The sequence below is a fragment of the Crinia signifera genome, chromosome 2, assembly GCF_055691185.1.
Source record: "Crinia signifera chromosome 2, ASM5569118v1, whole genome shotgun sequence".
Classification (NCBI taxonomy): domain Eukaryota; kingdom Metazoa; phylum Chordata; class Amphibia; order Anura; family Myobatrachidae; genus Crinia; species Crinia signifera.
This window is the reverse complement of record NC_139218.1, coordinates 187,142,388-187,195,833: the sequence shown is the minus strand read 5'-3', so window position 1 is coordinate 187,195,833 and position 53,446 is coordinate 187,142,388. Positions and strand designations below refer to the sequence as shown.

The 53,446-nt window shown below is 44.9% G+C and overlaps 1 protein-coding gene across 2 annotated transcripts; it reads left to right on the top strand.

The window, feature by feature from the left end:
- Positions 1 to 3,603: 3,603 nt before the first annotated feature.
- RCC1 (regulator of chromosome condensation 1) lies at positions 3,604 to 26,810 on the top strand. 2 transcript variants are annotated; one of them, XM_083173362.1, is made up of 10 exons: positions 3,604 to 3,757; positions 8,358 to 8,453; positions 10,290 to 10,480; positions 10,598 to 10,777; positions 14,670 to 14,766; positions 17,285 to 17,407; positions 23,504 to 23,656; positions 25,179 to 25,298; positions 25,386 to 25,538; positions 25,634 to 26,808. In XM_083173362.1, the coding sequence occupies exons 2-10, from the start codon at positions 8,375 to 8,377 to the stop codon at positions 25,801 to 25,803; spliced, it is 1,266 nt and encodes a 421-aa protein (XP_083029488.1). In that variant the 5' UTR covers positions 3,604 to 3,757; positions 8,358 to 8,374; the 3' UTR covers positions 25,804 to 26,808. The 2 variants fall into 2 exon arrangements, with proteins under 2 accessions (XP_083029488.1, XP_083029486.1); XM_083173360.1 differs by lacking the exon at positions 3,604 to 3,757 and adding an exon at positions 3,859 to 3,990 and having other exon boundaries at positions 25,634 to 26,810.
- Positions 26,811 to 53,446: the final 26,636 nt, after the last annotated feature.

Below are 53,446 nucleotides of genomic sequence, written 5' to 3'. Positions count from 1 at the left end.
GCAGTATGCGCAGAGGGGACAGTGTGGGGGCAGTATGCGCAGAGGGGACAGTGTGGGGTCAGTATGCGCAGTGGGGACAGTGTGGGGTATTATGCGCAGAGGGGACAGTGTGGGGTATTATGCGCAGGGGGACAGTGTGGGGGCAGTATGCGCAGAGGGGACAGTGTTGGGGCAGTATGCACAGAGGGGACAGTGTGGGGTATTATGCGCAGAGGGGACAGTGTGGGGTATTATGCGCAGGGGGACAGTGTGGGGGCAGTATGCGCAGAGGGGACAGTGTGGGGTCAGTATGCGCAGAGGGGACAGTGTGGGGTATTATGCGCAGAGGGGACAGTGTGGGGTATTATGCGCAGGGGGACAGTGTGGGGGCAGTATGCGCAGAGGGGACAGTGTTGGGGCAGTATGCGCAGAGGGGACAGTGTGGGGTATTATGCGCAGAGGGGACAGTGTGGGGTATTATGCGCAGGGGGACAGTGTGGGGGCAGTATGCGCAGGGGGACAGTGTGGGGGCAGTATGCGCAGAGGGGACAGTGTGGGGGCAGTATGCGCAGAGGGGACAGTGTGGGGGCAGTATGCGCAGAGGGGACAGTGTGGGGTCAGTATGCGCAGAGGGGACAGTGTGGGGTCAGTATGCGCAGAGGGGACAGTGTGGGGTCAGTATGCGCAGAGGGGACAGTGTGGGGTCAGTATGCGCAGAGGGGACAGTGTGGGGTATTATGCGCAGAGGGGACAGTGTGGGGTATTATGCGCAGAGGGGACAGTGTGGGGTATTATGCGCAGAGGGGACAGTGTGGGGTATTATGCGCAGAGGGGACAGTGTGGGGTATTATGCGCAGAGGGGACAGTGTGGGGTATTATGCGCAGAGGAGACAGTGTGGGGTATTATGCGCAGGGGGGACAGTGTGGGGTCAGTATGCGCTGGGGGGGACAGTGTGGGGTCAGTATGCGCAGAGGGGACAGTGTGGGGTCAGTATGCGCAGAGGGGACAGTGTGGGGTCAGTATGCGCAGAGGGGACAGTGTTGGGTATTATGCGCAGGGGGGACAGTGTGGGTTATTATGCGCAGGGGGACTGTGTGGGGGCAGTATGCGCAGAGGGGACAGTGTGGGGGCAGTATGCGCAGAGGGGACAGTGTGGGGGCAGTATGCGCAGAGGGGACAGTGTGGGGTCAGTATGTGCAGAGGGGACAGTGTGGGGTCAGTATGCGCAGAGGGGACAGTGTGGGGTCAGTATGCGCAGAGGGGACAGTGTGGGGTCAGTATGCGCAGAGGGGACAGTGTGGGGTATTATGCGCAGAGGGGACAGTGTGGGGTATTATGCGCAGAGGGGACAGTGTGGGGTATTATGCGCAGAGGTGACAGTGTGGGGTATTATGCGCAGAGGAGACAGTGTGGGGTATTATGCGCAGGGGGGACAGTGTGGGGTCAGTATGCGCTGGGGGGGACAGTGTGGGGTCAGTATGCGCAGAGGGGACAGTGTGGGGTATTATGCGCAGGGGGGACAGTGTGGGTTATTATGCGCAGGGGGACAGTGTGGGGACATTATGCGCAGAGGGGACAGTGTGGGGTATTATGCGCAGAGGGGACAGTGTGGGTTATTATGCGCAGAGGGGACAGTGTGGGGGCAGTATGCGCAGGGGGACAGTGTGGGGGCAGTATGCGCAGAGGGGACAGTGTGGGGTCAGTATGCGCAGAGGGGACAGTGTGGGGTATTATGCGCAGAGGGGACAGTGTGGGGTATTATGCGCAGGGGGACAGTGTGGGGGCAGTATGCGCAGAGGGGACAGTGTGGGGTCAGTATGCGCAGAGGGGACAGTGTGGGGTATTATGCGCAGAGGGGACAGTGTGGGGTATTATGCGCAGGGGGACAGTGTGGGGGCAGTATGCGCAGAGGGGACAGTGTTGGGGCAGTATGCGCAGAGGGGACAGTGTGGGGTATTATGCGCAGAGGGGACAGTGTGGGGTATTATGCGCAGGGGGACAGTGTGGGGGCAGTATGCGCAGGGGGACAGTGTGGGGGCAGTATGCGCAGAGGGGACAGTGTGGGGGCAGTATGCGCAGAGGGGACAGTGTGGGGGCAGTATGCGCAGAGGGGACAGTGTGGGGTCAGTATGCGCAGAGGGGACAGTGTGGGGTCAGTATGCGCAGAGGGGACAGTGTGGGGTATTATGCGCAGAGGGGACAGTGTGGGGTATTATGCGCAGAGGGGACAGTGTGGGGTATTATGCGCAGAGGGGACAGTGTGGGGTATTATGCGCAGAGGGGACAGTGTGGGGTATTATGCGCAGAGGGGACAGTGTGGGGTATTATGCGCAGGGGGGACAGTGTGGGGTCAGTATGCGCTGGGGGGGACAGTGTGGGGTCAGTATGCGCAGAGGGGACAGTGTGGGGTATTATGCGCAGGGGGGACAGTGTGGGTTATTATGCGCAGGGGGACTGTGTGGGGGCAGTATGCGCAGAGGGGACAGTGTGGGGGCAGTATGCGCAGAGGGGACAGTGTGGGGGCAGTATGCGCAGAGGGGACAGTGTGGGGGCAGTATGCGCAGAGGGGACAGTGTGGGGGCAGTATGCGCAGAGGGGACAGTGTGGGGGCAGTATGCGCAGAGGGGACAGTGTGGGGGCAGTATGCGCAGAGGGGACAGTGTGGGGGCAGTATGCGCAAAGGGGACAGTGTGGGGGCAGTATGCGCAGAGGGGACAGTGTGGGGTATTATGCGCAGAGGGGACAGTGTGGGGTATTATGCGCAGAGGGGACAGTGTGGGGTATTATGCGCAGAGGGGACAGTGTGGGGTATTATGCGCAGGGGGGACAGTGTGGGGTCAGTATGCGCTGGGGGGGACAGTGTGGGGTCAGTATGCGCAGAGGGGACAGTGTGGGGTATTATGCGCAGGGGGGACAGTGTGGGTTATTATGCGCAGGGGGACTGTGTGGGGGCAGTATGCGCAGAGGGGACAGTGTGGGGGCAGTATGCGCAGAGGGGACAGTGTGGGGGCAGTATGCGCAGAGGGGACAGTGTGGGGTCAGTATGCGCAGGGGGGACAGTGTGGGGTCAGTGGTGGTAAGAACGGGGGTCGTGGGGGATGCCCACTGGGCGGGTGAGAGTGGAGGGGGTGCCGCTGGGTGTATGTGTACCTGATACGTGGGATGTCTCACACCCAGTCTGCAGCACATGCTGCTCAGAGCTCCTGCCTGCAGTAGGAAAGGAAGGAGGAAATGGTAGCAGCTAGTTCCCCTTCGCCGTAAGGACCTGGGGAGGAGAGGGGGCGGGAGAGGGGGCGGGAGAGGAGGAGCAAGGTCAGAACAAGACAACTTTTTTTTGAGCCGACATGTGCCGACAGGCGGTATTTCATGCCCTACCATCCACTAGGGCGTGGAGGAGGTTATTAAAGCTGTGGCGAGCGAAGCGAGCCACCGTGCCCGAAGCATTGCGAGCGAAGCGAGCTATGCGAGGGTCCATTTGGGTCCCTTCTTCTGAACTTGCTCCTCCTCTCCCTGCCCCATCTCCTCCCCAGGTCCTTACGGTGAAGGGGAACTAGTCTCAACCAGGAGGAAATGGAGCTCAGTGTACCGACTCCGCCCACTGATGACTACGGGTCACGTGGGTGTGACGTCATCACAGGTCCTTTAGCCCACTATAATTTAGCATCTACCACAGCGCCACGGCTTATAGGTGTCGCGCGCGGCAGCAGCATATTTCATACACACAGTAGCAGCGCCGGCGGGGAGACAACCTAACCAGCAACACACAGAGACAGGCCGGTAAGGAGATGCGCTGCTCTATCTGACCGACCTGCCCCCGTGTAACGTGGCGCGTAGCGCGGGGTATGGAGTCACGTGCTTATTTGGAAAGTTTTCACGAGTTGGGCCGTGCGGCGTCCTGCTCCCCAATGCATGCTTGTGCCGGCTGCTTCGTGCGGCCGCAGTAGCTGCGTGACTTATCCGTGCTGGCTGCTGGGCGTCAGTCAGTGATAGAGGCAGCCACATGCTGGAGAGTGGGTGCATAGCTGCTAGATGTGTTTGCTCTTATTTTTACAGTAACCTGTGTATATGATATTGGTTTAGCGGCCTATACTGACTGAGATACAGTATATGCAGCTAAAGTGTTGTCCCTGGTGGAGTCGTATTTTGCAACTTTTACTGTGGAGAATGGGTACTAAGAACTCTATATCCATGGCAATGCATGGAGCTACGCTCCACACACTATATTTTATTTTCCCACCACGCCCTAGTGCAGTGGTAGCCAACCCTAGCCCTCGAGAGCTACCAACAGTTCACATTTTCCAGACAACCTAGCTGCTGCACTCATTAATCACGGGCACATTTTAAAAGATACACAGATGGAGCTAATTAGCTCAATTGTGATTCTGTGAGGAGACCTGCAAAACATGCACTGTTGGTAGCTCTCGAGGACTAGGGTTGGCTACCCCAGCCCTAGTGGATGGTAGGACATGGAATACCGCCTGTCGACCTTCCTGTATGTTGACCTAAATGTTTTGACCTAATGACTGTCGACCATCCTTATGGTAGACCATTCAACTGTATCCCTCCAATAGATGGCCCTCTTTATAATCTTCTGAGGTTGTTTATTTATGCTAGCCTGTAGGCATGTGCTTGTTTGGAAAGTTTTCGCAAGTTGGGCCGTGCGGTGCCCTGCTTCCTAATGCCCATAAACACAGCGATTTTTTTTTTTTTTTTTTTTTTTTTTAAGCTGAAAGCAGCTTAGTTTAATGGGGCCTACACATCTAGCAAACCCGGGCATTTTCTAAGCAACCGCACTAAATCGAAAATGCCCCTATATCGCTCAGTGTAAGGCATAGCGTTGTGTGGTCCCCAGTGATTAATATCCAGCACCGCTGGCTATATCCAGTTATCGACGTGGTCAGGGTCCGTGTTCTCATGAGGAACACCTATTGGATAGTGTGGATGACACTTAGACAAAGCCAAATATACTCTACAAACTATAACCTGGCGCTTATCGCTTTAAAAAGAATGATAAAAAGTTTAATTTTTTTAGTGAAAGAAAGGGTTGCTGAAGCAATGTATCGTGAGTTGCCGTTACTCACAGAAAACAAACAAGAACCAAAGTTTAGTGATACATTGCGCTGCTAAGTTTGTATTCTCTAAAGTTAATTGCTATGCACATTTGATCAGTGTCTTTGTGCATAGCAATTAACTTTAGAGAATACAAACTTAGCAGCGCAATGTATCACTAAACTTTGGCTCTCGAGGAACACTTGCATTGACAGATTGCTGTGTGCTGAACGATCTAGCATCGCTCAAAATGCTAATCTCCCCTTGTGTAAGCCTCTTTACCATTTGAGATATACACTGAGCAGCTTTTGAGCTGAACGTATGGCCCGACGGCGAGCGCTGATGCGCGCTCCTGCATCATCGCTGGCCACCCCTGCTCATGAGCGACAGGGTGGGAGGCTTTCCATAGTATCCTTCTATGGAAAGCCATCTACCCCCAGGAAAATCACTTAAGGGCCTACACGCAGGGAGATGAGCATTTATGAGCGATGTGCTGCTGAGTGATCTGTCAGGGTCAGTGGTTTCCGTCAGAACACTTGCCCTGACCCCAGCAATTATAGTTTTCTCCAGTGGTGTTGAATATTAATTGCTGCGTTGATAACTAAGTGCAGGACCCCACATTATCACTATTCTACACACGGAGCAATGTAGGGACATTTCCTAAGTGCTGTAGCTAGATCGCTTAGAAAGTGCCTGGTGATCGCTCTGTGTGTAGGCTCCATTAGTGACGTGTGAAAATTGCTCAGAGCAGTTTTCGGCCCAGCGCTTTTTCCCCATCCATGCTGTGTGTACATGCTGGGCAAAAACGCTTTGTGTATATGTGCCCTAAGTTTTGAACTTGCAAACATGGTATGTATTGAAATAGTTAACACTTACTCTACACTGCTTTTGCAACTGAACAGAAGCACCAAAAAAGCAGAACTGATGAATATGTAAGTGGTGTCTGAGTATTGCAAGCATTACTGTTTCGGACTACTCCTTTACAAGTAAAGCCAATTTTCTGAAATGAGACCAGGTACTCGCATCTATTGTAGTAATAGCTTTCAGTTCAGACTCTCTTCTGTTTGCCCTCTAGACTGATGTTGAATTGTTTTTGAATTGGCTGTTAATCTGTATTCAGTTATTAGTGCACTAAGGAGTCTATCTACTAAAACCTCATACACTAGCTCATTTTTTTTTCCAACTTTTTAAGATATCGCTCAGAAGGGTAGTGTGCATGCTCAGTATCGGTAAAAATGTTCACATCATCAATGAACCCCACCCAACCCTTGTCTGCTGAACATGCAGTTTCATTTTGGCTATGTAGCAAACAACTTGCATGTTCTGCAGTGTCCCAGTGTTAACAATATCGTTCGGTATGCATGCACTATCTAGTTTATCCAGCGGCACTGTCAATTACAGTTAATCATATCAGCGAAGCACCTGGTCGGCTAGTATGTATGGGGCTTTATTGAAGCCCTGTACATAGGGGTTTATTTCTGTTAGCCTGCATGTTGAGCAGTGCAGGCTAGGGAAAACTCCTTGTGCTTCCCGGTGGTACTTGTGTATTTTCAGGGCTTAGTGAAATTGCATGCATACCCCACTATCCACGTCGGCGTGGAGTTGATTTTATGAAGTGTGGTGAGCCACCGAGCCCGCAGTGAGCGGATACGGAATACATGTAAAGTAATCCGCGGGGCTCGCTGCGCTTGCCACACTTTATAAAATCAACTCGGCGCGGATAGTGGGGATATGAAAAGCTCGGGAGGACGCATAACGTGTGGCTCGCTGCGCTCGCCAAACTTCGGGGTGACTTGGATAGTGGGGGTGTTTTAGGAACACATTCACACCTGCCATATCATACATCTGAGACCGTAATGACTGTGTTAACTGGATTTTACTTAATAATTAATATAGGAATGCCATAGTCGTCCCCAGTTCAATGTATTGATTGATGGTGGCCATCAGGGTACTGGCGTCACGTCTTTGTACAGGTGTAACAAAGCACTCACCAGTGTCTCTTGAAATGCCTCCGAATAGCCACTTTTGAGGCAGCATCCGTCCCATGTGACTCTTCCTCTGTAAAAGAGGCTATCGTCGACTTCCACGATATTCCCTGGACCGTCAATATGGCGTTGGGGCTGTGACATTAGGTCCACGGTGCAGACCTCCCGTATCAGGTTGTTGTATAGCACCGTTGTTTTACTTGACAAATTTAGTTGTCGCTCACAGAAACTTAAGGAAAGGTAAGCGGGAACCAATGTGCCGCACGGAGGCTCGCCTTCTTCCGACACATTTTAATATGGCAGCGCCACTTGCAGTCCTTCATACTTAAGTGCATTGGGTGTCCATTAACACAAGTTTGTCACTGGCAGCAAATGATGCTGCTGGAAGAAAACCACTGCCGCCTCTGTCTGTGGCAAGGTGAACATTGTGATCAGTTCTGCAGTCACTTCTCCTTCACCTCTGACTGAATCTGACCGGGAGCGGGGACACTACGCTACTTCTGACTGACTACGCTATCTACGTAAGCACTACGCTGATTCTGACAGCACCACTGCGCTAACTGCATAACGGGCGCCGTACTAATATACACGGCCTGCGTACGTGTGTTAATTGGGCGCCCTGCAAATACACAAGTACCGTCTATTTTACTATTCGACTTTGCTTATATAAGCAAAATCGAATCTAAATAAAATGGTTATCTAATGGTTTTCAGCCACATTCGATCCTGATGCACAGCCCCTTGGCATCAAAATCAAATAGAAAAATAGACAATATAGTACCGACCTGTACTGTTTAGTCCAAATCAAATGTGTTTTGCTTGATATTCAATCCCAATCAAATCACATCCCTTTACACACCTAGCAATGTGTGTGAGGGTGATCTGTGCTAACCCATGTTCTCTTGTTGGAACACTGGCGATCTAGTCATGCGATGGCATGCATCACCATTAGAAGTAGGGGTATAATCGCCCTGCGTACATTAACCTTTAGCCTTGGTTGGATTTATATTAGGCAGTCAGTTTCTAACATCCATGTTACAGGCTGTTTGGGAAAAAAATGATGGGCACTGGTACTTTCTCCACTTTGTCTCTCTCCAAAGCTTATGGTCCATACACACTAGGCGTTTTTGACCACCGTGTATTTTGACCGATGATGGGGAAAATCTGTAGCCTTCCTTCATATATATTGCAAAAATGATTATTGCAGAATGATTTTAGCTATAGGTTTCTGATTTGTTTATGCGCATGCTAATAGGTTAACATAAGATGAACTTGTGTGCGTCTCTTGGATTTGCATGTTCCGGCTCGTATTTGAGTTGAATAAGTATGTGTTTATTTCCATAGGAAGATTTGTCTCTAACATGAAGGGAAATAAAGCATTGAAGAGGAGTGTTCCAGCTCAGGAAAACAATGGGACACCAGAAATCAAGAAACCTAAACGTAAGTCTAATAACTGCAGCATAATCTGTCAATGTAACTACCAGGGATCAATTTAGAGGTCAAGTTGCCCATAGGCATAACATGATCGATCACCCTATTCATATCAATTTGACCATTGCCTCCTCCCTCACCAGTTGCAAAATAAAGTCTTTAAAAAGCATGCTCTCATGGAAGGGAGCATGCTTTGCCATCACTACACCAGCCCCCTTCCAGCAAGTGTCACCCATAGGCATGTGCCTAGTTGGAAATCCACAACTGGTAACTACCAGGGGCGGATTTAGGGATGATGGCACCCATAGGCACAACAATAACGGCTCCCCCCCCTAATTGTATTATTTGATTACTTATAAGCCCTCATTTGATAATAGCCAATTTAATGGATTAATTTAAAAAAAGACACCAACTGTGACTTTTTTAAAATTATGTGTACATATTTACTAAGTAGGACAGTTTACAGGGGCAGTGTCTGCATGTCCAATCCATTTGCACTCTATTCAAGATGGAATATGGTACAGTACAGTGTATATTTTGCACTTACTGGTACATTTCAGGTTGATAGTACTATCCCAAGCATACAAGTGCCGCCCCCAAACATGTGCTGCCCCTAGGCACGTGCCTCGCGTGCCGAATGGGAAATTCGGCACTGGTAACTACGGAGTTGAGGTTATAAACCTTTTAATTTCAAAGTTTTGACTTTGCGAAGAGTCCCAATTCAATCAGCCAGTCTTAATAATATAAAAAAACTATGAGCCGCCGGAGCGGGATCTTAAGATAACGGCAGCACAAACAAATCGAGTGTAAAAACCCAACTCGTTTCCTCAAAACATGACTTCATCAGGGGTAGGTGTACAGTAGGTTTGATTGGAAGCTATAACTATCAGCCGTTATAGATGCATTTCCTCTTAAGCATAACAGTATGCATCGGTTGTATATACTAGTAATCCGCCAGAGTTGTTCTCCTAATATTCAATTTGTAAAGATTTTTTTATGTAACAGATGTGAGATGATCCCCCTTAAAACTGAAAGCTTGAGGTACAGGAGTACTTCTAGCATGCATTCTCTGTTGTGGCAGCCATTTTTGGAGAGGCGCAGGGTCTCTGTAATGCTGTCAGACGCGCTGCGCCTCCCCGATGCTGCTCCCCCTGCCGTCCGATAAAATTTCATCCATGTTAATGTGCCCAGCACTATTGTGTGTGTGTGTGTGTGTGTGTGTGTGTGTGTGTGTGTGTGTGTATATGTATGAAAAAAATTATGTGTATGTATGTCTACTAGTGTCTGTGTGACTCTGAAACACTGCTATCCGTTGGCAGCAAGTGAAACTACATCTAGCTTTCAAGCATTTGCTTTGCGCGGGCTTACTAGTACATAACAATAAAAAAGTTTGGTCTTAATAGATCAACCTTATCCTGTAACTTTAAAGTTTTAATTTTAATCTTTTGTATTGCGTTACTGCAGCATGACTGTTTATGCTGGGTACACAACACGATGTGTGTACATAGCGGCCTCAATCGCGATTGGGAGAAAATGTTGATGGTGGGGAGGGGTAGCGAAACTATGCAGCATTAGGCATCATTGTATTGCTAGCAGTCTCCACAGATTGAGCTGCAGATACAGATGATAGGGGATGACGTTAGGGAACCGTGGCAGCGTGCATTGTCAACGATGCAGTGCGTACACACTAGATGACAAGTTTCTCGTAAGACTGGTCATCTGCAAATCTGTTTGGAAAAATCTTTTAGTCTGTACCCAGCTTTAAAATGATCAATACATGCTAATTATCTATCCAAAGCTCATCTATGGCTAGTATTTAAGCTGTAACATTTTTTTTTTTTCCAGTGATCACTCCTTTATCTTACAATTCTACTGGTGGTTTGGTACTGGCACTGGGCCAAGGTGATGTGGGTCAGTTGGGCTTGGGAGAAAACGTAATGGAACGTAAGAAGCCAGCACTGGTACCTCTTCCAGAAAAGATTGTACAGGCTGAGGCAGGAGGAATGCACACAGTGTGCCTTGGAGCATCAGGGAGTGTGAGTTGGTTTTTGATACTGCATATACTGTTTAACGTATTCAATTTCTTCACTTAAGTACAGATATCACCATTTTATTTATTTTTTCTTTTATTACTGTTGTCTTTTTTCCAATAGATTTATACTTTTGGCTGTAATGATGAAGGAGCCTTAGGCCGGGACACTACAGAAGAGGGTTCAGAAACACAACCTGCAAAGGTCGAGTTACCTGAAAAAGTAGTTCAAGTGTCTGCTGGGGACAGTCACACTGCTGCATTGACTGAGGATGGAAGAGTCTTCATCTTTGGATCTTTCAGGGTATTTGTGTGTTTTGTTCTCTAGCTTTCTATCCTAAATGGAAGAGTGCCATGCCCATTGCTTCATACTCCTTTTTTTTATGAATTTCAAAAAAAGTCGAAAGGCCAAGAATCATTGTCCATTTATGGCTAGTAGGTTTAAGATAAAGATCTATGTGCTGAAAGGATGGGTTCCTAAGCTGGCCATACACTACTGCGATCTGATACAGCAGTGTGTGGTCAGCCGATGCCGCGGGACCTTCCCATGTGACCCCAGTTTCTTGCCGCCGGGAGGAGTGTCTGAGGTCGCACCTGCATGCGGATCCGACCTCCCACTCAGGTCTGATGCTCACGGGACCGCGCATCAGACCTGAGTGGACATCACACTCACCCGATTTTGTGCCGCTTTCTCGGCCCGTTCCATTGGTCCAAATTGCGTTGCATGGGGGCTTTTACTTCTCATTTAAAGAAGACCAATACAATGGTGAGCATTCCTAACTAATCATTTTCCAGTTGAATGGTTAACAATCCTCTGGCACACTCACCACAGAAAAGTGAAAGCTATTTGCATGAAGGTACCGCTCGACATTGGAGCAACCTGTTCAGACGCTCGGCACCAAACATCCGGTCACCCTTTGATCGTTAAAGGTCCCCTTATATTCCCTACCGATAAATAGTCAAGTCTGTATGCTGTTATTGGTAGTATGGAAATGGTACTCCATAGAGAGATGATCTAATAACCAAATGTATTGGGTGTCCAACTAACGTAAAGATACGTAGTATTCAAAGAATATAATTTAAAAAAATGCATAAAGATAATATAAAAATACTATATTTATGGTAGCTGGAAACCGAATACATAAGGTTGTTAGATCATCTCTCTGTGGAGTACCATTTCAGTACTACCAATACCATGATTGGTCAACAGTCCAAAAGCTGATCCATTAGATCAGCATGCAAAAGTGCAACATGAGCTTTTTAATTAGGTGTTTATGTTGACATGAACACCATATAAGGCAAGAGTGCGGCCCCCGTAGCTGGTCTGAGTGGCCCGCCAACCCGGTGGCTTTGCCGGGATTCAAGTACAGGGGAATTCTTGCGAGATTCCTCTTAATTAACAGCAGCCGGAGGCTGTCAGTTCTATTCAGTGGCAGCCACCAGAGAGTGGAACGGCTGCAGCAGGACAATTTGTAAGAGAAATATTTGCATATGGCCCCCGGAGGATTTTTTTCCCCATACAAACGGCCCATGGCACAAAAAAGGTTCCCCCATCCCTGATATAAGAGTACTGCGTCCCCTTGCATGTCTGTTTCCACTCGCCATGCTTCGTGCATGGTTCCTCGCTGCACAGGCACACTTATATTCCCCCTCCATGTCCACTGGGATGGTGAAGTATGATTTTTTTTTTTTTTTTTTTGAGAAAATAGTGAAAAACTCATGTTGAACTTTTGTATGTGTCGACCTAATGCATGTTAACCTTTTTGGTGTGCCAACCTGATGACTAATCCCTACCAGAAGACAGGCTTGCCTACTTTTATATAAATGGTTATAAGGAATCGGTACATCTGTCAGAATGAACTTAGGTCTACAGTCATTAGGTCGACCCCACTAGGTCGACTGGCAGGAAGGTCGACATGGGCCAAGGTCGACATGACTTAAGGTCAAATTTGCATGAAGGTCGACATGGGTTTTTCACTGTTTTTTTATCTGAATGTCGACAGTCGACATGGACACAGTTGGCAATGAAAATCGGACCCTCGCTTCGCTCGCAATGCTTCGGGCACGGTGGCTCGCTTCGCTCACCACAGCTTTAATGACCTCCTCCACGCCCTAGTGGATGGTAGGGCATGAAATACCGCCTGTCGGCTCAAAAAACAGTGAAAAACCCCATGTTGACCTTATGACCAGTCAACCTTCCTCATGTCGACCTTTATGCAAATTCGACCTTAAGTCAGGTCGACCTTCCTGCCAGTCGACCTAGTGGGGTCGACCTAATGACTGTAGACCTAAGTTCATTCTAATAGATGACCGCATCCCGGTTATAAAGGGTCTTTTAAGGATCACCAAATATAAGATTAAAGGGTGACAGGATGTTTGACTGGGTTGCTCTTACTTTCACTTACTCTGTGTGCCTGAGGAATTTTGTCATTCGGAATGCTCACATTTGTATTTTTCTTATGTATTTTTGAGGTTAGGATCTTTATCATGTGTACTACACATAAATGGACACTGAAGAAGAAAATGGTGCTGCTTGACCTTCCAACTTTAGTACTTTTTACATTTTTGTATTTAATTTTTATTTACTTTTGGCCTTTATAGGTGCGCGCATACCTGCCACATTTTTGCCACATATTGCTGTCACTGTAGGAAAGACCATATGCAATTCTTTTTTTTTTTTTTTTTTTTTTTCTTCAGTGCTGGGCACCTCCATACTTTTTTGCGGCCAGGTAGACTGGGCGTAACTAAAGAAAAGAGAGGGTATAATGGAATCAATCTGCGCCAAAGCAGTATGTTTCATAAGTCTATTATAGAAAGTCTCTTATGTATAGATAATTTTGCTTCTATATAGTTAATATCAGGTCTCCATTCATCCGCAAGTATCCACACAAACATCCAGGTAAGAAGAAATGTCACATATGGCAAACAAACTGTCAACATGACCTGGTTTCCATATGTGACATTTCTTCTTACCTGGATGTTTGTGTGGATACTTGCGGATGAATGGAGACCTGATATTGACTATATAGAAGCAAAATTATCTATACATAAGAGACTTTTGTACTTGTTTCCTAGCACGGCGCCCACGATTTTGATCTTGCAGCATCTTATACATCTCATCGCATACAATATAATGGCATGTGATGCGATTTTTAATTGTACAAACACCCAGATGGGTTATTACAATGTTAAATGCACCCCCATTGTGAACGCCACCCCCACTATCAACGCAAACCCGAAGCATGGCGAGCGTAGCGAGCCCGTGAGGGGTGGCGGTACACGTCCTCCGACCTTTTCCTAACCCCACTTTCCACGTCGGTGTGGAGTTGATTTTACATAGTGTGGCGAGCGCACGCGGATTATTTAACATGTATTCCGCATCCCCTTCCGGGGGTTGCTGCGCTCGCCACACTATCTAAATTCACCTCCACGCCGACGTGGATAGTGGGGGTATGAAAAGGTGGGAGGACGCGTACTGGGGGTGCATTTAACATTGTAAGCACCCATCAGGGTTGTACGATTAAAAATCGCATCGCATGCCATTTGGTGGCATGCGATGCTGTGCGATATTTAATTGTACAATCCGGCTCATTTACCCGATTATGCATCGCATACCTTATGTAATGGTATGCGATGGGCGCCGTGCTAGGAAGCAAGTACCGACTTTTATATAATAGACTTTTATAAAACCTACTGCTTTGGTGCAGATTGATAGTATTATACCCTCTCTTCTTATGCTTTTGCAAAATCTGTATGGACTTGTGTTAGTGGTGTATTTGCATCCTCTTTGGAGTGCCTGGGAGCTTAATTTCCACCCCTTTTCACATGGCTTTAACAAAAGGCTGAACTTGCCTAAACTAATGTGTGAAAAGCCTGACTGCACATTTCTGCTCTCAGAAATGTGCATCCACAGGTATTTCATCCTAAACGGTTTAACAATTGCTCTATCGATGGGTAGGGTGCTCAAAAAAAATTACAGATGTGCAGGTTTGCTTTTACTCTGTTCTCAAATCCAGATCGTATTTGCTATTGACTGTCACGTGTTTTGGATAGCCAATATATGATCCTGATTTGAAAATCTAGTAATTCAGAATAAAACTGAACTAGCGCTTTACCAAAAATACCATTATTTACCCACTATATGTTTGCTGGTGTCATGTGTTGCTGGACTTTGATTAATCATTTTCTATTCTTAGGACAACAATGGTGTTATTGGGCTGCTGGAGCCAATGAAGAAAAGTGTAGTTCCCATCCAGGTGCAAGTAAATGTTCCAGTTATGAAAATAGCCTCAGGTGGGTGCAATTAGTTTAAATTGACTCTTACATGGTATATTGAATTGTAAAATGGTCTAGGTCAGTGGTTCCCAAACTGTCACAGGGGAGCCGCGGCCGACGGACCTAACAAGGCAGCCTGCTGGCAGCCGCATGTGTTTCTGTGGAGGGAGCCAGTGCATTTCCAGCAGTGAGCAGAGTGAGACCACACGGGGTTATGTGTGGGTGGGATTCGCTGTGAAGTGACTCGAGTGGAGTCAGCTGGTGGCATGGGGGGGTTGTTATCGCAGACCACCACCCCCCCTCCCTCCCCATAGCTGCCTGGAACACCCAGCGGGGTGAAGAATACCTTGGCTGGGTTCGCTGAGCTACATGGGGCCGGAGCTTCATGGGACAAGGCGGGGGGTGGAGCTATGCGGGGCTCAGGGCAGAGCTAGAAGTGACAGGCAGCGCGGGGGGGGGGGGGTTAGGAAGCATGTCAGTCTTATTACAGTGCATGCAACGGGGTGAGGGTGTGATAGAATGCAAGGTGAGGGAGAACGTCAGTGTGATATTGCACAGACCACACGGTGAGGGAGAGTACATCAGTGTGATAGCGCACAGGCCGAGGAATTGCATCCGTGTGATACGGCACGAGCCGCGGTATAAGGGATTGCATCAGTGTGATAGAGCGCAGGCTGCAGAAATACCTTTCGCTTCCTTGCATTTTCCGCACTGATGTTCCGATTCCGCCATCCTGAGATGACTAACACCATGGAGAAGCACAAAGCAGAACTTTCCATCCCTTCATGAATTGCACTCGCCATACTAAAGTATGGTGATGCAATTCAGACACTGAGCTGGGGTGACGCAGTACATGTCAGGAACTATATAAAATATATTTATTTTTTCTTGGACTGGTTTGCAGAAATAGTGGGGTTTTTTAGCTGATCTACATACTAAAAGCATTATTTTGACCCAAATACTAAAAATAGACAGTTCGGTAATTATTTTGGATTAAGGGTACGTTACTAAAATCATTGAGACCCAACGGGTGCCTTCAACTGAAAAAGTTTGGGAACCACTGGTCTAGGTATTTGCCTTTTGTGAATGAAGGGTTCTATAGCTGCACATGTAGGGGAAGGTGAGTAGAGCCAGCCATGTGGTTGACCTGTGAGACAGTATAGTTAGTGCAGACTACAGTGTGTGTGTGTGTGTGTGTGTGTGTGTGTGTGTGTGTGTGTGTGTGTGTGTGTTGTTTACATTTGTATACTTTAGTGTGGCCACACACATGCGATGTGCTAAAGCATATTTTGTTTTGGACTAGATGCAATTTATTCCAGAAAGTATATGTGCAGGAGTGCGCATCACAAACACAAAACGGTACTCTTTACCTAGAAGGGCGCCCACGATTTTGATCGTGGGCATCGTAAGGAAAAAAAAAGCGCGTCGGGCGCATCACATGCGACCAATCGCATGCGATGCGACCGACGCGATTACAGCGATTTCCCATAGGGAACAATGTTAAATGTCCCAATTGACCCGATTTTTCCATAGGGAACAATGTTAAAAGGCCAAATAGGCACCCTAAAGTGTGGAATGGGCCCCCCAATTAACGCCACCCCACGATCAACGGCAACCCGAAGCGTGGCGAGCGCAGCGGTACGCGTTTACGACCTTTTCATACCCCCACTATCCACGTCGGCGTGGAGTTGAGAATAGAAAGTGTGGCGAGCCCGAAGCGTGGCGAGCGCATGCGGACACCTTCACAGGTATAGGCGTCCCCTCGCGGGCTTCACAGGTGTCCGCGTCCCCTCGCGGGGCTCGCCACGCTTCGGCCTCGGTGGCTCGCTGCGCTCGCCACACTTTCTATTCTCAACTCCACGCCGACGTGGATAGTGGGGGTATGAAAAGGTCGGAGGACGCGTACCGCCGCCCCTCGCGGGCTCGCTGCGCTCGCCACGCTTCGGGTTGACGTTGATCGTGGGGTGGCGTTAATTGGGGGGCCCATTCCACACTTCAGGGTGCCTATTTGGCCTCTGTGGGCCTTTTAACATTGTTCCCTATGGAAAATCGGGTCAATTGGGACATTTAACATTGTTCCCTATGGGAAATCGCTGTAATCGCGTCGGTCGCATCGATTGCGATTTTTTGGTACATGCGATGGGCGCCCTTCTAGGTAAAGAGTACCCACAAAACACTGTGTGGGCACATTTACACACCCTTCCAAGGGTGATTGTTCTGCACACCCTAAATCTGAATAAATCTAGAGGGACACACTGCTGTGAATGGATATAAATGTAGTTTTTTTTTTTTTCAGGGCTTACCAAATATTTACATTCTTGTTTTATCCATAATCAGGATTATGTCTGGGGAAATATTTATCGTTTGTAATCGAGCTAATTCTTTTTAGGAAATGCAGCATTCTTTGGCCAGATTTTCCAGCTAGTCACATACATACCCAGCTATTATAAATTTGATATATTGGTAGTGTGTGTGTAATTTAATTTTTGTTTTTAATTTGGATTATAAACTTTTTTTTTTTTTTTTTTTCCCACAGGAAATGATCACCTTGTAATGCTTACATCAGAAGGTGAACTTTACACATCTGGATGTGGTGAACAGGGTCAACTAGGCCGGGTGCCAGAGAGATTTACCAATCGTGGCGGACGCAAGGGTCTAGGTTAGTGGCTAATGCAGTGCTTTTTAAACCGAGCCTTGCCTTTTTAATAAGATGTCAGCTAACTTTTCAAAACAAAAGCTTTTATGTCTCTGCATTGTTTATATGTACACTTGCTTTGACATGATGGGTTTACCTAATTTTTGGTAAATCCAATGTTTGCCCACTCACCTGTGCTAGGAGATGCTAGCTGACAGTACCAGGTTAATAGTAAAGAATATATACCTGTTATCTGTGTGCCTTATAACAATTGTTCCTTACAAGTGTTTTAAAATGTTTAGCATTTTGCTCATCAAATTTGGCAATCCAGGGATATCCGTGTTTTGATATTTCCATCCCTCCCCATGGGGTAGTCTTTAAACCATGGTTATAGGGTGGTTAGTTGAGTGGGCCACAAAACAGTAAAAAAAAAAGTCTCTAAACAGCCCAGGCTTCCTCTATCGAAGCCCTACCCCTGACCTATGGAATGGTCATGTTTTGGAGCGGCTCCTGTCGCCCTGTGTTTTTTTTTCTTTTTTTTTTTTTTTCCCCCTCTATATTAATGGGAGGGCAGCACCTGGCAAACTGCTTTGCTGTCTCCTAGCACCAGTGGCCAGAGCTCCTGCAGCACACAGGAGGTCAGCTCATGCTTGCAGATAGCCGCACACATAGGTCCTTACTCTGGTTCACTCGCAAAGGCAAATTCCTTCCCAATGGACAAAACAATGTGCACTGCAGGGGGCAGATGTAAAATGTGCAGAGTTAGATTTTAGTGAGTTATTTTGTTTCTGTGCAGGGAAAATACTGGCTGCTTTATTTTTACACTGCAATAAAGATCTTACTTTGAAGTAACACCACCCAAATCTAACACTCTGCACATGTTACATCTGCCCCACCTGCAGTGCACATGGTTTTGTCCATTTGAGAAGAAATTTGCCTTTACAATTGAACCAGAATAAAGCATCCTCCTGCTCAGGAGGGAGACTGTAGCACTGGTAGTTATGGCCAGGTTGTTGCTGTACTAAACCACCAGGCTTACTGTTGGTAATAGGGCAGTATATATTTTAGCGGGCATTACCCTGGTAATGATGTCCGATGTTGGCGATTGGCAAAATTGCATAAGTGTATGGCTAGCCTGTTTCCGCCTGATTCTTGGGTGAAAAGTAGCAAATAGCATTGGTTTTCTTGATCCGCTATGTGGTCCCTTGTGCATCGTATCAGAGCCTCTAAATCGCGAATGCTGCGCTTAAGATATATCTGATTCAGAATCACATGCGTTATATATTGCATGCAAAAGGACCATATGTTATCCTGCTACCAGGAGGATTGTGGGGGTCTGCTGTGACTACTCCCTCAGAAAAGTATGGCCAGCTTTAGGTTCTCCCGTGCTAGACACACGCCACAATTGTGTGCAGCACAGGAGCACCTTGGTGTTCGGTCTCTCCATTGTTTTGCCGCTGCACAGTGGGACGTGCCTTCCGCCACAACTTTTTTGCCCAGGAACTGGCATGGGCCTCCACCTTCTAACCGATAATACAGGTTTGTTTAACATCTTGCTTCAAGACCCCTACTCCTCAACTGTGCTCCTCCTGTGGTGGGCCAAATGGACATGGAGATCCCTGTGCAGGCTACTTTCTACACCACAGCCACTGAACCGTCCTGGGTTCAGAATATCCCTGTCCGTGCACAGGTGTCTTATTTCTTTATAAACAGGGATCATACTTTTTTAATAGCTCTACACCTTTCTGGTATCAGCCCTGATTCAGAAGTTTCCTCTGATTAAGAGGATGATGTATCACCTCTGAGCTAGTACTGGAAAATCACAGCTGTGGGTGGGGTTTGATGCCCCTAATTAAGGCAGCCAGGTTGGTGCTTCTAATAAAAGACTCTGACCAAGTCCAATGCTTCTATTTTCAAATGATAGAAGAAAGCAGTAATCAAGTTTCTAACATGGAGTGACCTCATCCAAACAAACCTTTCTTGGTTTCCAAACTTTAGGTGTCCGTACACGATGCAATGTGCACCATGCATTTTTAAAACTAGATTGCATCGCGTTTCATTTAAAACGCATGCACATTGCATGCATTTTGAACTAGATGCAATGCAATCTAGTGCAAAAATAACAGGTAGCACATAGTTTGTGCTGTAAAATGGGAGGAGCGTGGGAACATTGCACTCGTACATCAGTTGTGATGCAGTGTATGGGCAGCAGTAGAACTTTGTGCTATCTGCTTCTTACTGTCGACAGGACCAAGTAGGAGTCCCTGCCTCCTGTGGATTCTCATCTTGCCAAGGTAATCAAAGGCTACCCTGCCTATGTCAAATATGGCTTAATTGAAGGCTTGAATGGCTAGGAAGCTAGAAACTTTCCTAAAATCAATATATTCTAATGCTGGAGCAATTATGCCCTGTCCTTACATCTGCCTGGGTGGCTAAGGATGTTGGGTGGATTATGTGGTTGACTGTCTTTGTTCCGGTACCCCGCTGTTAGAGCTGCTACCTCATGTCGACCTTATTCAGGAGGCAAGCTCTTATTTATTTAAATTGCTCATTGACATTGGTATCCTGACCTCATCTGTGTCTGCATCAGTGGTCGTGTTGATGAGAGCTCTCTATCTTTGGACATGGTATGCAGCTTCCAAGTAGACTTTCACTTCTCTTCCTTTTCCTGGTTATGTGCTCTTTGGCCCTGGACTGGATAAAATTGTAGCTATGGTGGCAGCTCTAAGACTGCTTTTCTACCTTATTAAATATCCACGGAGGGTTCTAAGGTCAAAGTGCTGCTAAAGAAACGGTCAAGCCTGCCGCATGACTGGATATGGGCCTCCACCTTTTTTTTTTTTTTTTTTTTTTTTTTAGAAACCTGGATGGCAACTACGTCTGATGTCTGGGTCAGAGGAGTGATTTCTCAAGGCTACACTGTGACCTGGGAGCATACTCCAACCACAGACTTCACAACAGGACTAGTGCATCCAAAATAGGCAGTAGCCCTGTGGGAGTCCATTCACTCCCTCCTGGTCTTCTAGTTGTCATTCCAGTTCCCCAGGAACAATGTGGCACCAGTTTATTAGTTTCTTCCTGGTCCAGAAGATGTATGGCTCATTCCAACCCATCCTTAAGTTGAAGTATGTTCAATGGATACCTGCTGTCACCCAAGTGCTGTATGGAGTCTGTGTTCTCCATTATGTTGGAGATCCAGGATGCCTACTTGCATATTATCATTGGGCACATCAATTTGTGCTACTTTTGATGTTTGCAATGTTTGAGGATCTTTTCCCATTTTCAGTATTACCATTTGGATTGTCCACAGTTCCACGGTACTCTGGCCAGGTAAACTTCATAAGCCCTTGTTCGGTACTTGGGATAAGCAGTTATTTATGCTGATGCTGCTTCTCACTCATGTATAAAGAAGTGTGGTCAGTGACAGGTGATGGAAACCTAGAATTTGATGGCAGATAAGAACCACTTGGCCCATCTAGTTGGCCTTCCTTTTTTTATTTTTTTGATCTGTTACATCAAACCATATTTGATCCTTATCAATTTGTAGGGATATCGGTATGCCTATCCCAAGCATGTTTAAATTGCACTACTTTATTTGCCTCTACTACCGCTGATGGGAGGACATTCCATTTTTTTTTATTATGTTCCCTCAAATTTCCTCTGAATCTTCCTCCCCTGTCATCGGCGCTACAATATATCGCGCCTATCTGCATATCAATGTATGAATGGTCAGTAGCACTGACAACACCGCCTGTTATCAATCTAATTTGCACAACTTAATACATTTTGTGATACTGCTTTGCCTCTGAAAAACGGGTACATTTTTACTTCTTAGCCCTGTGTTTCAAAGTTTAAGTTATTAAACAAGCACTTCAGAACTCCAGTGTAAAGGATGAGGGGATAAGGTGTGTGTGTGTGTGTGTGTGTGTGTGTGTGTGTGTGTGTGTGTGCGCGCATGCAGTGGTATATTGCAAACTAAAACTTAAGTGGCCTCAACTAGGTGGAGCAAACCCTAAAATAGTGTGAATTAATACATACACCAGTGTGGAAGTCACTGGTGTAAATATTTGGTGGATAAGCAACTCATTACCATATTACCCTGAATATCAAAAATATCAAACCCCTATCCCAGTGGAGCTTAGATACGCCCCAAATATTGTTATACCCCTATATATCACCCACTCATAGAAACCTAGAATTTGACGGCAGATGAGAACCATTTGGCCCATCTAGTCTACCCCTTTTTTTATCCTTCAGGTAATCTCAACCCTTTTTAATCCTTATTTCTTTGTAAGTATATACATATGCCTATCCCAAGCATGTTTAAATTGTTCTACTGTCTTCGCCTCTACCACCTCTGATGGGAGGCTATTCCACTTATCCACTACCTTTTCTGTGAAGTAATTCTTTCTATCATTTCCCCTGAACCTACCTCCCTCCAGTTCCAGTGCATATCCTCGTGTTCTATTACTACTTTTCCTTTGAAGAAAATTTCCCTCCTGTACTATGTTAAAACCCTTGATATATTTGAAGATTTCGATCATGTCCCCCCTTTCCCTTCTCTGCTCCAAAATATACATGTTAAGATCTTTTCATCTTTCCAGGTACGTTTTGTGATGTAGGCCATGCACCATTTTAGTTGCCCCTCTTTCTACACTCTCTAATGTATTTATATCCTTCTGAAGATATGGTCTCCAGAACTGGACACAGTATTCCAGATGAGGCCATACCAATGACCTATAGTGGCATTGTTACTTTTTTTTCTGCTACGGATTCCTCTCCCTATGCAACCAAGCATCTGACTAGTCTCCCTCATTGCTTTGCTACATTGCTTTCCTGCCTTTAAGTCACTTGAAATAGTGACCCCTAGATCTTTCCTCCTCAGTGGTTTCCATCCTAGTACCCTTGATACTATATTGAGCCTTTGAGTTTTTGAGTCCTAAGTGCATAATTTTGCATTTTTTAGCATTAAACTGTAGTTGCCATGCTCTTGACCAATTCTCAAGTTTACCTAGATTAGTTCTCAAGTTTACCTAGATTAGTGATTTCATTTACCCTGTGTGTCTACTCTGTTGCATATCTTTGTGTCATCTGCAATAAGGCATACTTTCCCTTGATTACCATTTGCAATGCGACTAACAAAGATATTAAAGAGAACTGGTCCAAGCACTGATCCCTGGGGTACTCCACTGGTAACATGTCCCTCCATAGAATGCACTCCATTCACTACAACTGTCTGTTTCCTATCCTGCAATCAGGTGCTTATCCATTTAATTGTTTTATAATCCAATCCTACACTTTAGAGTTTAGTAAGGCATTTGACACTGTCCCACATCGCAGGCTGCTAAATAAAGTCTAGATATGCCACATCTCCGGCCCACCCTTCATCTAGTATTTTGGTCACGGAGTCAAAAAAGTCTATAAGATTTTGTCCTTGTTGTCACAATGGGTAATATAGATGAGTGCCCGAGCAATGGCATGCTGGGATGAGTAGTTTCAAAACATCTGGAGGGCCAACGTTGGACATGCCTGAACTAGACACTGTCGCATATACACACATACTCTAGACCTCAGGTTCTCAGACTCTGTCTTCAGGAACCCACACCATGCATGACTTATATGTATAGAGAGAACCAAAAATCCAAGTCAAGAACTGTGTATGATGTCCCAATTGCCTCTCAATCTGTAAATCCAGATAACTACTGGCTGCTGACTCCTTTCATCACAGGCCTTCCCAAAGCACTTCTAATTGTAAATTCCTCTTCCTCGTTGACCAACAAACCAAAGCAAATTATTTGTATTTCTTGAGTTATTTGGCTTGCTGATCTTGGACATTGTGCTGATACTATGCTATATACTCCCCACACTTGCCTGCATGGTATTAACTTTATGGTCTGCAGATCTTACTTTACATGAAGCATTCCTAACTTTATCAAAACTGTTATGTTGTCCCATACGCACCTTACATCAGGTAGGCAAATGTATTGCACTGTTAAACCATAGACTTTAACCATACACATAGACATTTTACAGGCAAAAGGTATTTGGAATATTACACAAAAGGACATACGTAAATGTGGATAATTTATGTACTAAATCTATTTTTATTTACCCCTGCAGAGAGGCTACTGATTCCACAGTGTATCCACATGAAGGCAAGAGGGTTTGGACGTGTTCTGTTCCAGGATGTATTCTGTGGTGCTTATTTTACTTTTGCCGTATCCCAAGAAGGACATGTTTATGGCTTTGGCCTTTCTAACTACCATCAGCTGGGTAAGTAGAGTATTTTGGTCTTGTAGTTAACTTGCTCATTTCTATCTCTTGCATAAACTGATGTGGATTTCTGGAATAGGGTTCTCCAGTGCCGCAAAGGAGTGTTCCATCATTTAAGAGGGACAGCTTTGCATTTTTTTAATTTATTTTTATTTTATTTTTTTTAAACAAAGTGTGGTTGAAGTGCGCCCGCACACTGGTTTTGCTGCTTTCCCCTTGCTCCTTTAGGCTTGGAGACAGGGTATAGAGAAGAGGGAGCACAGATTGTGCACATGCACGCCTGTAATTCCCAGACCTGATGATAGCGAGATCTACTCGGGGGGTCGGTGTTGCTTCCTGCTTTGCTAGTTTGAAGTTTTTCCTAGAAAAAAAAAAATCACTGGTGCAGCGCTATGTGCTGAGCGATGCACAAGCCTCCCTTTGCCCTGTTTGTACACGGCTTAAGCCAGTTTTACACTGATTTTAGATATTTAGATTCCCTATTATGTTTTATCTCTTCAGTTACCACCATTTGAATTCTTGGAAACTGTGGAATTGTAGTATGACAATGCAATCAATTTCAGTTGTTACAAGCGTTGTGGAGTACAATAAATATGGTCTTACAATTAAAGCATAGTGTACACGGTCTTATACATTTTCAGTGAACATGAACATTATCTAGACTCGTATTGCATTGGCAAAATTGGTTATTATGAGTTATAACAAACCTAAGAAAAGAAAGAAAAAAAAAAAAACTGTGGCTCCCCCCCCCCCACCCAAGGACATCATGTCTATACAGTACCACTGTCCAGCGTTATGGGCGGGTCCCCACCTATTAGTCGTAAGAGGTACCATGATGTATTCCTGAGGCCTGAATGGACCTGGCCCCTCATCTCCACGGATAGAGTTGCAATATAACTCTCCCACATGGAAAAGGGAATTGTAGTTTTTTTGTAAATTAAAACCAAAGGGGAGGAGCTTTATACCTGAGACTTAAGTAGTTAATTGTCTTCTCCTATTATCACCCCATTTTCAGCAGTGCCACTTAAATGGCTTCTAATAAAGGGGGGAAATACAGTTAGAGATGATATTTCCGATAATAGGTCGAATTTACATTCGATCGGTGAAAACAGATAAAAATGAGACTATTCGGCATCCGTTTGCACTGCTGTAGATTTGGCTTTTAAGAACGTTGAATATACATTGGTGAAAACAGACACCAACAATCTTGTGTCCGTTCTTAGCAATGCTCGTTCAACTTTCTTAAAAGCCGAAGCGTCAGTGGTGCTAAATAGTCTCATATAGTCCGTTTTCACTGATCCATGGCTACATTGAATACGTGTCTTCAGATATTCCTGCCTGTCGGAAATATCTGCACTCAATGAATACCGCACGAAGGACTTTATATATGACCTTTTTCTCACCATGCAAATGGATGGCTGCATGAAATGTACATATTTGTCTCTTTTATGCAGTTTTTTTAGGTGTGCAAAATGAATCTGCACAGTTCTGGTAATGTAAATGTATCACTTACTTGCTACAGGTACCAAGACTACAAACGCCTGCTTTGCACCCCAGAACTTAACTTCCTTCAAAAACTCTAGTAAGTCCTGGGTTGGATTTTCAGGAGGTCAGCATCACACTGTATGTGTGGACTCAGAAGGTGAGGTTAATTGCTTTTCTGAATGCCGTAAATTTATTTCCAATTGACATGAGTGCATAATTTTTAACACTGCTTTTTGTTAATCAGGAAATGCTTATAGCTTAGGCCGTGCAGAATATGGACGACTTGGGATTGGGGAGAATGCGGAAGAGAAGAAAGAACCCACTCTAATTCCAAATCTACCCAAGATTTCTAATGTCGCCTGTGGAGCGTCCGTCAGTTATGCTGTATCCAAGGATGGTAAGGTGGCATTTTAAGGATTCTTGTTAGTTGTAGTTTTCTTCAATACCTGATCTCACCTGTTAATACATTCTTTAATGCTGTTCTCCTATTAGGTCGTGTCTTTTCTTGGGGTATGGGTACCAACCAGCAACTAGGCACTGGTGAGGAGAATGATGTTTGGAGCCCCTATGAGATGACTGGGAAGCAACTTGAGAACAGACAAGTTTTATCTGTATCCAGTGGAGGACAGCACACGGTTCTGCTAGTTAAAGATTTAAGTTGACCTCCAGCAATTCAGGACAAGCCGAATGGAGTATCTGAGCCACTTTTGTTCTATCCATTACCACTTCTGAACTTTTAAATTTGCTCCTAAATGTGAGGAAAATCCATTTTGTGGGAAGCTTCCTTTTACTGTACTCCACCTACCTGTGTGTGCCATCCCCAATAGTCTGTCCTTTTTTTTTTTTTTTACCTCCATTTTTTTATTACATTTATCTCACGGAGTCTTCCATCGTGGCTCTTACACCTTTTTTGTCTTGCTTACTCATAAAATTAGATTGGAATTCAAATTATTGACATGCTCCTCATTCAATTTATTATACTTGTTAAATTCTATTTTTTTTAATATAATACCCAATCTCGTAAAAAGCTAAACTGCTTTATTTTTATACGTATGAAAGACGTCCTTTATTAATATGGGGGTGTATGTGACTGTAGGAAATGTAGTTTCCTTTTGCCTTTAATGTTTGAATTTTACTTGACACAAATCTGAAACCTTTTTTTTTTTTTTTTTCTGTTATGTTACTTTGCATTCTGTTTTCTGTTCCTGATCCTTTTTTTTTCTTTATTTTTTATTATGGGTTATAGAAAAGGCGTTATATGATGGTGCTAATATGAAAACTCAATCTTTCATTTGTTATTGAAGCACTGATTTGGGGAGTGATTTACAATGCGGTTGTATTTCAAGTGATCTTACAATTTGTCGTTTGGGTGACAAGATTTTAATCAAACGATCTTATTTAAGAAGCAATCCATTTTGAAAATGTTGGTTCACTCTATGAAGAAAGCTTAATACGAAGGTAGAATCCTGTGCATGCTCAGTCATGAAGTTTATCAGATTTTTATTGTATGTACAAATCGTGTAATTAAAAGATTGTTTGAAAAAAAAATCTGTTGACTTAAATATGTGTAGAGTTGTATGTATGTCCACTACCAGCCTTTATCCTAGCATGTTGTCTTATTTGCTACCCTTTTTGCACTTAATAATGATTTTACACTAAACTATATAGATGCCTTTTATTACTGAGCAAAATTAAGAATGCTTTAAAAAAAAAGTTGTTCATATTTTATTAACAATGCAAAGTGAATACACAAGAATTTTTAAAGCAAATTCAAAATTTTGGTTTGTTTGCCCTTTGCCTTCAAAACAGCCTCAGTCCTTCTAGGTACCCTTGCAGTAATTTTTTGGAGTAATGTAGCAGGAGGGTTGTTGCAGACATCTTGGTGAACTAACCACAGATCGTCTGTGCATGAAGACCTTTTGTATTCCTTTGGTCTCCGTGTAATAAAAGACAAACTCGATGTTGGGAATCCAGTCGGTGTCTAGGTCAGGCATGTCCAAACTATGGCCCTCCAGCTGTTGTGAAACTACACATCCCAGCATGCCTTGCCATAGTTTTAGCATTCCCTAATAGCAAAATTAGTGGCAAGGAATGATGGGACTTGTTTCATAACAGCTGAAGGGCCATGGCTGGTCTAGGTTGACCACTATTTGTTGACACATATAAAGGCAACACAAGTGAAAGGTTGACGCAGGTGGTCAACATGTGGTTTTTCGTGTTTTAATTTTTTGCGGAGCAAGCAGTGCCATAAGACAGTAACACTACTTTTGTTTATATATTAAAATTATTTCTATATCCATAGTACTATATGAACCGGAAATAACAAGTGTGTGTCTTTAGATACACAAGAAGATAATGTGATCAACATTAACCAAATATTTAGTTGTTTTTTTTTGTTTTTCGAAACCGAAGAATACCTGGACCTGACTAGTCAAAGGGAGATAAAAAATTAATGAAATTGGATAACAAAAAAAAATGGGTGGTGATTAATAAAATTCAAATTTCTTAGGGTATACAAATAAGTATTAGAAACCTATTAAACTATGATGGGGTAGGGAGCGCAAGCACTTTACAGATCGGGGTAGATATAAAATCCCAAACACTGTAGCTACATAAATTGAGTGTCTCTCTAAAGCCATGTAGAAAATATTTTGCATATTAATATAGTTTAAATGTAAGCACCATTTGTTAAGGATTCTACTGCTTGCCAGTGTACCAGCACAATTGCTTTCACTGCATTACTCATATGTTTAAGGAACAATTTCCTGTAGCTAGGTGTAGGGATATTGGAATGTGAGCATAGCCAAAAATCATGCCCGACAGGAACTTGCTATGTCAGAATTTCGGTGAACAATATTGTAAATTTAGCCCAAAAAGGAGCAATTTGGGGGCAATCCCTACAGAATGAAAGATACTCTACTCACATATGTATCACAAACACAAAGGAAATACAGCGGGGGGGGGGGGGGAGAGATATGTAAGCAAACAGGATCTCTGTACCATCTTGTCAATCTTTTCTAATGGATCTCAATCATCTCTAGACTAGTGTAGCGTGCTGTTCCCAATTAATGTGAATCCCCATGTTGCAGATCACTATCACATGCATTGCATAAGGAGGAATTGGGGGGGGGGGGGGGGGGGGGGGGGGGTCTGTATTTAAATGTTCCATATATCTAATATAATAGTTGAGCTTCTGTGGACTGAAAGCACATGCTTTTGAAAGGTGTGAGTGTTCTGCTAAATCTAGGTAATCCCCCTACCTAGAAGAAGCAAAATGTCTGACCTGGAGGTAAAACCAGTAATCCTGTGACAAGATAGTAGCAGCCTCACAAATATCAGAGAGGTTTAAAAATACCATTAGAAATCCGCTGGGACATTCTGGTGATTTCCCTTTTCTTCCCGGAAGAAGCTACTCCAGGTACGTTTCTAGGAAATAAGGGTTGTCATAAGTGGAAAAATTTCAAAGGAGATTCCTTACTTAGCATATAGTTTTCGCCTTAATGCCAGTCAGGCAGCCCTACAGACGGATGGGATGAAGGGTACTTATGTTAGCTGGGCGCCCCTTATGTAGTTTGCGTAGTGGTGTATTGAGAACACTAACACACCGCTATGCTGGCTATGTAAACTATGAAACTGGAGCTCAGCTAATACATAAAGGGTCATATCCCCACTATCCACAACATACCCCCAGTGTCCACGTGGGTGTGGAGTTAATTTTAGAAAGTGTGGCGAGCCTCGCTGTGCCCGCCACACTTTCTAAAATTAACTCCATGCCCACGTGGACACTGGGGGTATGACGTGGATAGTGTGGATATGATTGTGTAAGTGCGTGTTGTTTGCATGATACTTACCGTCCACAATGTCTCCGGCACTCGGCTCTCCGCAGTCCTGCCCGCCATAACATTCCTCCCCTGCGCCAGGCATGTAGGCTATTAGCGTAGTGCTGCTGGGGGAGCTGGGAAACCATGTGATGCTCCCCCAGTGGTGACTATGCCAAATCGCCGCCATTGCTGCACCGCCGCCTAGATGTTTCAGCCCCCGCCGCTGAATCCCCGCCGCCCATCCTTCAACACGGACGATGTAAGTAAACCACCCCCTGTCTGGCCGGACAAAGCTACGTTGTCAGCATAGCCGGGTGTCTGGCTAACCTATAAGTACTGGATGAAGTTGTAAATTTAGGACACCATGGTGTAGGTTCATCATGGAAGCCTCCAAATCTACACATTGCCAATCTAAAATTAAAAAAGAAACAAAGATCCCAGTGTCTGCGCTATTGTTTATATAGAGTGCAATATGGCTGAATCACCGTTCCACACAATTTTTAATAAATGATTATTTAATGATTTGTAAAAAATCTCATTTATAAAACATATCAAATGTACAATAAACAGTTTTCACATAATCTAAAATATTGATGAATATTAGATAAATAAATAAACAATGCTCATATAATTTAGGTGGCCACCTATTTTTGTTTGTTTATATGAAAGCTATAACATAATTAATGAAAATAAATAAATTCAAAAAATATGTATAAAAATAAATAATATGAAAAATATATGTATAAAATGTGTATATGATAAATAAATGTCCCCGGGATTTTGTTATTCAAATTCCATATATGGATATATGGTTGTCCACTAAGTTGCCAACAAACTTGTAGGTCTCCAAGCGTATTTGGTTATTTAGCAGGGATAATGTTTCCACATGTGTGATACTCACGGACTCCAGTAATTATTTTGTAGCAAGATAGAGAATGCAGGGCGACTGAGGGACGATTCCGTGAGATCTTCACTGCCCCCAGTGCTGTTGCCTGCTAGTTTGCGGTAAATACAGGATGCAATGTCGGGTAAGAGAACCACCTGGAAACCAGCAGTATGATGTCAGTCCGGTACTGCTGCGTCTCTCCCCCGCAGCAGTGGGTGGTCTCCCCTCCGGCTAGTGTCCGTGAGGCGTACTGTGCTGCGTCTCTCACCCGCTGCACAGTAGATGATGACAACAGAGCTGGAACACTGTGTCCGTGTAGTAGCCGCCCGTATAATCGATGTTTCTGGCGGGTTTGGCAGTGAGTATAAGCGTATGGGACAACAATGGTGGACTTCACAGGAAAAAATAACTCCTCTCCACGGGTGCCAGGATCCACTAACGCGTTTCGCTCCAATGTGAGCTTTTTTAAATATATATAAAATTCTATATAAAACTGAGGCTTGATAATAAGCAGATATCATAATGACCTGAGTTTTGCACAAAAATGGGTGACTGCTTAAACTGAGGCTTTCTTCCCTTACATACAAATTGACTAATGGCCTTATATGCATCAGATAGAAATGTCAGTGGAAGTTTCAAAGGAATCATTTGAAAGCGGTATAAAAACCTGAGGAGTATGTTCATTTTACTATGGTTACATATGGTTTTATATAGTGTGTCGAGCGCAGCGAGCCCCACAAGGGGATGTGTATTACTTTACATGTATTCCCCGTCCCCTCGCGGGGCTCGCTATGCTTCGGGCTCGTTGCGCTCACCACACTATCTAAATTCAACTCCACGCCGACGTGGATAGTGGGGGTATGAAAAGGTCGGAGGACGCGTACCGCCGCGCTTCGGGTTGGCGTTGATAGTGGGGGTGCTTTTAACATTGTAAGCACCCATTATGGTGCTTATACAATTAATAATCTTATGTGGGGGGCATTTAACATTGAAAACACCCATTGGGGTGCTTATACAATTTAAAATCGTATACCATCGCATTGTATGCCATATACAATGGTATACGATTTAAAATTGTATAACATCGGGTGCCATCGCATACCATTGTAAGGCTTATGGTATACGATGCGATGGGCGCCGTGCTAGGAAACAAGTACCGACACATTTGTAAAAAGTTTACTCCAATGCACTTACATCTAAAACTTTATTAAACAAGCATATCGTACCATAAATGTGATAGCCCTGGTGGGCTCATTGATGGGGTCTGGAAATTAAAGGCATATTAAGGTCCCAAGTACCAGAAGTTCAATACGTAGATAAGCATCCCAAACTCCTGCCTAGAGGCACCATAGCAAGGGAATCCATGGTCAGGCTCTTATTTTAAATGTGAGTAATTAAACCTTATACATTCTTTTACATTTGTCTAAAGGTGTGTACTGTATTTTACATTTGTCTAAAGGTGTGTACTGTTTTGTCAGGCAAAATACAGTTTGCACTGAAGTGTCGATATCCCCCACCTTGTCTGTTTTTGAATCACTGAATTGTGTATACACATGTATTCTATTTTGAGAGCCATATGCCCCTTTCAGACCGCACTAAAAAAAACGGTATTTTGCAGATTTTTAAACGTTTTGAAACAGTAATGTGTGCGGTCTGAAAGGTGCAAAGTGATTTTACGTTTCCAAAAAAAAACGTTTTTTGGAAACGGTAAAAAAAGCAGAGTCCTACCCGTTTCAGACCCGTTTTTTGTGGTTTCAAAACGGATCTGAAACGGGATCCCCCCCTCCCCCTGGGCAGCGCAGGGAGGGAAATAATCGCGCTGGGGGCAGGGGGTCCCTACGGTGTATGGTATATCAGTGGCGGGGTCCCTGCAGCTACTAGTTCCCATACACCGCCACTGATATAACATACACTTTAGGGACCCCCTGTGCTGCGCTGCCCAGGTAGTATATGTGCTGTGGGGCTGGAGGACCCCCGGGCAGCCTCTCGCCCTTCCCCCCGTCCATACCGTGCTGTTTTGCGGGAGGACCCCCGGGCAGCCTCTCTCCCCCCCCAATCAATTTTTACAGAGGGCACCCCCCCCAATAAATTATGTCACTTGTTTAGGCTGCTCTGCGGTTGCCACGATGACATCATTGTTGTAGCTGAGCAGGACTGAATGTGAGCAGTTTTCACATCGCTTTCACACCGCAAACCTGCTTTAGACCAGGTTTTTAGATGCGGTGTGAAAGGGGGTAAACTTCCTCTGACCCGTTTTAAAAACATTTTAAATACCTGGTCTAAAGCAGGTTTTGCGGTCTGAAAGCAGCATTAGTGGAAAATTGAATTGGCTTTATGATTCTTTAAGGTAGGGGGGTGAACTTTCCCTTTTTGTTCCACTGGTAGCTTATTGTGAGTTTATTGTGCATATTTTAGGTATTTGTTTATTTTTTTTCTACCATCTCTAGCATCTACTCCATTAAATTCTGACATAGGGTAAGTTTTCAGAAGATGCCCTCCAATGTTGCTCTGTTCAGTCATGATTAGCTGCCAGTGCCAGTATTTGGGAATGATAAACATTTGCCCATAGTGTCATGTGCCTATGGCCCTTATTCTGGTTCACTTGTAAATGCAAATGCCTTCTGGAATGGACAAAACCTTTCAGGTAAAATTATGTAACATGTGCAGAGAGATTTAGATTTGGGAGATTTATTTTGTTTCTTTTCAGGGTAAATACTGGCTGCAATATTTTTACACTGCAATATAGATCTCACTTTGAAGTAAAACCCCACCCAAATCTAATTCTCTCTGCACAAGTTACATCTGCCCCACCTGCAGTGCACATGGTTTTGTCCATTTGAGAAGGAATTTGCCCTTACGAGTGAACCAGAATAAGGGCCTATATCTCACCAGCAGCAACACCTAAATCCATGTTATTGTATTACAGTACATATCTAGTTAAAAAAAAGCATTTGAGTTTTTCCCCACTGAGCTCCTCCAATTTCAGGCAATTTTGGCACAAATCATCCACAACACTATAGGGAGACCAATAGCCCTTCCATTTTAGGCATGACCATTAATGGTGCCATCGGTTATTTATATCAAGGAGGGAGAAACCATCAATGGCAGGCCAGTAATGGGAGAGAGAGCAGGGGGCCAATCAGGGAGGGTGAGGGAAGCTAAGCAATGCATTGTGGGCTGATAGAGCCATGTATCATTACCAAGCACCATGAAATAATTACAGAACAATGGCATGGGCATCTCCAGTCTGGCTTCAGACTGGTTTAGTGCAGGCATCAATTGGTTTGGAAATCAGGAGGTTGAAAACAAAGTATAGCTCATTCAGTGCCCATGTAAGATTGGTATAGTACATGACTGGAATGGTGTTAATCCTGCCGCAGTCTACCAATAACATTTTAGATATATGCACATTAACAGTAAACATGAATCGCTCCACCAAGATAAACCTCCATTAATTTGTACATTTACAGTGCATTATACTTTTTGTCTAGGAGCAACGTTCCATCAAGTATTCTGACATAATCCTAATCCCCTCTGTAACTTAACCATCCACATGGTAACATGTTACTGGACTGCCCTTGTGTAAAATGTGGTTTTAGTATTTTGGACCTGTTTCAGATGACTTCCAGTGGTTAGCCACCACCTAGACGAAAAGAAAACCCGCCTTGTGTAAATCTGATAGCGAATTCCAAAAATATCACTATTGATTATCCTGTCGCACATCCATACGCAATTCACTCACCATAATCTTCCAGTTTGCGCAGATGTGAGTAACTGACCCTTCCACATCTCTGTGACAAAGACTGGCTGATTTAGGCAGGCACTGATGTCACACATGCTCCCTTAAAACCCCTGGGCACACCTGCATGTTTTTCTGACACTCTCAAAAACTGTCCGGTTACCACCCCGAAACGCAGACTTGCTTGCAGTCAAATTGCGAGGAGATTGAGATTAGATCCTTTCACTATTTGGGCTCGCACATGCGCATTACGATCAGTACACATGCACAGTCATTTGATAATCAAACGTATTGCAAATTAGCACATCAGTGATCAACTTTGAATAACCCCCTTTGTCTGATAAAAATGTTGCTGCGAGACCCATTCATTTCAAGTTTACCCTTGACAGCTGCTACTACAGTAGGTTATGGTCATCCCTGATGAACACCTGTCCCTACATAAAGATAATTAGTGACCCACATTGTTGTTTTGGTCAGCACAGAGCTCATTTGAACTAGTGTTATTATAATGTGTGTCAGGCAGTAAAAGGCTGCAGGCTGTTTAATGTTGCAAATGATTACTGGCGCAGTTAAAGGTCAAATTAGTATTAAGTCACAGGATTAGTTCTAGCGGTAATTCATGCGAGTCACTCCCTCGTGTATTACCTGCTCTCTTAGACATACAGTAAGGTCTGTCTCTCATATTCATGTCTTCTCTCTATCTAGCTCCTTGGGTCTGGTCCAAGTAAATAAAAGAACATTTGTTAAGAGACAGTCTATTTGCTGCCAAACTACTTTCTGGGGAATATAGAACATTAGAAGCTCTCCTGCACACCTGTACCTCATCTCTAATGAATATTTTCCCTCCTTCCTGCCTTAACCTCACAGCACTGACAAGATCACATATTAAACCAATGCCACATTTTATAAGTCTGTATTGCAAATGTTTTATTGTTACAATAAATGTCCCTTATTTATGGTACAGCACTTGAATTCTCTGTAGGTTTCTTTTCTCTCAAGGGGCGGGATGTACTAACGGGAAAATGCGGTAAAACACCCGTTTTACCGCATTTTCCTATGTATCAATACCCGTCCGCAGCGTTTTCGCTAGGCAGGGTATCGCCACCCTCTGGGTGGCGATACCCTATAGAAGCCTATGGGCTTCTTTCGCCGCCCGCCGTCCGACGTCCGCGCGCCCACCCCCTCCCGTCCTCCTGTGATCATCTCCTCCCCCTGGTGTCACAGCCGGCAGGACATCCGGCTTCAGGGGGGAGGAGGAGACACAGGGGGACGCTGGCAGCCGCCGGGAGGTGACGGAGACCCCCGCAGCCAACATCACAGGTATCGCGGGGGTCTCCGTTACCGCAGCCCGATGCTGGCCGCATATGTTAGTACATATGCGGTAGCATCGCGGCGGCTGCCGTGCGAAGGGCGGAGGTGTATGTTGATACATCCCGCCCAAGATGACATAGTAATAAAATATTTTATTTCTGTAGATATTAATGTGCATTATATAAGCTATTAAATTATGCCAATGTAAGTGGATGAAAAGTTAGATAAAAGATCACATGTGCCCTATACCGGGGGCATCCTTGACCTATACACCATATACCCCTTAAAAGGGGGTGCAGCCTTGTGGAATAGGGATTGGGGGTATTGCCGCACCTGACTCTTCCTGACATTTCCAGCAACTTGGGGGTACTGTATGTCTGGAGACACATCTGGCTACACTGCTGGCTTTTACACATAAAATGACCTAAAAACAATACAGATGTAATAGTTAAATATGGAGTGTGCTTCATAGTGTCAATTTTATCGGTGCCCTTGGGATTCCATAATAATGCCTGATATCACAGCGATTAGTACAGTATACTTCTGATGGAACTATAAGCAAATGTATGTATGGCTCTGTGGTAAGTGTAGGATAGCACTTTGGCATCAGTATATCCTTAATGTAAATGGGAAATTAAAGTTAACTTAGCATTTTCTGGCAGCAGTGGAGGGCAGGACAGGAGGGAACACAGATCAGCATCTGATATAAGCAGCAGAAGGAACGATGGGAGGTGGGTGTGTATTAAAGTATCCCAAAATGGGATCACTTCAAGACACACTTCCCGGCGCTTGGCAGTGTCAGAAAAATTCTGTTTTTTGTATATACAGGTTTGTACAGCTGCAGCATACACTTCTGTGGGCCTGTCACGACTCACACAAAAAGAAATTGGGGGGGAGGAGTTTTGAAGTGAATTGCGCTGCTGATTTGGAAAATATATAATGAATTGAATACACTGATTGGCTGAAAAAATGAATGTTGGACACACTGTTTGTATTTTTAAATTTTATATAGTAAGGTAGAAAATTAGCAATACATATACATACATTTAATGAAGATAAAACAAGTTTATATAAAAATAGAAATAAAAATAAATAGACAATACTAAAATTGACTAATGAGTTGGGATCCCAGTAAATATGTAACAATACTAATGGATTAACCCCTTCCCGACATTTGACGTATATATACGTCATGGCCGGGATGTACTTCCCGACACATGACGTATATATACACGTCATGACTTTAAACTGTCCCCGCGTCTATAGACGCGGTGACAGTTTAAACATGTCTGCTGTCCCTGACAGCAGACATGTCCCTGCATGCCCAGGGGGGGCTGCGATGCCGCCCCCCCGTCTGCGATCGCTGTGATTGGCTGTTCAGTGTGAACAGCCATTCACAGCGTTTTCCTGTGTTACCGGCGAATCAGACGCTCGGTAACACAGGTGTCAATCACCGTCGGGTGTGAGGGGGCATGAGGGGGTCATCGGTGATGACCACACCCCACCTCACCCCACCTGCCCCCAAGGCTGTGATTGGTCCGACGGACCAATCACAGCCAAGGCGCGTCATTTAAACTAACGGTGACTGCGCTGCAGACGCCATTCCGGTCTGGAATTGCGTGCAGAGCGGTCACCGTGCCAATCTGTCGTGATATACTGACCTGATCCTTGCCTGATACTTACCTGATCACCGCTGATCACCGCTGGTAGCGTGCTGCCAGCAGTTGGTTGCTTCCTGGATCTTGTGACTTCCTGTGTCCTGCTGCTGCAGTGTCATAGAGTCACAGATCGTGAGAGATAGGGACAGATAGTGACAGAGAGTGATAGAGAGTGTAAGAGAGTGCTATATTTTGTGTCTGCTGCACCCCTTTTGTGCTGATCAGTATATCTGTGCTGATCAGCAACTTTTTTTTTTTTTATATATATATATATACCTGTCAGTGTGCTGCCTGTGCAACTGACTGCTGCCCCCCCCCCCCCTTTTTGTACTGATCATTTTCAATTAATTTAGATCAGCAACTTTTTGGGGGTCCAGGTTTTTTTTATATATATTGTGGGGTTTTAGCATCAAACGGGTAGGCACAGGTGAGGATTTGGCACAGACTTAGACAGTGACATCACGGCTTGGGTCCAAAACAGGGCTTGCCTGAGTTTTATTGCAGCACTCAGAGCAAGAAACTAAAAAACAGCCTTTACACTTCAGGCAAAACAGAAAATAAAACCTGCTCGTCTGAGCTCTAACTAAACAGAATAAACGTCCCTCTCTATACCAGGGCCACACTATGTGACACTGGACACACACAGCAGATATAGATCAAGTAGTGCAGTACTTACAGCCTTGTCTCTCTCTAGCAGCAGCTTACTGCCTCCAACACCCAGGGAGAGAGAGAGAGCCCTATGGAGAGGGCTGACTCCTTTTTAAAGAATCAGGTGCTCTCCTGATTACCAGCCCAGGACAGAACACCCTTTGTAAGCCGGAGCTTACCACACAGATTGAAACAGCCTGCAGTCTATATGCCATAAGACAGGATTCTAGGGGAAAGGTACCTGCCGTCTATGACTTTCCCTGCCACTGTCTTACATACCCTCCCCCTCTGTTCGAACCTGTGGGGTCGGACACTGTCTGCCAACTGGCAGTATGTTCGGGATAGGGCATCGGCATTACCCTGAAGCCTTCCTGCTCTGTGTTCCACTGTAAATTTGAAATTTTGCAAATTGAGAAACCATCTCATGACCCTTGCATTTCTCTCTTTGGCTTGGTACATCCATGTAAGTGGGGAGTGGTCAGTGATTAATCTAAAGGAGCGTCCTAAGAGATAGTACTTTAGGGATTCAAGGGCCCACTTGATTGCTAAGCACTCCCGCTCGACTATACTGTAGTTTCTCTCCGCAGGTGTGAGCTTCCTGCTCAAATATGTTACCGGGTGTTCCTCTCCACCAACTTCTTGGGAGAGGACAGCACCTAGTCCCACATCAGAAGCATCAGTCTGTACGACAAACTCTTTTTTAAAATCTGGAGTGATCAGGACTGGTTGATTACAAAGGGCCACTTTTAATTCTTGGAATGCCCTTTCAGCCTCTGGGTTCCAGCTGACCATAACTGCCTTACCTCCTTTGGTAAGATCGGTTAGGGGCGCTGCCATGGTTGCAAACTGGGGAATGAACCTACGGTAATACCCCAGAATTCCCAAAAAAGCCCTGACTTGTTTTTTTGTCGAAGGACGAGGCCAGTCTTGGATAGCCTCCACTTTATTTATTTGAGGCTTTATTATACCTCTCCCGATAACATACCCCAGGTCTAACATTTTCTGGACCTCCCCAGATATGGCCTGTCTACGCGCTTCTGGTACTCTATAGGGTTTTAAGCGTACCCGAACTCCAGGTTCGGTGACAATGTCATGTTTTATGGCTGTGGTGCGCCCTGGAAGTTCTGAGAACACATCATAATTCCTTTGTACTAACTCTTTAGCTTCCTGCTTCTGGGATTTGGACAGGGTCTCTGACACCCGCACCTCTGGGCTATCACTAGAGGGGGCACTTACAGCTGTCAGAGTCTCTCTGTCTTTCCAGGGTTTAATTAAGTTCACATGGTACAACTGTTCTGGCTTCCGTTTACCTGGTTGATACACTTTATAATTTACACTTCCCACTTTTTTATCTACCCGATACAGTAGATCCTGGTTAATGGCCATATATGGGAACTCTTTGTCAGCATTGGGGTATTGGGGCTCACCATTTATGACTTTAGGATTTTCCCTAGCTCTTAATAAGGTGGGATCTCTAAGTTGAGCAGTCCCAAAATTATCACGTGACATCTCTAGCTCAGGCATGTCACACGCTTCTTCCTGCTCCTCAGCTTCACCTGCAAGAACAGCTAGGGGAAAACGGTCAGATTCAATAGTGGTCACCCCTACCGTTTGAACCTCAGTATCCTGATCAAAAGGCTCAGGACTAATCACAGGGCACACATTCTCATTATTAACATCATTTCTAGTGCAGTGTACATTCTTTTTCCACAAGTCCCAGAACAATGGGAAGTCTCTTCCCAGGATCACACTATGCATCAGGGTCTCTACCACGCCCACTTCATGGGACACAGTTCCACAAGTACTCTTTAGCTGGACTAAAGCTGTGGGATACTCCTTGGTGTCCCCATGTATGCACAAGACCCCTATGTAACGTCCTGTGAGTGTCCCAGGGTCTACCAAGCTGGCATGGATGAGAGTAACTAAACTCCCAGAGTCCAGTAGAGCCCTCCCGGGATAACCATCCACCTTTACATGACATATTTGCTGTCCAGTTTCTGACACAGTCTCAGCAGAGAAAACAGAACGTGCATATAAAGAGCTTCGCCTGGCTGTATCACACTCCATTGGCTCAGAAGTAAGGGGGCAATTGGCAGCAATATGCCCAGGTCCATGACAACGCCAACACTGTATGCGGCCCCAGTCTTTTTGCGACCCAGGTTTGGACCCTACTGTCCCTTGGGAACGCCTCTCCACTGTTTGTTCCCCATCTAGGCCACCTCCCTTTACAACATTATTCACCCCTCTAGTAAACGGAACAGTCTTACCAGATGATCCGGCCGCTTTGCTGTTCTTGAGGGTGGAATGTCCAGGAGGCACTTCTTGGATTAGATTTTCAGTAGCTCTGTACCTCTCAACCAAGTTGACAAGCCCCTCGGCATCATTAGGGTCGCCCTGACCGACCCAGCGCTGAACCTTTGGAGGTAAGGAACAACGATACTTGTCCAGCACGACTCTCCACGATCTGCGCTGGTGTAGACTCCTCTGGCTGTAGCCATTTCCTTACCAGGTGGACCAGGTCATACATTTGGGACCGCGCAGGTAACTGTTCAGAAAAAGTCCAGTTATGCACCTTCCGGGCACGCACACTCATGTTTACGCCTAAGCGAGCAAGGATCTCTCCCTTGAGTTTCGCGTAGTCCTTAGCATCCTGCTCACTCAGATCAAAATACGCCTTTTGTGGTTCTCCAGTTAGAAAAGGTGCTACCACACCTGCCCATTGATCCACGGGTAACTGTTCACGCTCTGCTACACGTTCAAACACTGCAAGATAGGCCTCTACATCATCCGTGAGAGTCATCTTTTGCAGAGACTTCTGTACTGCAGCCCGTGTGGTTGGAAGCAAGGGTTGGGTTGTTTGCACACTCTGCGCCACACTCTTAGCCACATTCTGTATTTGCTCTTGTAATTGCAGATTAGTTTGCTGCTGTTCCTTTAAGGCTTGTCTGTTGGATTCAAGCAGCAAAACATTGGTTTCAGCCTGGGCACGCATGGCCTCCTCATGCACCTTTTGCTGATGTGCGTTGGCCTGCCGCTGCAGCTCATTTGCCTGCACCAAGTGTTTTAAAAGGTCCTCCATTTTAACAGTCTCCTGTTGCAGTGTTACAGCAGCCTTCAGCCAGGACATACAAGTATCAGCGCACTCCAGACACTCACTTGTGGCTGGTTGCCTTTAGCAACAACTTCCAGCTTGCTGTAGCAAAAGTCCTATAGTTCGGTGTATGTCTCTTTAAGTGAGATGCTTGCTCGCATTCTCCACCATATGTGGGGTTTTAGCATCAAACGGGTAGGCACAGGTGAGGATTTGGCACAGACTTAGACAGTGACATCACGGCTTGGGTCCAAAACAGGGCTTGCCTGAGTTTTATTGCAGCACTCAGAGCAAGAAACTAAAAAACAGCCTTTACACTTCAGGCAAAACAGAAAATAAAACCTGCTCGTCTGAGCTCTAACTAAACAGAATAAACGTCCCTCTCTATACCAGGGCCACACTATGTGACACTGGACACACACAGCAGATATAGATCAAGTAGTGCAGTACTTACAGCCTTGTCTCTCTCTAGCAGCAGCTTACTGCCTCCAACACCCAGGGAGAGAGAGAGAGCCCTATGGAGAGGGCTGACTCCTTTTTAAAGAATCAGGTGCTCTCCTGATTACCAGCCCAGGACAGAACACCCTTTGTAAGCCAGAGCTTACCACACAGATTGAAACAGCCTGCAGTCTATATGCCATAAGACAGGATTCTAGGGGAAAGGTACCTGCCGTCTATGACTTTCCCTGCCACTGTCTTACAATATATATATATATATATATATATATATATATATATATATATATATATATACCCTGTCAGGTTGCACCCACAACCTGTGTGCCTGCTGCCCCTCACTGCATCACTGATTTGCAGGTTTTTTTTTTTTTTTTTTGGAGAGTGCCGTGGGGTTTTGTTTTTACACCCACATTGTGGGTGTCCTGTGGCCGCTGATCAGTGACATCACTGAACTGCATTTTTGGCACAGGGTTGATATAATTTTTTTTCTGCAGTTTTTTTAAATTGTTTTTTTTTTGGAGAGTGCTGTGGTTTATTACACCCACGTTGTTTTTGTGGGTGTCCTGTGGCCGCTGATCAGTGACGTACATCACTGAACAGAATTTTAGGCACAGGGTTGATATAATTTTTTTTCTGCAGTTTTTTTAAATTGTTTTTTTTTGGAGAGTGCTGTGGTTTATTTTTTTTTTAATTTTTGCTTTTGTGGGTGTCCTGTTGCCTTTGAGCGCTGTTCAGTGACGGACGTTACTGACCAACATCTGTGCTCAATTTTTGGCGCAGGACCTTTTTTCTTTTTTTTTTTTTAACCCCTTCAATTTTTTTTTTTTTATTGGGATCAAATTCCTGTATAAAGTATTTTTTTTCTGCACTACATACACACTACACACTACATACCCCCCGTGTTGAAATAAAGTTTGTACCCCCCCTACACTATACACGTGTTGAAACATTACACTTACAGAAACACAAAAATAAAAATGGCATCCCAAATGTCATCCCAGTCCTCCAGAAGAATGTATTCAGCGGAGGAGGCATATACCATGCTTGCCTCTGACTCTGACACAGCCAGTGAGGCAAGCGGGGAATTTGAAGGATTCGTCTTAAGCTCCTCTTCCTCCTCTAGTGATGAGGGACCCCCTCAAAGACGCCCCCGTAGAGCAGCTGAGACCCCCCCCCCCCCAAATGATTGATCCCGTATGGACCCCACCACCAGACAATTTTGAGCCCCAGGTTCCTGAGTTTTTGGCCATCCCAGGATTCCAATTTGATAGTACAGGTCTCAGAGAAATTGACTTTTTCAAATTATTTTTCTCTGATGATTTTATAAAATTAATGGTGGACCAAAGTAATTTATATGCCCAGCAGTTTATTGCTCAAAACCCCACGTCATCATTTGCTAGGTGGACCCCTGTAGATGCAGTAGAGATGATGACGTTTTGGGGTCTGGTGTTACATATGGGCATAGTAAAAAAGCCAGAAATTAGGCAATATTGGAGTACAGATGTTCTGTACAGCACCCCATTTTACCGTATGGCCATGACTCGGACTCGTTTTGAAACAATCCTTAAATTTATACATTACACCGATAATGCACAGTGCCCACCCAGAGATGATCCCACCTTTGACCGGCTATTCAAAGTCAGGCCGGTCATTGATCATTTCAGTGCCAAATTTGCAGAGATGTACATCCCTGACAAATTTATTTGTATCGACGAGTCCCTTATACGTTTTAAAGGAAGGGTTAAATTCCACCAGTACCTTCCCAGTAAGAGGGCAAGGTATGGCATAAAAATGTATAAACTGTGTGAAAGCACCTCAGGGTACACCCACAGGTTTAGGGTTTATGAAGGGAAGGATTCAAGAATTGAACCGCCAGAAAATAGAGTTGGCTTCAGTACGGAGCCAACTACAGAAACTGCTCCTCACCCGTACCCAATCGACCTTAAATAGAATAAGACACAGGTTCTACCTAGCCAGCAACAGATCGGGAAGAATGTTAGCTCGGAAGCTGCGCGCCCAGCATGCCAGAAACCGCATTAAATATATCACAGCCCCCAACAAAGAGAAAATGCTAAACCCCAAAGACATAGCCAACCAGTTCGCAGACTACTATTCCAACCTTTACAACCTTTCCAATGACCCCTCCATGCCGCAGCCCACCCCCGCCTCTATCCACAGTTTTCTTGAGAGCCTACATTTACCCACCCTCTCTCAGGACCAACTAGACGCTTTAAACGCCCCCTGGTCCCGTTTAGAGGTCCAGTCAATCATAAAGACACTCCCGAGCAATAAAGCCCCAGGGCCGGACGGGTTCATTACAGAATTCTACAAAACTTTCAGCGATTTGCTTTCCCCCTACCTTACTGATGTGTTCAATGAACTCTCCGCGCTCGGACGCGCCCCCCCTGAACTCTTAGAAGCCAGAGTTATTACGATCCCAAAACCCGGTAAGAACCCTGCCCTGTGCCAAAACTATCGCCCAATAGCCCTCCTGAACAGTGACATCAAGATCTTCGCCAAATTAATGGCATCCCGAATCAACCTCTACCTACCCTTGCTGATACACCCGGACCAGACGGGGTTTGTCCCGGGACGCCAGGCCCCGGACAATACCCAGAGAGTTTTTAATCTAATAGACTCCCTGTCAGCTAATCAGGATCTCCTTCTAGTCTCACTAGATGCCAAAAAGGCATTTGACCGCCTTAACTGGCGGTATATGCAGGAAGTCTTGTCTCGCTTCGGTTTCAAGGATCGTATATTATCGTCAATCATGTCATTATATAGTTCCCCCTTGGCCCGTGTGTTCAGCAATGGCTTTCTTTCCTCCCCCTTCCATATCACCAATGGCACAAGGCAGGGTTGCCCACTTTCACCCCTAATATTCGTCCTTTCTATTGAACCATTGGCCACGGCCATCCGCAATAACCCCAATATTCCCGGTCTCCAGGTGGGCCCCAACAAGCATAAATTAAGCCTCTTCGCGGACGACGTGCTATTATTTGTGACAGACCCCATTCACACGCTCCCACACGTCCACGAGACACTTACTGCATACAGCGCCGCATCCTATTATAAACTCAACACCTCCAAGACGGATGCATTGCCAATTAACCTTACAGACCAGCTCCCACAATTGAAATCCTCCTATACCTATAACTGGCAAACCACCTCCATAAAGTACCTAGGTATCCACATCCCACTCAATATGTCATCAGTATTCGACGTTAACCTTACCCCCCTCCTTGCTTCCATTACATTATTATCCAGATCCTGGTCAGCTTATGAAATCTCTTGGATGGGCAGGATGGCGGCATTTAAAATGTCTCTCCTGCCCAAACTAATGTATCTATTCCTCACTATCCCCTATGTTTTCCCTAAAAAGCCCCTTCAACAAGCGACTTCCATCTTGACAAAATATATCTGGGCATCCAAGCCCCCCATTTTGGCCCGCTCCAAAATGACACTCCCGAGAGCATACGGAGGTCTCGACCTCCCAGACCTATCCCAATACCAACTAGCCTGCCTTCTTGCCCCTTCCAAACACTATTCTGAAAGCCCTACCCATAGGGCATGGGTAGATATTGAACAACGCCATTCCCCCGATATCCCTCTTCGTGACCTCTTCAAGATCCCAAAACACATCAGGCCCCCTTTATCTTCCCTTCTCCCTACAACGTCAGCTACTCTTTTTGCATGGGACCAACTACTATTCACCTTGCGTGCCTCCACCTCTCTTATCAATACCCTCCCCATCACAACTGTGGTGAAACTGATCCCCAACCTTAACCTTACCCTTTGGAAACAAAGGGGGATTACGGCCCTAGGAGATATAGTCGACGCCAACTCAATCCGACCGTTTCCCTACCTTCAGGAAGTATACTCCCTCCCCCCCCATGAGTACCTCCACTATCTCCAGGTGGCACACTGGTGGAATTCACACTTCGCCAATTGTCTCACTATAGACCCCCGCCACCAGATGATCCTATCCCGCCCCTCCCAGACACGATCCAGAGGAGACATTTCCTTCTGTTACAACTCACTTATAACCCCTACAGAGTTCACCAAATCTCCTGCCCATAAAAAATGGGAATCTGATTTAGGCATTCAGCTCTCCGGCCCTCAATGGCGGAAGATATTCCTATCCTCCTACACAATGTCTCGCTGCCTCAATCACTCGGAGATGCATATCAAACTGATAAACCGCCTCTACCTAACCCCGGATCGCCTACACACCTTTTGGCCATCGTGCTCCAATATGTGTTGGTGACAATGCAGAAATATAGGCTCCATCTACCACATTTTCTGGTCCTGCTATAAACTCAAGGTATACTGGAGTGAGGTTTTTGAACTCATTTCGGTAGTGATACAACTAACTCTTGTCCCTGACCCACTCCTAGCTCTATTCCATGTATATCCGCAGGAACTTCCGAGTGAGAAAACCTATGTCCTCGGACACATCCTCATAGCAGCAAGAGCAAACCTAGCGCAACACTGGAAGCAGCCCGCGCCCCCCCCCCCTTTCATCCAGGTTATACTAAAAATAAACCACCATTTCCTCATGGAAACAGGTTTCCAGCCACACTCCCCTAACCCTTCCTCGCCTCACTCTAAATGGGCCCCCTGGCTCACATATATGTCTGCGAGAGAGGGCACAAGTCTTTCCGCCTCAACTCTGTCGGGACAAACCACCCTCTTCAGCCTGAATGAACCCCCTGACTCGGATTCGAATCCCCCCTCACCCCTCACCTAGGTCTAATTGAGGATCCTTCACCCTAGACTAACTTTAACTTTATACCGATTATGTATTTGTATGCCTGTTTTCAGTTCGCTCTGCGTAGCGTTCCAACATGTATGTTACGGTCATGTATAACTCTCTGTATGTAAATTATTATTGTCCTATACTGTCCGTATTTTCCCCGACTGCAGTCCCCCCCCCCCTCCCCACAGTTTCCCCCCCTTTTTTCTTTTCTGTATCCCATATACAAATTTGTATCAATAAAAATCTATTGATGGAAAAAAAAGAATTGAACCGCCAGAATGCCCCCCCTCCCTCGTAGGTGTTAGTGGAAAAATTGTCTGGGATTTAGTGCACCCCTTCCTGGATAAAGGTTATCACCTCTATGTGGATAACTTTTACACTAGCATCCCCCTGTTTAAGGCCCTTGGTTCAAGAGGTACAGCAGCTTGCGGTACTGTGCGCAAGAACCAAAGAGGCCTCCCAAAAACGCACATTGTCCAAGTACTGAGAAGGGGTGAAAGCAGGGGAATATGCACCGAAAATATGTTGTTGGTCAAATATAAGGACAAGAGGGATGTCCTTATACTGACAACAATTCATGGAGACAGTACCACCTCCATCCCTGTACGAGGTACCAGTACCCACACCTCAAAACCTAATTGTATCCTAGATTACAATAAGTACATGGGCGGAGTGGATCTTTCAGATCAGGTACTGAAGCCGTACAGTGCCCTACGGAAAACAAAAATCTGGTACAAGAAGCTGGCCGTGTATATCATCCAGATGGCACTGTATAACGCTTACGTGCTATTCCGTTCTACCAGCCAGAGGGGGACATTTATGCACTTTCAAGAGGAAGTCATAAAGGGCCTAATATTTGGGAACCAGCAGGCAGAGGGCCCCAGTACTTCTAGTACTGGCCCCCGTATTGTACCAGGGCAGCATTTTCCGAACGAAATCCCCTCCACTGCAAGAAAGGGCAGGACACAAAAAAGGTGCAAAGTTTGCTATAAAAAGGGAATAAGAAAGGATACTATTTTCCACTGTGAAACTTGCCCCGACAAACCCGGCCTATGTATAAAGGAGTGTTTTAAAATATACCACACATCTATGGATTATTAGGTTCATCATTTCACCGTGCTTCGGGGGTCTTGCTAATGCCACATAGCACCCACCATTCATTCCATCAGAATCTGAGCTGCAAAATCCAAAAATCACTCCTTCCCTTCTGAGTCCTGCCATGCACCCAACTGGTATTTTTTGGTCACATATGAGGCATTGCCATACTCGGGTGAAATTGGGGCACAGATTTTGGGGTGCCTTTTCTCCTTCATACCTTCTGAAAATGAAAAATTTTGAGCCAGAACTGCATTTTTGTGTAAAAAAATGTAATTTTTCATTTGCACAGCCCAGTTGTATCAAAATTGGTGAAACCCCTGGGGGTTTGAAATGTACACTATACCCCTAGATGAATTCCCTGAGGGGTGTAGTTTGCAAAATGGGGTCACTTGTGGGGGGGTTCCACTGTATTGGTGCTTTGGGGGTCTTGCTAATGCGACATAGCACCCACCAACATTCCACCAGAATCTGTGCTGCAAAATCCAAATATCACTCCTTCCCTTCTGAGTCCTGCCATTTTTTGGTCACACATGAGGCATTGCCGTACTCGGGAGAAATTGGGGCACAGATTTTGGGGTGCTTTGTCTCCTTCATTCCTTGTGAAAATGAAAAATTTTGAGCCAGAACTGCATTTTTGTGTAAAAAATGTAATTTTTCATTTGCACAGCCCAGTTGTATCAAAATTGGTGAAACCCCTGGGGGTTTGAAATGTACACTATACCCCTAGATGAATTCCCTGAGGGGTGTAGTTTGCAAAATGGGGTCACTTGTGGGGGGGTTCCACTGTATTGGTGCTTCGGGGGTCTTACTAATGCGACATAGCACCCACCAACATTCCACCAGAATCTGAGCTGCAAAATCCAAAAATCACTCCTTCCCTTCTGAGTCCTGCCATGCACTAAAATGGTATTTTTTGGTCACATGTGAGGCATTGCCGTACTCGGGAGAAATTGGGGCACAGATTTTGGGGTGCTTTGTCTCCTTCATTCCTTGTGAAAATGAAACATTTTGAGCCAGAACTGCATTTTTGTGTAAAAAATGTAATTTTTCATTTGCACAGCCCAGTTGTATCAAAATTGGTGAAACCCCTGGGGGTTTGAAATGTACATTATACCCCTAGATGAATTCCCTGAGGGGTGTAGTTTGCAAAATGGGGTCACTTGTGGGGGGGTTCCACTGTATTGGTGCTTCGGGGGTCTTGCTAATGCGACATAGCACCCTACAACATTCCACCAGAATCTGAGCTGCAAAATCCAAAGATCACTCCTTCCCTTCTGAGTCCTGCCATGCACCCAAATGGTATTTTTTGGTCACATGTGAGGCATTGCCGTACTCGGGAGAAATTGGGGCACAGATTTTGGGGTGCTTTGTCTCCTTCATTCCTTGTGAAAATGAAAAATTTTGAGCCAGAACTGCATTTTTGTGTAAAAAATGTAATTTTTCATTTGCACAGCCCAGTTGTATCAAAATTTGTGAAACCCCTGGGGGTTTGAAATGTACATTATACCCCTAGATGAATTCCCTGAGGGGTGTAGTTTGCAAAATGGGGTCACTTGTGGGGGGGTTCCACTGTATTGGTGCTTCGGGGGTCTTGCTAATGCGACATAGCACCCACCAACATTCCACCAGAATCTGAGCTGCAAAATCCAAAAATCACTCCTTCCCTTCTGAGTCCTGCCATGCACCCAAATGGTATTTTTTGGTCACATGTGAGGCATTGCCGTACTCGGGAGAAATTGGGGCACAGATTTTGGGGTGCTTTGTCTCCTTCATTCCTTGTGAAAATTAAAAATTTTGAGCCAGAACTGCATTTTTGTGTAAAAAAATTAATTTTTCATTTGCACAGCCCAGTTGTATCAAAATTGGTGAAACCCCTGGGGGTTTGAAATGTACATTATACCCCTAGATAAATTCCCTGAGGGGTGTAGTTTGCAAAATGGGGTCACTTGTGGGGGGGTTCCACTGTATTGGTGCTTCGGGGGTCTTGCTAATGCGACATAGCACCCACCAACATTCCACCAGAATCTGAGCTGCAAAATCCAAAAATCACTCCTTCCCTTCTGAGTCCTGCCATGCACCCAAATGGTATTTTTTGGTCACATGTGAGGCATTGCCGTACTCGGGAGAAATTGGGGCACAGATTTTGGGGTGCTTTGTCTCCTTCATTCCTTGTGAAAATGAAAAATTTTGAGCCAGAACTGCATTTTTGTGTAAAAAATGTAATTTTTCATTTGCACAGCCCAGTTGTATCAAAATTGGTGAAACCCCTGGGGGTTTGAAATGTACATTATACCCCTAGATGAATTCCCTGAGGGGTGTAGTTTGCAAAATGGGGTCACTTGTGGGGGGGTTCCACTGTATTGGTGCTTCGGGGGTCTTGCTAATGCGACATAGCACCCTACAACATTCCACCAGAATCTGAGCTGCAAAATCCAAAGATCACTCCTTCCCTTCTGAGTCCTGCCATGCACCCAAATGGTATTTTTTGGTCACATGTGAGGCATTGCCGTACTCGGGAGAAATTGGGGCACAGATTTTGGGGTGCTTTGTCTCCTTCATTCCTTGTGAAAATGAAAAATTTCGAGCCAGAACTGCATTTTTGTGTAAAAAATGTAATTTTTCATTTGCACAGCCCAGTTGTATCAAAATTTGTGAAACCCCTGGGGGTTTGAAATGTACATTATACCCCTAGATGAATTCCCTGAGGGGTGTAGTTTGCAAAATGGGGTCACTTGTGGGGGGGTTCCACTGTATTGGTGCTTCAGGGGTCTTGCTAATGCGACATAGCACCCACCAACATTCCACCAGAATCTGAGCTGCAAAATCCAAAAATCACTCCTTCCCTTCTGAGTCCTGCCATGCACCCAAATGGTATTTTTTGGTCACATGTGAGGCATTGCCGTACTCGGGAGAAATTGGGGCACAGATTTTGGGGTGCTTTGTCTCCTTCATTCCTTGTGAAAATTAAAAATTTTGAGCCAGAACTGCATTTTTGTGTAAAAAAATTAATTTTTCATTTGCACAGCCCAGTTGTATCAAAATTGGTGAAACCCCTGGGGGTTTGAAATGTACATTATACCCCTAGATGAATTCCCTGAGGGGTGTAGTTTGCAAAATGGGGTCACTTGTGGGGGGGTTCCACTGTATTGGTGCTTCGGGGGTCTTGCTAATGCGACATAGCACCCACCAACATTCCACCAGAATCTGAGCTGCAAAATCCAAAAATCACTCCTTCCCTTCTGAGTCCTGCCATGCACCCAAATGGTATTTTTTGGTCACATGTGAGGCATTGCCGTACTCGGGAGAAATTGGGGCACAGATTTTGGGGTGCTTTGTCTCCTTCATTCCTTGTGAAAATGAAAAATTTTGAGCCAGAACTGCATTTTTGTGTAAAAAATGTAATTTTTCATTTGCACAGCCCAGTTGTATCAAAATTGGTGAAACCCCTGGGGGTTTGAAATGTACATTATACCCCTAGATGAATTCCCTGAGGGGTGTAGTTTGCAAAATGGGGTCACTTGTGGGGGGGTTCCACTGTATTGGTGCTTCGGGGGTCTTGCTAATGCGACATAGCACCCACCAACATTCCACCAGAATCTGAGCTGCAAAATCCAAAGATCACTCCTTCCCTTCTGAGTCCTGCCATGCACCCAAATGGTATTTTTTGGTCACATGTGAGGCATTGCCGTACTCGGGAGAAATTGGGGCACAGATTTTGGGGTGCTTTGTCTCCTTCATTCCTTGTGAAAATGAAAAATTTTGAGCCAGAACTGCATTTTTGTGTAAAAAATGTAATTTTTCATTTGCACAGCCCAGTTGTATCAAAATTGGTGAAACCCCTGGGGGTTTGAAATGTACATTATACCCCTAGATGAATTCCCTGAGGGGTGTAGTTTGCAAAATGGGGTCACTTGTGGGGGGGTTCCACTGTATTGGTGCTTCGGGGGTCTTGCTAATGCGACATAGCACCCACCAACATTCCACCAGAATCTGAGCTGCAAAATCCAAAAATCACTCCTTCCCTTCTGAGTCCTGCCATGCACCCAAATGGTATTTTTTGGTCACATGTGAGGCATTGCCGTACTCGGGAGAAATTGGGGCACAGATTTTGGGGTGCTTTGTCTCCTTCATTCCTTGTGAAAATGAAAAATTTTGAGCCAGAACTGCATTTTTGTGTAAAAAATGTAATTTTTCATTTGCACAGCCCAGTTGTATCAAAATTGGTGAAACCCCTGGGGGTTTGAAATGTACATTATACCCCTAGATGAATTCCCTGAGGGGTGTAGTTTGCAAAATGGGGTCACTTGTGGGGGGGTTCCACTGTATTGGTGCTTCGGGGGTCTTGCTAATGCGACATAGCACCCACCAACATTCCACCAGAATCTGAGCTGCAAAATCCAAAAATCACTCCTTCCCTTCTGAGTCCTGCCATGCACCCAAATGGTATTTTTTGGTCACATGTGAGGCATTGCCGTACTCGGGAGAAATTGGGGCACAGATTTTGGGGTGCTTTGTCTCCTTCATTCCTTGTGAAAATGAAAAATTTTGAGCCAGAACTGCATTTTTGTGTAAAAAATTTAATTTTTCATTTGCACAGCCCAGTTGTATCAAAATTGGTGAAACCCCTGGGGGTTTGAAATGTACACTATACCCCTAGATGAATTCCCCGAGGGGTTTAGTTTGCAAAATGGGGTCACTTGTGGGGGGTTTCCTAACTTTTAGCATCTTATGGTGCCTAGTAACCTACATGGTGCCTAAAAAATAATCTCATAAAAAGGAGGCTCCAAAATCAAGTAGGTGCTCCTTCTATTATGAAGCCTGTGGTTTGGTCAACGTGCACACTAGGGCCACATATAGGATATTTATGAAAACAAAAGAATTGGGGGAATCAATTTTTAGTCACATTTCTCTAGTAAAATCTACTGTGTTCCTTAGAAAAATGTATTAAAATTGCAAATCTGCAAAAAAAATGAAATTTTGAAATTTCACCTACACTTTGTTTTAATTCCTGTGAAACACCTAAAGGGTTAACAAACTTCCAAAATGCTGTTTTGAATACTGTGAGGGGTGCAGTTTTTGAAATGGCATCATCTATGGGGGTGTCTCACATACAAGTCCCTCAAAGTCACATCAGAACTGAACTGGTCCCTAAAAAAATCAGTGTTTGAAATTTTCTTGAAAATTTGAGAATTTGCTATTCATATTTTAAGCCTCCTAGTGTCCCAAAAAATTAAAAGGATGTTGAAATAATGATGGAAACATAAAGTAGACATATGGTCTATGTTAGTTATTAACTATTTTGAGTGGTATGATTATTTGTCTCACAAGCAGAAAATTTAACATTTTGAAAATCGCTAAATTTTCCATTTTTTTACGACATTTTGGTATTTTTCACAAAAAAACACAGACTGTATCGACCCAAATTTACCACTAACTTGAAGTACAATGTGTCACGAGAAAACAATCTCAAAATCACTGGGATAAGTAAAAGCAAAAAAAAGTTATCCCCACTTAAGTGATACATGTCAGATTTGAAAAAAAATGGCTCTGTCAGGAAGGCAAAAACTGGCTGCGTCAGGAAGGGGTTAATAGCAGCAGACTTTCAAAGATGTGGTTTGTTTCACTACAGTCAATTGAAGAAGTATCACTTTTATAATGAAAAAGTGAAAAAAAGATATCCAGATCATATATAATTTGATTTTATATAGAGTAGGTTGATGGTATCAATTTGTAAACATTGAAGTGCAGTCACAAATATATATTATGCTCACCCTTTGTAGTAACACTTGTTTCGTGCCAATTTATGTAGGGAGAGGGATGGAAGTTCTCCAGCAATCAATTACCAGGTGTTTAGGAGGATGGTGTCTCCATTAGCTGATGTGCCTGGCGCTCCTCTCAGCAGTAAGCCGGTGTAGCCTGTCGGTGGTCCGGTACGGGTTGCCCCACTGACCACGGCGGTAAAGGAGTGATTTGAGATGCTTTTAGTATCAGATGCTCCGTTTGGTGTAGGAGCCCGGCTCCCCTGATGTGGCGTGGGCGTCCCCTTTGGTCAGGTGGGAACTTTTTCAAGACAGATAACTAGGTTCTTTGGAGAGCTTTATTTATAGGGATGTTCTCACCAGCCGCTCCCCACACCACATCAGGGGAGCCGGGCTTACTATATAAAATTTAAAAATACAAACAGTGTGTCCAACATTCTTTTTTTCTGCCAATCAGTGTATTCAATTCATTATATATTTTAATTCATTATATATTTTCCAAATCAGCAGCGCAATTCACTTCAAAACCCCTCCCCCCCAATAAGCAGCAGAAGGGCCAACGACTAATGGGCGCCGCTATAATACACAAGTACCATTGTGTGTAATAAATTGCATTTTTATTGTCAAACCAGTCCAATTGATTCTAGTGTTTACAATTAGCGCTGCTTAAACCCCTTTTCTTTTTGTACATTCCTTGTATAAAGATTGTCTATCCCTATTATTTAGCAGCAGCTTAGTGAAACACCTCTAGTTAAGCCTTACAAGCATCTCCCTCTAGGGCAGGGCTGGGCAACACCAGCCCTCCAGATGTTAGTGAACTACACATCCCAGGATGCTTTGCATTAGTTTTGCTATGTGGCCATGCTGAAACTGATGCAAAGCATCCTGGGATGTGTAGTTCACTAACATATGGAGGCCGGTGTTACCCAGCCCTGCTCTAGGGGGTGCTGCAAACTCTTTTTCTCTCTGAATGGCTGCTCCCTCTGGTAGCGCAGGAGGGGCTGTAGGGAAGGTGGTCTGGGGGCGTGAAGATGCAATTGCATCATAGTAGCCTTACCCCACCTGCTTTACATTGC

What these genes read in the sequence shown, in the direction of transcription:
- RCC1 (XM_083173360.1), top strand. An exon ending in AGAAATCAAGAAACCTAAAC is followed by an intron (nt 8,454 to 10,289) that starts GTAAGTCTAATA and finishes TTTTTTTTCCAG; the next exon opens with TGATCACTCCTTTATCTTAC. An exon ending in TTATGCTGTATCCAAGGATG is followed by an intron (nt 25,539 to 25,633) that starts GTAAGGTGGCAT and finishes TTCTCCTATTAG; the next exon opens with GTCGTGTCTTTTCTTGGGGT.